Source organism: Aethalodelphis obliquidens, unplaced genomic scaffold (assembly GCF_003676395.1).
Source record: "Aethalodelphis obliquidens isolate GAN/ISIS:26980383/991018 unplaced genomic scaffold, ASM367639v1 scaffold75, whole genome shotgun sequence".
NCBI classification, from domain to species: Eukaryota; Metazoa; Chordata; class Mammalia; order Artiodactyla; family Delphinidae; genus Aethalodelphis; species Aethalodelphis obliquidens.
The window spans coordinates 5,967,865-6,039,953 of NW_020838019.1; positions in this window are offsets into that span (position 1 = coordinate 5,967,865).

Consider the following 72,089-nt stretch of genomic DNA (forward strand, 5'->3'; position numbering starts at 1 on the left):
AGAGAATTCTAGCACCCTCTTTTTCTCCTCCCCTGAATTTCCATACTGGCCAAGTTAGCTCTCCCAGCAACACGCTAACCTCTCCAGGCCAAGGTGAACTTTGAGAGCCTGGGCCTTTCATTGGGTTGGTGGAGGAACCATCCTGCAAGTCTCCTCTCTGCTCTGTATGTTCTAGAACTGATATCCATTGAACCAATGGAGCAGTCGACTTGACCTTGAGGCAGAAGGGTTTGGACCACCTCACGTGGAGCCGCCCAGCTGGAAGAACCCATTTCTGTAGTCAGAGTGGCAAAGAAAAGTCAAGGCCAGCAAAGCAGGCAAGCATAGGGCGTGCTTTTCCCTGCCTGCCCCACCTGACCCACTTCTCCATGATCCAACTGCTTCAGCCACCTCAGGCCCGGTCCCAGCTGCCAGGTTCTAACTGAGGCAGCTCCTCAAATTGCCAGGAGATTGCTCTCCAAACTGTCACCCCCTGATCAGGAATGAAGGAGTCATGGAAAGTAACTGACAGCACCTGAGAGATCTCTCATTGGAATTAAATCAGGATCTTTAAATATTTATAAAGTTCTGGTTTCTAAAATAGCCAGCCCTTGCCTTGCACACAGGCTGTTGAAATATGGGCCTACTGCATTCTAAACTGAATACTTGTCTGAAGAGTCATATATTTTGTTTGTGTGTGAGAGCGTATGTAACAGTGTGTATGATTGTGTGTGAGAGGGAGTGTCTGTGTGTGTGTGTTGAAAAACTTACTGCATTATGTTAAATATCCCAAGGGCTCCGTATAGAACATGACCGGAATGAATATAGGACAAGAATAACTTCTATCTCATTAGATGGTCTGAGTTTTGAAATCTACTCTGAAAGTGTGGTAAAGTGTGCAGTGTTGTACATTAATGCACTGAATACATTTCTACAGTTCTTGATGTGTTTCATAAAAGGTCCATTTCAAAAGTGTGCTGTATTATAGGTGAACACTCTCAGTAAATAATCTTGTTACAGAAACCTAAGCAATTTTTACAAGGCGTATTTCTGGCTGACTGAACAATTTATTCTCCAGATGTCACATTGTATTTTTCCAATATAAAATGAAACAGCTTTTTTTTTTTTTCTTTTAAGGCCGACTGGGCTGCTTTGTCTGAGTCTAGAACAAAGGATCTCTCCTTAAGGAGGCTGATGCAGTGTTAAAGCCCATTGCTTTAAAATTAACACCACACCTGGGAAGAGCAGGCAGCGCCATCGCTGGCTTTATTTTCAGGAATGGTACTTGACAATCAAGCAAGACATTCCCCTGGGTCATCCAGTCAGAGAAAACTCTCTGGGCTTCTTGAAAAGCCAGAGAGAGTGAGAAAAAGAGGGTGAAGAGAGTGAACAGGAGAGGGGAGGAGAAGAGGAGACAATGGGGGTTGGAAGGGGATGGGAGAGGAAAGAAGAAAGAAGAGGAGGAAGGGAAGAAGGAGAAATAGGAAGCAAAGGTAGAATGATGAAAGGGGATGGAGGAGCAGGTCGCAAAAGAAGACAAGACAAAACAAAGGCGAGAGTGAAGACAAACAGTGAAATAGATCGATGGCTGGAAGAGATGGGAAATTTCGGAGAAATATGCAAATTCTGCTGCCACCAAAGGCAGCATTTGCTGAGTTTTTTTGCAGAGCGTTAAGCCCATGTAATAGTCTATGAAAAAAAAATCCCATTATCAAACAACTTTGGAAAACAGTGAATTCTGTATCACCCTCTTCCCTAGGAGACTCACAATGCACCTCAGCATATTAAAAACTCTGAGAAGTCTTGCTGGAAAGAATCCTGTTTAACTTCATTTAACCCAGTGTTTCCAAACATATTTGAAGTCCAAGTCTCTTTTTTTCCCACAAAACACCTATGATCATGTGGTTTGGACACATTCTTCTAAAGTTTCTGGCACATCTATCATAGGTTGTGTCTAGAAAGGCTTGGATGGTCTTACACCCTCCACACCATTGATACCAACAGCTTATGTAAACCAAAAGCTCTACAGCTACATGACACTTACTCTGGGCAAGCCCTGGGAAAGTTATTTCTTAACATGGTATTTAATGCTGACAAAGTGTATTAGTCAGCCTTGGCCAGGTACAGCTACAATAACAAACAACCCCCAACATTTCAGTGGCTTTCAAAGGTTTATTTCTCACTCACTCTATATGTTGCTACAGCAAAGCTTAGGCTTAACACTTCTGCTCCATGTGTCTTCCAAACCAGATATCTAGGACTCATAGCAGAAGGAAAAGAAGCACCATGACTGAATCATGCAGTGTCTTTGAAAGCTTCTGCCTAAAGTACCGTACGTCACATTCCATTGGCCAAAACAAGTAACCTGACCAAGTCTGAAGTCATGGGGGCAGGAAGTACACATCTCTCACAGGGAAGCACTGCAAGTTGGCAATGCATGAGAAAACTATAAACCTCTTATAGGGAGGGAGTGAATGAATGAGAACAATAACACAAGCTACCACATAGAGGTTAGAGGGAAAATGATGGCTTATTGGCATGTCTTTGGGGGGCTCTTTATGTTAGGTTCAGCCACCTCATCATCCCAGAAGGTGAAAAAAAATTAGACAAAGGCTGGGAATGAAGCTGGTTCCAAGGTAGTTGTGTTAGGATATTAATCAATACAGCTGGGTCCCACTTTAAGAATATTTAATGTATGAAAAATTGCAGGTATATTCAGGTTGAAGTGTTCACAGAGAACAAGAAATCTTTGCTTAGCAAAAGATTTCTCAACAAACGTCCACTGAACAGAGCTGTATTTAATTCAATGGACTAGATTGAACCACATGAAATTGTCATTTTTTAAAAAAAGTTACCTAATAGCAATTTCATATGGTTTGACCTAATACAAAAATTCCATTTATATGTATATTATCAGAAACCATCATCAAAGATGATCAAAAGGTTTCATTTTGGGTGCTATTATGACTAACTTGGGGTGTTAAGAAGGATTCTGAAGTGGCATCTAATCTCAGCAAGAAAGAGCACCATGATCAACAAGTGCTACCTGCCATGGGATCTGGGTACTTGTGGCATATATTTGTTATCCTTAGTCTCCTGCAGTGGAGTATGGGGTACCTCCTTCCTTACAAGCCTTCATCATACCAGCAGCAATCCCTGAAACTAAGATAAGTGTCAGCCACCTCTCAAAACTCAAAGGATTTCTGCTAGAATGCAAACAGCATCTTATTGATGGAGATATCATGGACCAACTCAAAATTTCCTCTCCTGGGGGGGAAAAACCCTCTATTTCTGGGAATTAGAGAAAACCCTACAAAAATTATCCTATGGCATAGGCTAGGCTTGAGGCAGAAAGAGGTACCCTGGTGACAGCCATCTCTGTGGAGTTTCCCACTTAAGCTGTCTTCTACAGAAAACAGGCTTGTTTCTGCAAATGGAACAGGGCCTTTGCACTGGCTATTCCTTCTGCTAGAATGTTCTTCCCCTAGAGAGCCACATCTCTTGCTCCCTTAATTTCTTTGGGACTCTGCTCAAATATTGTCTTTGTGGAGAAGCCTTCCCTGACAATGCTATAAACAATAGCTACCCCTGCCACACTCAGTTCCCCAACACCCTGCTATATTTTCCTTTCCTATGACCATCTGATGTGATGAATGATATAGGTATATAGTAGACACTCAATAACTCTTGAGTGAATGAATGAATGAACTCAGACCAGTAACACTGTGGCCCAGCAGAAGAGGGACACCTTGGAGAAACAGCCTTTCTCACATAGATTTATTGCTGAAAACTGAAAAAAAAAAAAAATTAAAAGAATTCTGAATAGTGATTTCAAAAATATTTAATATAACATTGCATCTGTAGAATTAGACTAGATTGTCATAAAGGAATAATTTAAAAGTAGGAGCCACTTCAGAGGAGTGTACAATAGAATGAATACTGAAGAAAAATATCAAATGAGTGAGGTGGAAGACAAACCTGATTATTGCAGCCTGATGTCAAAGGACAATAGACCTTAGAAATGAAAAAAGGAGGGAAGGAAAGTGGGCAGGCATATGCAGGAGACCCAGTTTACAAGTCAAAAAAAAATATCAAAGAGGAAAGAATAAGAGGAGCAGAAGCAAAAGTCAAGGAAAATGACAGTAGAAAACTTGTCTGACCTAAAGGAAAGAATAAATCTGAAAACAGAAAGGGTTTTCTGAACACCAGGCAAATTAGAAAAATGAGTCTTTTGAAAAATTAACTTAATTTGAGGAGTTACTTGAGTGAGTATGCCAATCACTCTGTCCAGTGTTTGCAATACACCCTCTCATTGAATCCTTACAACCACAGACAAGGTGCTACTTGTATTATATGCATTTCACAGATGAGGAAACGGAGGCCTGGAGAGATCCAGTGAGCAGTCCGAGGTCACATTGACACTGTCAGGAGTCAAACCTTTCTGGCTTCCAGGCCTCATCCAATTGTCCCACCCTGCCTTTTAGTGAATGTGAAGTGCTCAGTACATACTGATGGGTAGCACGCCAAATGCCACTTACTGGTACCTATGAGGTTAGCAACGAGTAAGATGCGCCCCCTTCCTGCAGAGCGCTCTGAGGACTTTGCCTTGATTTTCCAGAGGTGGGGATGTCTTTCACTGAGACATCCCCTCTCTCCCCCGCCATCCCCCCTCTTCCACACTCACTGCCAGTATTGATAGGCAAAATCAGGAGAACGGTACCTGTTCCTGGAGCAAAGCACAATGCAGTGGTAAAGCTCAGCGTTCAAAGCCAGACAGCCTGAGGGTCTGAATCCCGATTCTGCCACTGACTAGCTGTGTGACTTTTGCAAGTTAATTAACTTCTCTGTGCCTCAGTTTCTTTATCAGAAAAAAAAATAGCTGCCTCATAGAGTTCATGTAAGGAATTAATAAACGGAGACACATAAACTCTCAAGCACACAGGCACATAGGAAGTACTCAATGGAAATGAGATTTCATTAGCTCTCTGGTCCGGATGGAGCTCTGGCTTCGCTGTCATCCCTCCTCCCCTCCCGCTCTCAGACCCCTGCTACAAGGCGCTGCGGCCGGCCGTGCAGATGCTGCTCCATTGAAGAGATTCACCTCCCGTTTAACTGGTTTCTGGTCAACTCCACTTGCCACCCATCTGTAGTGGGCTGTGGCAGACCCTCTGCAGCCTGGCTCTCTCTCCTCGGGCCTTCTTCATGGTCTCTCCCCCTTTACACCATTTAGTCAATGCCATTAATCAAAATCCTATAGTAGAAAACGCATGCATAAGTCCGACACATTTATTGCTATGGCAACAATTCAGGCACTTGTCCCAGTGTCAAGCTATATCAGTGGAGATAAATTCTATTGTTTTCACAGTGACAGTCTTCTCTGTGTTGGACTTAATCCATGGAAAAATATAGCCTTTCTCCTTATTTAAGAGAGTGAGAGAGAGCTCGAAAGAAAGAGAAAGTGACCTCTGGGTTTCTTACCCTGTGCTTTCTTAACTGAAACCAAATTTTTTCCTTTCTTTTAAAGGAAGGAAGACATTCAGTGATTTGCAGCAGCGTCAGACTGATAATCGATCAGCAGGGTCCCTATAAGCAAGATATCCTGTTTGGAACCTGGACTTCCAGGAGGGCCCAAGGGCATGAAGGAAGTTTGCCAAATCCGGCTCTGCAATGGCCTTCCCTATCTTTGCCTGCACCAGGGCTTAGCTCTTTGGATACCCTGGGTGAATTCAGCCTCATGCCTCAGCAAACAGTGTTGTAAATAGAAACGGGCTTGAATTTTTCCCCCGATGAATAGCATCTCTCATCCAGAGAAACAGCCTCTTCTGTGTCTTGGAGATGAGTTAAGAGTCCTCTCTCCCATCTTCTCCAGCATCTTCGCCTGGAGCCTCCCAGCAAGGTGGCGTTAAAACCTGGCTTCTGTGTTATGTGTTCTTGGAGGTAACCTGCACTCACCGCCCTGACACTTCAGGCAAGAAGTCAATTTGCCTTTTATAAGCTCCTACATCCTCTTCTATACTGAGTCTCTATCCCACCTCTTCTTCTGGCATAGGTCAATCCCCAAAGGTGAAATTCAGGCTGAGTCTAGAAGCCTTTTGGAGCGTTGGTGTGTGCGCAATACTCTGTTAGATGCTGGGTGGTATATAAGAGAAGAAACACTAACCTCACTTTGCTGATAGTCTAGTGAGAAACACTAATATTCATTCATTCAGTCAGTCATTCTCTGATGTCAACCATTAAAGTACCCAGTGTGTGCCAGGGACTTTACACACAACACCTGTGCATTAGTTTCCTCTTGCTGCTGTAACAAATTACCACACAGTGGCTTAAAGCAACATATTCTCTTACAGTGCTGGAGATCAGCAATCTGAAATGGGTCTCGCTGGCTTAAAAGCAAGGCACCCACAAGGTTGCATTCCTCCTGGGTGCTCTAGGAGAAGGAGAAACCATTTCCTTGGTTTTTACTGTTTCTAGTGGTTGCCTGCATTCCTGAGCTCTTAGCCTCTTCCTCCATCTCCAAAGCCTGCGACCTGAGGCTGAGTATTTCTCTCAGCACCATCTCTTTGGTTCACGTCTGCATCCCTCTTCCATTATTAAAGACCCTTATGATTACATTGGGCCCATCCAGATAATCCAGGATAATCTCCTTATTTTAAGATCAGTTGATTAACATCCTTAATTCCATCTGCAGGTTTGATTCCCCTTCGTTGTATAACATAACATATTCACAAGTTCCAGTGGTTAGAATGTAGACATCTTTGTGGGGGAGACATAATTCTGCCTACCACAACCTGTAAATGTTGAAGTTCTTTGGAAGGTAGGTATTATTATCCCCATTTTACACATGAGAAAACTCTGGGTCAGAGAATTGGAGAGACTTGCCCAGAGCCGTACAGATAAATTAATGGTGCAGCTGGAAATGGATTCAGAATTCCAAAGATTCCTGCATTCTTTCCTACCTGGACCACAGTACATCACTCACTTATTCACTCAACAAGTAGAAATTACTGAGCACCTCCTATGTGCATCTCTGTGAGACACCATTTGGAGGTCAGGGTTGAAAAACAAGAAGGGAAGGAAAACAAGGCAATGCCCCTAACAGAAAGACAGGATAGTAATCCAGGAAGGCTTCCAGGAGGTGGTGGGGCTAGGGCTGCCTCACAAGGAGATACAGAAAAATAGCTCCATTCTTTTGAGACTGCTGGGTGTATAAGTATGGAGGAGAGGGGGCGTTGCCCCCAACTCTTGCCCTCATCTCTTTGAGGAGCCCATCCCAGGACAGGAAGTCTTGATTCTTTCCAAGCCTGGAGTTCAAGGCTGCTGTTCTAATTTCCACAGAGGCCTCAGCAAATTTCCACCAAGGTCATTTCCCCTTGAGTTTAGGGTAGAATTTGATGCCATGTTCCCTCAATCCCTAGAGTCAGTGGGGGTAGAGACAGAGCTCTACTTTGTTGCACGTTAGATCCAAGACCTGCCTTTCACATACTCGGCACCAAGCTCAAAGCCTCCTTTACTTTTTCTGTTCTTTCTTCCCCCCCCCCCCTCCCTTCCTGCTTCCCTTCTTTTCTCTCTTTTCCTTTCCTTTCTTTTCTCTCTCGACTTATTTTTCACAAAAGGAGGTTGGGAGAGGGGGGCACGGGACGGGTGCTGTATGTCCTCAGGACTCTCCTGGGAACCCCCTCCAAATGAAGGAACAAGGCCTGTGTCTCTTAGCTGGGCATCCCCACTGTGGATCACCTTAACTCCTTCTGTGTTGAGACCTGGCTGGACCTCGTATCTAGGGAGGCCTCAGTCCTGAAAGCACAGAAGCAGAAAATGAGACTGCACTGCCGTCCTGACCAGAGTCCTCTCCTGGTTCTGACGTAGAGAGAATTACTTGAGGGTAAAGGTCCTGTGCTCCTGGGCCCTTTGTCCTAGAAATGAATACCAAATTGCAAAGAGGAACTCCGTATCTGGTTCAATGTGTGAGTGCCAGGAGAAGAGGGTGATGGGCTCTAGAGAGGGGACTTGGTGTCTTGCAAAGGCATTTCCTAAACCTTGAGAAACTTCTCTCCATGAATTATGGAAGAAGGGTGACATTTAAACACTGCGTTTTCAGTGAGTAAGCCTGAAAGGAGGCCCAGAGAACATAAAAGAAGAAAACCAAGTGATAGAAGCCTGTAATGGGAGAGGGAGGGAAGAGAAAGAAACAAGAAATGGCAGGCAGTGAAGATGAGCTACAGCAGCTAAGCTACAAAGGAGGGAGGGAAGAATTCCGTGGAAACAGCAAGAATTTCTAGACAGGAGGGGACTAGTAGAAGCAAGCTGGCAGGAAGGCAATCTTTTTTTTTTTTTTTTTTTTTTGGCGGTACGCGGGCCTCTCACTGTTGTGGCCTCTCCCGTTGCGGAGCACAGGCTCCGGACGCGCAGGCTCAGCGGCCATGGCTCACGGCCCCAGCCGCTCCGCAGCATGTGGGATCTTTCCGGACCGGGGCACGAACCCGCGTCCCCTGCATCGGCAGGTGGACTCCCAACCACTGCGCCACCAGGGGAGCCCCAGAAAGGCAATCTTGAAGTTAGATAGGTATAGTATAGTTATATAGGTAATAGGTATACCATTGCCATTTCAAACAATGGGGGGCAATGGAGATTATGGGAACGTAATGGCATTCTTTGGTGCCAAGACTAGGTGTATTAAACTGGAAAGAAGATGATGAGTGGCTTCCAGAAGCTCTTGCAGTTTGAGCCGAAAGATGATAAGGCTGGGGTCACAGCAGCAACCAGACCAGGTTTAGAGAGCTCACTGCGGTTGGGGGGATGAAAGGATGGGTCTCATGGTGGATATGGGGGGTTCTTTTTTCTTTGGCATTCTTGTTATTCATGTCCGTGCCTTTAGTTATAGACAGCAGGAAGTAGGAATCTTATTGCTGCACTGAATCAAACACAGTTGCCAAAATCCACTTGAAGACTAGGAGACCTCTATACCCTGGGGAAGAAAGGGGCTATAGAGCATAAAAGGATCTCAGGGAAACGCTAGCAAGGAACAAAGAGGATTTTGAAATTGAGATTGAGACAGGTTTTCGTTGCCCCCATAGTACCAAGCAAAAGCCTTTGCGACAGGCAGTTCCCCAAATTTCAGCTGACCATGTTCCATTTTCATCATCTGGGCCAGATGCCTGTGCTATGTACCATGTGTGTGCTTCTCCTCTATCTCAGATCACCTCCTTGTTTTATCTACTTATTTATTTTTAATTGACTTCTTCTGTTCATTTTATTTAAAAGGGAAATGTATATCACTAGTGTAATTGGAAAATGAGTGTCATTTACCATAAAGAGAAACTAAACAGAATAAATACACTGGATATGAAATGATGTGATTACAATTTCTGCTGAAGATTTTGTGCCTTCAATCTGGTCTCTGCTGAGAGGGAATGTATTGAATTGGGGAGAGTTATTTAAGAAAAGTCACTCCAAATAGAAATTTTCTCCATGGGGTAATTAAAAGGACTGAAAGCAAATTGATAAGGAAGGAACTTTCTCATCAAAGGATTCAGTGTTGTATCTGTGGCGGACCCTAAAATAATCTCCCAAATGCAAGTGCTGATTGTCCGGTATTGGGGGAAATGCTGTGGAAAGATGTTGTCTTAGCACAGTTCCTTAGAGCACAGCCTGAGGCAAAGTTTGCCCACCAGGGCTTTATGAGAATGTACAATACCAGGACATCAAGAGTGAAGGAAAAAAGATGCAAGGCAGTGATGAAGGAGAAGCAAATACAAGTGGGTGCATCACTGAGCTGGCCACAGTCTCAAAAGAAACACAATTTCTTGGTCATGTCGGACATCCCTGGAGAAACGATGAAATCATTGCAACTCGGAACTATCTATTGGAAGAAAGAAGGATGAGGAATTTATCTACAGATTCTTTGCTATCCTTTTTCTCTCATTGGATGGAGTTTGCTTCACAAACTCATCAACCCTTCTGGTTTGGGCTGCATCTTTGGACGCTGTGGGTCCAACCTGGTTAGACCTGGGCACTGCAGCTACTAGAGTGAGCACGATGGAGGCCACGCTGAAAGGCAGCTTCATTCTCAGGGGAGAATGAGGTCACCAACATTAAGAGATAAGGGGATGGTGGTGGCTCTATATATTCTTCTATATAGAGAAGTAGACATCTCTACTTCTTTTTCTCTGTAGTGACAAGTTGAGGTAAGCAATGCAGGAGACCCCACTGTATGCTGAAGTTCTGTGGATCTGAACAGATGCTTCACATCTGTTCCTTCTTTTGGAGAGTGAGAAACCATACAGGTCGTGCTGGAGATCCCTTCTCATGATGAGGTTCTTGGACCAGATGGGCAGGTAGGGCCAAGCAAATCTAATGAGGTGCATCAATTTGTTGCTGCACTAACGTCAATGATAGTCTACCTGATATCATTGAGTTAATAGGAAGACTCATGGCAAGAGGAAATGAAGAGAGATGTAAGTAAGTTTATGTGGAAAGTTATGATTTGGAAGGACAATATACTTGCTTTTCCATAGTTTGTAACTGGAAGGGGCTGCCAAAATCATCTCTTTTAACCCCTTCATTTAATGAAAGGAGGGGTGATGGGGGACTAAGAAGCCCTGGACCCTCCTCCCCACTACACACACACCAAGTCAACAGCAATTTACAGCCAAATTCCCTTGTGAGAAATCCAGAAGTCAGTTGGAGGCTCCTGCACCCTGGGAGAGCATGAAACTGTCCACACAGAGGCTGGTAGGGAAATTCAAGATGCCCTCTGGCCATAATCCTTACCTCCAGCACAGTGTTACAGTATTGAGAGAAAACTCTTCAGTTCTCAGCTTCTCCCTGGGGAGGAAAAGAGGTAGACACATCCAACACCCCCAACTTTTCCAGGGGCTACTCGGAGGACTTGCTTCCATCAAGCCTCTCTCGAGGTGTTGACAGAGCCCAGAATAATCTAGCCACCTGGGGGCCAGTGAGAACAGATATGGTACTAGAACACAACTAGTTACCATAGCCTCTTCCCTGGTTAAGCATAGTGCAAATAGGTGACTAACTCCAGACCCCAGCTTCTTCTTGGGGAGAGAAAGAGGTGAAAAGAGCATCTAGTGATCCAACTTTTCTGGGGGCTGCTTGAGGAATGGGCTTTAGTCTCATTTGTCTTGGAGAGCTGACAAGATCTAGTATACTCCAGATGTCTGGGGGCAGCTAAGAATGAAGAAACAGATTAGACTAGCACCAAATTTAGAGAAGGCCCCAGAGTCTGCTGTCATACAGGGATGGCTGTTTGTTGTCTAGGACACAGACACCAACACAGAGAGTCAAAGAAAATGAAGAGGCAGGGAAATATGTTCCAAATAAAAAAAATCAATCCCCAGCAATCCCCCTAATGAAATGTAGTTATATGATTTACTTGAAAGAGAATTCAAAATAACCATAATAAAGATGCTCACCAGAAACCATACATGAGCAAAGTGAGAATTTCAACAAAGAAATAGAAATAGAAGAAAGTACCAAACAGGGCTTCCCTGGTGGCGCAGTGGTTGAGAGTCCGCCTGCCGATGCGGGGGACGTGGGTTCGTGCCCCGGTCCGGGAAGATCCCACATGCCGCGGAGCGGCTGCGCCCGTGAGCCATGGCCGCTGAGCTTGCGCGTCTGGAGCCTGTTGCTCCGCAACAAGAGAGGTCACAAGAGTGAGAGGCCCGCGTACTGCAAAAAATAAAAAAAGAAAGTACCAAACAGAAATTAGGGAGCAAAGAATACAATAACTAACTTGAAAAATTCACTAGAGGGGTTCAAGAGCACATGGGAAGATCAGTGCCCACAGTCCCAAGCAAAGCTCTGGCTTGAACCCAGCTCTTCCAACCTTAAACCTAAGGCAGAACCCACTCTAGTACAATGTAGCCTCAAGATGAATGACCTTCCCCACCCCACCATGAAATGACGCAGCATTGACCAGAATTACATCTCTAGCTTATTACTTTGCTTAAAAGTGTATTTAATGTGAATTTAATGCTACAGACCCATGATACAGAAACAAGAAATTAAGGTGGTAAAGCTGTGTTTACTGATGCCAGCCTACTCTTTTAACCAATATACTGCATTGGTTTAAATTTTATATATTATTATATTATGTTATATTATATTATATTATATTATATTATACACTCACATACACACACTTCTAAAATTGTCAAAAAATTCCTCTTCCTAAGCCAGTCACTTTGACTTACCTTAATGACACGGGAAAACTCTTCAGGGAGCTTGGCATTATAGTGCATCTTTTCCCTGGTAGGTTTACATTCTTTTTCATTTTTTTCCATTTCCTTAACTGACATTTTGAAATGTGCATTTATTTCTTTTTTGAAATGCTCTTTTGTGGAAATGAGACTGTGTTTGCATAACAACTAAGATCTTTGTTTTAAAATACTTGGGGTTGTTGTAAGAAACTTTCATCTCTGGGAAAAAATAAACCTGTGAAACAAGCCCAAACAGAGAATTGATTTGGGCAGTTGGGTTAAATTGGGGCTAAGTGGAGAGGAAAATGAGGGAGGGTTTGTTTTACTTTAAGATATGAAAAGTACACAGCAACCTTTTCCATCAGAGTGGAGAATAGGGTTTTGGTTCCAATGTTAGTATGGAACTAGTTACTAGTTTTGGTTCCAATGTTAGTGTTAGTATGGAACTTCCTGTTAGTGTTAGTATGGAACTTCCTGTTTTGCTCAAGGAAACAACAAGATGTTAACATACTATGGATACAAGGTAGTGTAGTGAAAGGATCATTTTCTGAGGAGTCAAAAAGCACTAAATGCAAGCTCTTATTTTCCTTAATTCTCAAATTTCCCAGGTGCAAAATTGGGATAGCAATACCTTTCCAGTCTCACTAGGAACTTTTAGATCAGAAACCAATTATGGAGGGAAAAGGGATAGTGACAAAACTAGAAAAAGTCTCACTTCTGCAATCAGTCATGCTCAAATTAAAGAAATCTAACACCTGCCCAAACTCAAGGGTGGATCTTTATCTATTGGAGGAGGCTGTCCCTCATTTCCCCTGCCATGGCAAAGGCTTCTCTCTATCCTCCAAAGGTTTATGCTTTCCTTCCATGGTGCAGACCACTGCTGGGAAGTAATTACTCTGCTGGGATTTATATTTTCCAACTCCCCTTAGATATTCAGTGAGACCATAAGACTGACTTCTAGCCAATGGAATCTGAGCAGAAATGATGTCCACTACTCCCAGATGTGGCCCATTAAAAAGGGGTAGGGCAATCTTGCATACTCTTTTTCTCTGAAATATAGAAACACCTACAGAGTGAGTTTAGGGGCCACATATAGAAGATGCAGCGCTACAAGATGGAAGGAACCGAGATCCCTGAATCCCTCCTTAGAAGTGAGCCTCCCAGTTAGGAACAACCAGAGGATATCAATCAGATGGCCAAATAGGAGATTCTAGCCCGCATACCCCAACAGAAACATTGATTTTAGCAATCATCTGTGAAGAAGAATACCTTTATGGGAGCCCAGGAGTATAGCTAAGAGGTGCCAGCACCTCAATGTAGCAAAAAATCCAAGAATAGATGCATTGAAGCAGTTAAGACCAGTTTCAATTTACCCTTGTTGTTCCTCCCCCAAGGCGGCACAGCTCAGAGCCAAAGAGACCCTCCAGGTCCACAATTTCTCCCACCAGGGAAAGTGAGAGTGAAGTGAGCACCTGCTTCCCCAACTTGCAGAACATGCCCAAGAGGACTATTTCTCTCTTGCCCTACCCAGAACATTAAGGGGATTGGCATGGCTGAATAGTCTGGGGACAACTAGGAACAGAGAAAAGAAGTGATGGTTCAGAGCAACCAGAATGTGGATCTCAACAACTGACCATAGGCCCTACTAGCCAGCTAGGGAAGTCCCACAGCTAGCCAATTCATGCTCCCAGCAGTCCCCACTGTCCACCCACCTTGTGGCCAGTGCACCATGCTCCCCTGAAGAATGCATACATGCAAACTCCTCTAGGCACCACAGAGATATAATTCCTTATAAATGAAAAAGAAGACATTACAGCTGATACCACAGAAATATAGAGGATCATAAGAGACCATTATGAACAACTATATACCAACAAACTGAACAACCTAGAAGGAATGGAAAAATTCTTAGAAACTTACAGGTTACCAAGACTGAATCAGGAAGAAATAGAAAATCTGAATAGACCAATTACTAGTAAGGAGATTGCATCAGTATCAAAAATCTCCCAATGAAGAAAAGCCCAAGACCAGATGGCTTCACTGGTGAATTTTACCAAATATTTAAAGAATTAACACCAATCCTTCTCAAACTCTTCCAAAAATTCAAAGTAGAGGGAACACTCCCAAGCTCTCTTGACAAGGCTAACAAGCATTATCCTAATCCCAATACCAGAAAAGGGCACTTCTAAAAAAGGAAACTACAGGCCTGTATCCCTGATGAATATAGACGCAAAAATTCTCAATAAAATACTAACAAACTGGATTCAGCAGCACATTAAAAGGATCATTTGGGCTTCCCTGGTGGCACAGTGGTTGAGAGTCCACCTGCTGATGCAGGGGACACGGGTTCGTGCCCTGGTCTGGGAAGATCCCACATGCCGCGGAGCAGCTGGGCCTGTGAGCCATGGCCGCTGAGCCTGCGCATCCGGAGCCTGTGCTCCACAATGGGAGAGGCCACAAGAGTGAGAGGCCCGTGTACCATACACAAAAAAAAGGATCATTCACCATGATCAAGTGGGACTTATCCCTGAGTTGCAAGGATGGTTCAACATACACAAGTCAATCAGTGTAATACATCATATTAATAGAGTGAAAGAAAAGAATCATGTGATCATCTTAATAGATACAGAAAAAGCATTTGACAAAAGTTAACATCAATTCATGATTAAAAACTATTAACCAATTAAGCATAAAAGGAACATATGTCAACATAATAAAAACTATATATGACAAGGCCATAAATAACATCATACTCAAGGGTGAGAGGTTGAAAGATTTTCCTCTAAGATCAGGAACAAGACAAGTGTGCCCACTCTCAGCCCTCCCATTCAGCATAGTACTGGAAGTCCTAGCTAGAGCAATCAGGCAAGAAAAAGAAATAAAAGTTGTCATAATCGTAAAGGAAGAAGTAAAATTGTCTCTATTTGCAGATGACATGATTTCCTACATAGAAAATCCTAAAGACTCAACAAGAAAACTGTGAGATCTAATCAATAAATTGAGTAAAGTAGCAAGATAGAAAATTCATATACAAAAATCATTAGCATTTGTATACACTAACAATGAAAGATATCGGAGAAGACATAAATAAATGGAAAGGTATCCCATGTCCATGGATTAGAAGAATTAATATTGTTGAAATGTCAATAGTACCAAAAGCCATCTATAGATTCTGTGAAATTCCTATCAAAAATCCAATGCAGTTTTTACAGAAGTAGAAAAAACATTCCTAAAATTTATATGGAACCACAGAGACACCAAATCGTCAAAGAAATCCTGAGAAAAAGGAACAAAACAGGATACATCACATTCCCTGATTTCAAGCTATACTATAAAACTGTGGTAATCAATACAGTATGGTACTAGAATAAACATAGACAAGTAGACCAATAGAACAGAATCCAAATGCCCAGAAATAAACCCAAGCATATATGACCAAATTATATTTGACAAGGGAAACAGGAATACTCAGTGGAGAAAAGACAAGTCTCTTCAATAAGTGGTGTCAGAATAATTGGATATTCACATGTAAAAGAATGAAACTGGACCCCTATCTTACACCACTCACAAGAATTAACTCAAACTGGATTAAAGAATTAAATGTAAGACCTGAAACCATGAAACTTCTAGAAGAAAACATAGGAATAAAGCTCTTCCACATGGGTCTTGGAAATGATTTTTTTTGGATAAAACCTAAAACACAAGCAACAAAATAAAAAGTAAACTAGTGGGACAACTTGACAAACATCAAACTAAAACATATTTGCAGCCCCTTATCTGATAAGGGGTTACCATCCAAAATTTCTAAAGATGTTTGAAAGGCCAACAGGTACATGAAAAAATGCTCAACATCACTAATCATTAAAGAAATATAAACTGGGCTTCCCTGGTGGTGCAGTGGTTGAGAGTCCACCTGCTGATGCAGGGGACACAGGTTCGTGCCCCAGTCCGGGAAGATCCCACATGCCGCGGAGCAGCTGCACCTGTGAGCCATGGCCGCTGAGCCTGCGCGTCTGGAGCCTGGGCTCCACAACAGGAGAGGCCACAACAGTGAGAGGCCCACGTACTGCAAAAAGAAAAAAACAAACAACAACAAAAAAAGAAATATAAACTAAAACCACAATGAGAGGGCTTCCCTGGTGGAGCAGTGGTTAAGAATCCACCTGCCAATGCAGGGGACACGGGTTCCATCCCTGGTCCAGGAAGATTCTACATGCTGCGGAGCAACTAAACCCGTGCACTGCAACTACTGAGCTTGTGCTCTAGAGCCCACGAGGCACAACTACTGAGCCCACGTGCCACAAATACTGAAGCCTGCGTGCCTAGAGCTCAACAAGAGAAGCCACTGCAATGAGAAGCCCGCGCACTGCAACAAAGAGTAGCCCCCGCTGGCCACAACTGGAGAAAGTCCATGCACAGCAAAAAAGACCCAACACGGCCAAAAATACATAAAAATAAAATAAAATAAATTAAATATCACCTAGTGCTGTTAGAATGGCCATGATAAAAAGACAAGAGATAACAGATGTTGGTGTGGCTGTGGGAAAAAAGGGAACCCTTTATGAACTGTTGATGGGATTTTAAATTGGCATAGTCACTATGGCAAACAGCAAATGGTGATTCCTCAAAAAATTAAAAATAGAACTACCATATGATCCAGCAATTCCACTTCTGGAAATATATCCAAAGGAAATGAAAACGCTAACTCAAAAAGATATCTGCACCCTCACGCTCATTGCAGTATTATTTATCATAGCCAAGACATAGAAACTAAGCGTTCACTGATGGATAAATGGATAAAGAAGTTGTATATATTTATACAATGGAATATTATTCAATCTTTTAAAAATGAGGAAATCCTACTATATGCAACAACACGGATGGACCTTGAAGACATCATGCTAAGTGAAATAAGTCAGACACTTACATGTGGAATCTAAAAAAAAAAACAACCCTCATAGAAAAAGAGATAAAACATGTGGTTACCATATTTGAAGTGCTGGGGAAGGGGGAATTGGAGGAATGTGATCAAAAGGTACAAATTTCCAGTTATAAGATAAATAAGTACTAGGGATGTAAATGTACAACATAGCAACTATAGTTAACACTGCTGTATGATATATAGGAAAGTTGTTAAGAAAGTAAATCCTAAGAGTTCTCATCACAAGGATAAATTATTTTTTCTTTTTTTCTCTTTTCTTCTTTCTTTTTTTTATATTGTACCTGTATGAGATGATGTTATTTGAACCTATTACGGTAATCATTACACAATATATGTAAATCAGATCATCATGTTGTACACTTTAAACTTATTCATTGATGTATGTCAATTATTTCTCAATAAAACTGGGACGAAAAAAAAAGTTGGAAACAACCCAAGTGTTTGTTGATGGATGAATGGATAAAGAAAATGTGGTATAGGCATACAATGGAATATCATTCAGCCTTAAAAAAGGAATTCCTGTCATTTACAATAACATGGATGAACCTAGAGGGTGTTATGCTAAGTGAAATAAGCCAAACACAGAAAGATAAATACTGTGTGATCTCACTTATATGTGGAATCTGAAAAAGTTGAACTCATAGAAGCAGAGAGTGGAATAGTGGTTACCAGAGACTAGGAGGAGGGAGAAATAGAGAGGTGATGGTTAAAGGACACATAGTTCAGTAATGCAAGGAAAATAAGTTCTGTAGATCTACTATACAGTTAATGATTATGGTTATAGTTAATGACTAATGATTATAGTTAATGATTCTGTGTTGTACACTTCAGAGTTGCTAAGAGGGTAGATCTTATGTTGTGTATTTACTGCTACTACTACTACTACTAATAATAATAATAAGAGGAAGAGGAAACTTTGGGAGTTGATGGATATGTTTATGATGTTGATGGTAGTGATGTCTTCATGGGTGTATATTATGTCCAAACTCGAGTTGTATACATTAAATATGTACAGCTTTTTAAATGTCAATCATACTTCAATAAAATACCTTAAAAAAGAAAAATCCAATTAGGAAAACTAAAGTGGACTATTATGTAATGGAGAAATAAACTTTTACTGTGTTAAGCCAGTAAACAGAATTAGGAATATTACCTGTTATAGCAGCTGTCATTATCCCAGTGAATATCACTTTCGAACAGCTTAATGATTTCCTTTCGGGAAATTACTTCTTCCATCGTGTGTCACCTGGATGGCACAGCAAATCGGGTGCCCGTTCCCCACTATGGAAAGTCTGAAGAGACTAACTTTTCTCTCTCCTCCTCAGTACAGCCAGGGAACAGAGACATGGCTTAAGCTCAGTTAGTCAGATGTCCTGTCCTTGGAGAGGGTGAAATAAAGGGAGAGGTACTTTCATGGTTGGAGGTGGTGGCAGCACTCTGGCCACACTCTTCTGCTACAAGAGACTTACTCTAAGTCCTATTTTCCAGCCCTTCAGAGTTGCCCTGGCTCCTGCCCATTCTCATTCAAACTCAAGGCTCTCAAAAATTCTGCCAGCTCCTGACATCCTTCCAGCAAATTTCCTCTTCTTCAGTTAATTGGAGTCAGCTTCTGTTGCCTACAATCAAGGAACCCTAACTAAAACCATCCCCTCAAAAGAAGAAACTTTGAAAATAAAATTTAAAAGAGCCCATGTTCCAGTAAATACTTTGAAGTGTAGATTTGATAGGAGTTTGGGATTAACATCTACACACTACTATATATAAAATAGAAAATCAACAAGGACCTACTCAATATTCTGTAGTAACCTATGTGGGAAAAGAATCTGAAAAAGAATGGACATATTATATATATAACTGAACCACTTTGCTGTACACCTAAGACTAACGCAACATTGTAAATCAACTATACTCCAATAGAAAATAAAAACTAAATTAAAAAATAATACCAAAAGCAAATATAGGTCTCCTAAAATATAAATATGCTCTACTAAGATGCCTCCTTAAGTTTGGCTAGGGTCGGGGGTGGGGAATGTAGGAAAGAATGAAGTGTGGTTTTCCATATACTGCAATAAATATGAAGACAGCGTAGTCAAGTCAGAGGGACCACGATTGATTTATTACATTATAATTCCTTAACAGTGTTTCATTGCCTTTTTAAAAACCATCCAGTCATTAAAAAAAATCTTTGTGAATACAGTTTCCAATATCATTATAAGGGATTCTTGACAGCTCTTCATTTTTAATGGCACTGTTATAAACAGGTCCCATAATGGTTCTGTTTAGTGGGAGACTGGCTTGGGGCCAATGACTAAAGGAGTCTGGGCTTACGTGGTGGCCCTGTGCAAAGACTAATGTGAAGTTAATTTGTGCAGAGTAATTGAAGAACTTTGGTTTTGCAGTGTGATGCTGACAGTACTTTTTCAAAGGGGCTAGGCTACCAACCAGGGCTGTGAAATGTGTTTTCTCTTTTAAATCTGAAAGATGAGGAAAAACTACTGAAGTGTCAGATTGTCCTTAAACATCCAACAGGAGGACATCGTACTTATATATGCAATTCAAATTGGAAGGGAAAGCTTGTGCCTCAGGCCAACTGAAAGGAAAATGCTGGTTTTCTAATTTGTAGCAAATGGAGATGAGCTCTCATCTGGGTTGGCAAGGGTCTCCAAGAGACCTGGCAGCAGGGAAAAGATTCCAGGAATGGAGTAGGGCTGCATTTGGGTCAGCACTGCACCCCTCTATTCTGCCTATCACCCACCCACCATAGAGCAAATACAGGAAATCCAGTCTGCCCCACTCCTGCACCCAGGGTATGGAAAATGCCCTTTGTGCTCTAGAAATAAATGCATAATGCAAGTGCTTATACCTCAATCCAATTCCATAAACATTTACTGAGTGCTTACTTGGTCCCCGGTACCATGCCAGACATTCCTGGGATATAGAGATGAATAAGGTATAACATTTGCCTGAATAGTAGGGACACAGGGAAATAGGAACAAGGCAGATAGTAGAAGCGCTGGAAGGGTTCAAGGAGACATCGACTATTTATGCCCAGCTAGCATCCCCCCTTTTGGGGACAAGCACCTTAATTTAAGCAAGTTGTCCCTGCCTCACCTCATTCATCCGACTTGGTTTCCTGCCTCCACTGATGGACACCTTGATGGACACGACCAGAATATTCCACTTTCCTGGCCCTAGAGGTCAGTGCAGTCACGGACATTTGACCCAAGCCAGGCCAACGAAACTCAACTCTGGGACTTTGGCTGGAAGGGTTGAGAAAGAGGTGCTGAGTTTTCACTAGGGCTGCTTGGCCAGTGGATGCAAGTCCAGAGCTGTCCCTGAGAATAAAGACAGAGGAGCGGAGAGTTGAGAGATGACCAGACAGTCACCTGAATTCAACACGGTTGAATATCTGTACACATCTGGGCCTGAAGCCTTTTCACCCTGGACATTTCAGGAAAGTGAATCCCTTGCAACTGATAAGGGTCCTGTTTGCCACTAGTACAATCTGGAAAGGATTAAGTCAGACCCTTTCAGGGATGGCTACATGGCCGGTGGCATATGCACTGGTTGAAGGGCAATCTGTGACACTTCAGGTGCCTTTCATGCCCTCGATTCCATTCTGAGCCACATGGTCACAGCAGTTCCTTGGAAGTACTTTGCCTTGGTTTGTGTCACGTGACTCTGAGTGCTGGTCACTTGCCCCATTTATGCTTAGACCCCCTGTCCTGCCCTCTTCTGTATCCCCGGGGACTGACCCTGCAAATTATGGCACTCATGCTTCCTTAGCAACAGGATTCTGGTAATAGTCTCATGAGAAGCCCCAACAGGAGATTGGATGATGGGAGCAGGGAAGAAGCTAAAATATTTATACCACCCCCCCACTTTGGACTCTGTCTTTGGCAGTAGCTAAAGTTCCCTCTCCCACTAGATATCTCCACCATGGCTCCAGCTCCTGCCAGGTGGCCCTGGCTCCTGGGCACAAGTAACACCTCCTACCCTCTGGGTCCCTCCAGTCCTATGAGCAGAAGTGACTTCCTGCCATTGCTAACTCTGGGTGGCTGTACCATTCCTTATCAGCCCTTTGAGCTCTTCCACCATTTTTCTAATCGGTTCTCTACGTTAGTTGTCCTCTATTGAATTATCTGGCATGGATTCTGTTCCCATTATCTATTGCTGTGTAACAAACCACCTCTAAACTTACTGGCTTTAAACAACAGAAGTCTTTTTAATATCTCTCACAGCTTCTGTGGGTCCGAATGAGGGCAATGGAAAAGTAAGATCACCTGCCATAAAAGAAGGCAACCTAAAACTAAATGCAAGATGATATTATTAAATTCTACCAAGATAACGTTGATTGCTGAAGGCTCTTAGCTTAAGTCCTATCCTCTCTTCGTTGAAATAGGAAATTAACAAGTCTTAGGTGTTAAAGACAAGCACAGAACTGAGATAACCAAAAGGGCTGAAAGAGAATTTCCTCCTCGTGATGGAAATCGATGGTGATGTTTTGAAAGTCTGTAACAGTGCACCACGGAAAATCATCTCTCCTGCCACATAAATGGCAGCCTGTGCACCACGGAGGTGGACATCCCAGATTTGGGGGAGCAGTTTGGGTCAGGACAAGGTTTCTGGCAGAGAACGGAAGCCCAGTTAAGCTAGCTGGAATGACAAGGGCTTTATTTTAAGAAAGCAGAGCCGAAGCCTCCACCACACCCTTCTCCAGAAGGCTGCTCTGCTCTGCCTGCAAGTAGCCCATCCCAACTGCCTGGAACTCTTACCCCTCGCATCTAAATGCCCTGCTAGGTCCAATGATATCTACTAGAGATCCATTAATTTAATTCTAAAAGTGGCCCATCTTGGGTGAGGAATCCAGCTGACTCAGCCAGCCATAGCCAGGTGGAGTGTGGACCTTTGTGTGCAGGCACCCCGAAGATACTGAGCCCAAGCCTTGGAGGGAGTTTGCTAGTGGCCTAGAAGCCACTGGGGAACCTAGGCAATTACCTCTGTCCAGCGGACTCGGCAAAGCCACCGGCAAGGTGGGGAGAGCCTGAGGTAATGGAATTGCTATGGGCCTGTGACTTACTCCCTGAAGCTTCAGGGCCCTGCCTAGAGGCCACTTGTGTCTTCTAATCAGTTGTTGATGGAACTTTGGTTTTGCATAAGGTTGCTCACTTTTGGGTAAACATACCAACAGGAATACAAATGCTGCTCTCTGCAGCTACTCAAAAGTTATTTTTAAGTGAATCTTTTGCTCATTTTTTTTTCTGTTCTTATATCCTCACATTCTTAAATTCCCAGAAGCAAAAAGTAATAATGACTTACTTACACTGTGTCCTGTTTTGACTTGTCAAAGTGTTCAGTTTTAGGCTCACAGCCTGGGATGCTGCGGGGAAGTAATTAGAGTGATTTTGGCTAACCTTCCTGCTCTCTGTAATTAATGATAACAAAGATGTTTAAATAACTAAGACAACAATCCCTTTCTCCTAACCCGCCAAAATTCCTGTTTATGTTTTCCTAACAGTTACACCATTTTGTCCTTTTCAAAATGGTGGTAACATATTGTTATATCTTTATCCCTCCCCCGTGATTAGGTGGGACATTGATCCCCAGCCTGCAACCCTAGTATCAGCCCATTCAAAACCTAGATCAGAGACCACAAAGGGGTTTTATTTTACACGCCAACTCTGATCAGTCTTGAAGGCTGCGTGGAGAGTTGTGTTGAAAAAGGATTGTAGAGTCATATCTGGGTTGAGCCAGAAAGAATGCTAGGATCAATTGGTGATGTCTGCCACAGGCAGAGAAAGAGAGCATTGACATCACTCATGCATGTTTGCCATCTCAGACCAAGACAGGTCAGCATAGGTCCAGATACAACTCCTGGGAGTATACAAACAACACTTAATTTTAAAGCTCTCATTGGGTCCTCACAACACCTGGATGGAGTAGGTAGGGCTGAAATTATTATGACCATTTGATAGATGGGGGAGAATGAGGGGGAAACGAAAAGCCGTGGAACCAGAACTCCTGTGCATCTGACTCCTCCTAAGAAGGAAGACCACAGAGGTGTGGGGAAAGGCCCAACACTGATTATCCCATGATATCTTGTCATTCTTTTCTGTTCCATGGTGATCTTGTGAATTAATTAGTCATTTGCATATCCCCTCCCATTGCAGATGGATTTTTGCCCTATGGTGGAGATCATGGCTGAATCCTCACACCATCACCCAGAGAGGGAAGTGAGCTCTTTCCTCCCAGCTGAGTGGGAAAACTCCCAGGGAAGGACTCTAATTAGCCCAGCCCAGGTCAGGTGCCCACCTCTTAAGTCACTCACTGTGACCAGGATGGTGATGGATGGTTTAACTATGCCCCGTTCTCTTTGAGGGCTCTGTCATCAAAAGAGTGACCTCTCCAAGGATTGTTGTAAGCCAGGTAGCCACGCCCAAATCTACCTATAACGGACCCTTTCCTCCAAAAACGCACATACTCATATACATGCAGTTTTTCACATAAAATTTCAAAGAGTTTGTAGACCCTTCAGGCCCATTCCAGTCCCCTAATTTAACCCTGTTTACCAAAGAATTTGAATAGCTAGTGGAAGTGTTCCAAATGGCTGATAACTCTGTGGGGCAGAATCCTCCCAGTAGCCCCTCAAATCCAATCCAGCGCCATTCTCCTCATCTGCCCCCTTGTCAGTCTGCCCTGGATTTGCATGCCCCATCCTCTCTTCCTTCCCCCTTCCTACCACTAAGTACTCCAAGCCCACTGGGAAGATAGGAGGCCATTTCTGTGCAGGAACACCTAGAAAGAACTACATGGTATTCATCAGCTTTGAACATCACCAGGGAGTTCAAACAATGACACTGAATTATGAATTGTAGAAGTATAGAGATAGAGTTTTGTTCTCAGAAAAGAGGGTGGTAGGTTCTCTAAAGAAGAAAGTAAAGGAATATTTTCTCAACGTGTCATAAACGGTCATTTGAAAACTGTCGTAGAAGAAACTGGAAACCAGTACAATGTCCAGATTTCACTTGTTGGAGCTGGAAGCGATGTGCACACACATGCTGTATTCTCTTTACATATATATTTACACACAATATACATAAAGAATGACCTCCTTTCCCATTCCGCCCTTCCATTGCCTGCAATGGTAACATTTACTGGAGACTTATTACAAAAGCCACAAAATGAAATTCTAATCAATAAGAGTTTGCAGGATGGTGGGAAAAAAAAAGGGAATTGAATACATTCATAGGTAAAAGATGTTATTATCTCAGTTCAGTAACTATGAAAGAGAAATAGATGAAAAAATCTGGGTTTTATATTAAAAACCAGCACAGCTGTAGAGTTACATAATAAAGTATTGCCTGTATCCATGGAAATGGAGAGTAATTGATGTACCACAAGTTATTTTTATAAACCCAAACAAAAAAATTCAATCAGAAATGTCTTTCCCCGTTTTGGGGGCATTGTATATTTTGTATCTGAACATAATGCACACATTTAGAGTGTGAATGCACTCATTATTGATCAGCCGTGTTGAATAGGACATGCTGCTTTCCCTGAATATTCAAGATTAGAATCCTGCGGCCTAGCTCCCACTCCTTCTTGAAAGACTTCCTCTGAATAAATCGTGCCGTGCTTTAAAATTCAGGCAGTTCCAACTCAGGGGAATAAAGGAGCCCATTCCTGGTGCTGAAGGGAACAAGTTTGCAAGATGGAGATTCTGCAAAAGGCATACAGTTGACTCCCCGCAAAATACCTGCTGTTGCCTCTCCCTCTCTCCCAACACATACACAAAGTGCTAAGCACAGAGCAGGTCCTCCAAAAAAGCCAGGATGCACAGCACATTGCAATTTCCCCAGTTAAAATTCAGATTCCAGGGCTCCACCCCAAACCCATGTATTGGATTCTTCTGGGTAGAGACAGAAAAATCTGTAAAATCTATACACCTCCCCAAGGTAATTCTAGTCATTAGGCAAATTGGAGAAACATAACTGCAAGGCTGGCTTCATAGGTGTGTGACATGGACAGTCGAACAGGGCCCTGTGCTCAGTCACAATCACCCTTCCATCCAGAGACGTGTTAAACTTCAATCCATGCCACTTACTTAACACTCGTTTCCTCTGACTTCGTCATGAACTCCATTTTCCTGCGTGTTTAGTGACTCTTTAAGTCATCCGCCAACTCACTGAGATCCTAGGCTCTGCTAAAGTCTCTTTCCATGGTCTCAGCACACTCATGCTTGCAGTCACCAGATTCGAAATATAGAAATTCCCACACCCACCATGCAATTCCCGAATTATCCCATTGCTCAGACTTCACTTCCAGAATATCTAAGCTCAGCTTCCCATCATCCCCACTGGACCTCCTCTTACAGTGACTTTTCTTGATCCACACCTTCCTTGACTATAAACCTTGTCCCTTTTTCTGTTCTAGCTCTAGCTAAGTGGGTAACCCTGGCTCTGACCTATCACGTCCTATGGATGTTAGCGCTGCACATCACAGTAACAAGACAGAATGGCCCTGCCCAAGTTCTCTGTATATTACACTTTCCTCCTCCTCCTATCAGAAGAATGATATCAGACAGCATGAAGTAGTTCTTAGTCACATTGAGTGACCCCTAGTCCCTGGCAAAGTGCCTTGTGCACTGTAGGGTCCCCAAACGGATATCAGACTGTTAATTCTAAAGTGTTCAGTGTCAGAGTATTAATTTAAAGAAGAAAGACAGTATGAAAAGAGTGTATTACAAAATAAAGTTGGAAATGCTTTCTTTGTATAGACGTAGCCTACATGACTATGGTCTATTTATGCTTGGAAAATTAGGGTATGTTCTACCCTGGTCTCTTCATGCATATTATGAAATACCATTATTGAGGGAGAGACCGAGTCCAGAGTGTGCTCCAGTCAACAAAGGAAGAAATTCCAACTCGATCATAAAGCTTTAGTTTAGGATTTGTTGTTGTTATTTCCACAAAACAGAGGCTCCCAAATTCTAGATGAGCAAACATTTCCTGGAAAACCAGCACTCAACAAAACAAAACAAAACCCTGATTTGTTGTGTTGGTCAATTTCCATGGAGTAAATATTCCCACTACAGCCAATTTCAATCTACCCTGGGTTTTACAATTGACTCGCAAAATTTCCAAAGCTTGCGTAAACCAGGACAAATCAGCTCCAGCGCCCCATTTTGCAAACCACTGTGCCTTGTGCTGTGAAAGATACAAAGCCCCTCTCCCTGACCGCAGTGAGCCTATAATCTAGTGGAGACATAGACATATTAACTTTGATCAATTCAAAAGAAATATGCATCAGCCTTGGTGTTTACTGTTATTTGGAGCCCATCAAGGTAAATACAATGAGCTTCCCATAAAGGTTTAATTCTCAGAGATTGCTAGGCTGCCAATTTGTAATAACGCAGCTATAATATCATCTACTCTAAATGTTCTACCTTACTACATTTTCAAGACTCACATTCTAATAGAGTTCTTGGTAATTTTTTTTTCAACATGAAGACATTTGTGCTAGACACAGCTAGTCTTTCAAGACATTTAAAGACCATTAGCAAAAAAAAAAAAAAAAAATTTCCCCAGTCCAACAGAAATTCTTTTAATGGAAGAAGATAAAATTCCTCCATTTGTTCTCAGATTTTTGTATTATTTATGAACAAATCACAAATCACAGGGGTAGGGGGCAGCAAATAGAGATGAAAGCATATTACAGAAACGCACGCTGATGTATGTACAGCACGTACTGAAAATATTCCCCTATTCCCTAGTCGAATGTGTAAAATGATACCTCTGGTAATACAGTTCACTCAGTAGTGAAACTAGTAACCTTTAGAACCTGCAGAGATTTCTGTCTCCGGTAATAGGTGAAGTCTTTAAGGTTCGGGTTTGTCTTGCAAGAAAATTTTAGGAGAAAACCAAGACTAAAAGTCAAGATGAAGAAAGGCTTCCTTTAATAAGTTTTCTTAAGAGGGAGCCATTCTCTGATGACACATCCTATGAAGATTCAAAGGTCTAAACAATGAAAACGAGAGAATACCATATTCCGTGTAGCTCATTTTGAATATGGCCACTAAATTTTTTTCTTTCAAACTGTGCTCAGCTTTCCGGCTGTGGCCACCATATTCTCTCTCTCTCTATCTCTGAGCTGCCGCATCTCTTTCCCACTGGGAATGGATTCTTCAGAGAGCCTCGAATTCTGGGACCAAAAAGTTCATATGTTTACTGTTATGCAGCTTTCTTACAGATGATGGTCTGCAAATCTTTTGCTACCCTTGTTCCCTCACCCTTCTATAACTTCTCTCTCCATCTGAGAAATCTCTCAACACCGTTTAGTATAAGCCTGGGAAAGTAGACAAGTTCATGGGGCTCTGTTGCCAGACACCTATGCGTGGATTCAAGTTCCTTCTGCATCTTCCCTCCATCTACTGCATTCCACTTGGGTAAATTTCTCAGCCTTCTGAAGGATTTTTCCCATCTCTAAAATGGGTCCATTGTAATTCTTAATAAATGTTGTTTTTAGTTATCCAGTTCAAATGCATTCATGAAGGTTGGTACAATCTTCCCAGCCAGAGGGAATCTCTCCCTTCTAGTTTTCTGATAGACTCCATTAGGTAAGTGTCTCATCGTCCTCATTAAATTGAGCCTACCTGAGGCAACCTCCATTCATTATATTCATATTCATTCATCATGGTCAACCTTGAGTGCCCAACAATGCCTAGCAGAGTGCCTTGCATTCTGGAACCTCCTTAAGGAGTGGTAGCCCGTCTGTCTTTCTCACCGCTCTGTGCTTCAGCATAGAGCTAACAGAACTACACATGCAAAACGTATTCGTGAGATGAAGAATAAGCATGTAAGTAATAGCTTAATTAATACAGTTTGTAAGAAATGATGCATAAATCAATGGGGGCCAATTGCAAGTTCTTAAATGTCCTTGTTCACCATTGTACGCCTGGTCTTTAATATGATCATGTTCAGTAAATGATTAGCGAGTGAATTAATCAATGGATCAATCGATTGATCCAGTGACCTAGTGTCTTCTCTTGCTCCGTGGAAGGCAAAAAATACTACTGGAAAGTCTGAGTAATATTTTGCTGTTAGAACCAATGAAACATAGATCACACAAAAACAGATGAGTTTTCCCTAAATCAGTGATTCCCAACTAGGGCGATTTTGCTCTCTTGGCGGGTATTTGACAATGTCTGGAAATATTTCTGGTTATCACACTGGGATATTGCTCCTGGCGTCTGTGGGTAGAGTTTAAGGAGGCTGCTAAACATCCTACAATGCATAGGGCAGTTGCCACAACAGGGAATTATTTTGCTTCAAATGTCAATAATGCAGCATTTGAGAAACGCTGCTGTCAATGATCAGCTATGGAGATATTTTTTTTCATAGCAACATACTGAAATGTGAATCAAAATTAGCGAGACTTTATCATGCCTGCCTCATTCACAGAGTCATAGAAAGTCAGGGTTGAAGGGAACACTAGAGATGATCAAGTCCAAACTCTTCATTTTACCATGGGGACCCTGCAAGTCCTGAAAGGGAAGAGAGCGCTCCAAGCCGCACAGTTGGTAAGTGGCCAACCCAAGACAAGAAGCCAGGATTCCACTGCCCAGGTCATGCTCAAGACCTTTTCCCCACCCTTTCCAATGGGTCAGCAACTGAGCCTCCGTTTAACTCTCCCCTGCAGGTTCAGCCCCAGCCCAGATGCTGTAGCCCGTTTTACCCCTAGAATAGAGCACTGTGTCCCCAACTCCCATCATTCACATCCTACACTGATGACTTCTGCCGTATCCATGAACCACCGGTACTATTATTTATATAATAATTTCATTTAAATGGACATTGACTTTTTTCTTTAAAAAAAGTCTAATAAGGAAATCTTTCATCAGCACTAGAAGTAAAAGCTGGTATCATTTGCCATAATTAAAGGGACCCGAAATCGACACAATACAAACAAAAATGTTGTTCAGTGCTAGGTGGATACTGTTGCATCTGTAAGTCTCTGAGCCTGAGACCCCTTGTTATAAAGAGAGATTCGGAAGCGTAGGAGGTGTTAAGGTTAAGGTTATGCTGGCAGCAAACTGAGACTTTCTCCTTAACGTAATGAGGTATTGGAAAAGAATTGAAAAGGGAATGCATTTCTCAGCATTTGCTTCAATATAATTTATTACTGTGACCATGCACCCCTTAAGATCATCTTGTTTTCCCTCAGCGATATATTTATTTTTGGAAATATTGGATTCGAAGAATGAGTGACCAAAATCACTTCTGCCCTCTTTGATATAAGTTTCTTCTTTTGTCTCCCAGACTGAAAGATTGAGGGCATCCTGAGTTTTTCTGTGCTCACATGCCAAGTGCAATGAGCTAGGAAAATGAGAGTGACTCGATGAGGAATCATTTTCTGCACTGCCAACTTTCACAGGATACATTTTAGGTGGTAGAAGCGTGTATAGGAGAATTCTAAAATAATCCCCAGTGACCTTCACCTTCGTATTAATCCCCTCCCCTTTGACTGTGGGTTGAACCCGTGAATATGATTATATCACAAAACACACCTGTGATTGTTACATTCTATTTCCAGAGGGAGATGACCCTGGGTGGGCCTGACCTAGTCATGTGAGTGCTTGAAAATCAGAGTTTTCTTCAGCTGGTTGCAAGAAAGAGCTGGCCTGGAAGAAAATAAACATCCATGTTGGGAACTGCCTATGGGGACCACATGGCCAAGGAACTGGTGGGAGAAGACTGGAAGCTGAGAGCAGTTCCCAGCTGACAACTAACAGGAAAATGGGGCCTCAGTCCTATATCTGAGAAGAAATGAATTTAGCCAATAACCAGTGTGCTTACAAGAGGACCCCCAGGTCAGACTTCTGACCTACAGAAACTGTGAGATAGTCACTTTGTGTTGTTTTAAGCTGCTAAGTTTGTGGGACTTTGTTGCCTCGAAAGAGAAAACTAGTATGAAGTGATACAGAGATGAATATGGTTGACTCCCTGGCACCAGGGAACTTATATTCTAGCTCTGGAGATAAGATACGCATAGAGGCAACTTAAATATTAATCAGGGTATATAAGTTTATGTCTGAGGAAGACACAAGCAAAGTGAAGAAAGACATGTGGCAGAGGAAAGCCAGAGAAGGCTTCATGGAGGAGGTGACATTTGCACAGGCCTTAAAATTCAAAGAGAATTTCGGCAAGCAGAGAGGTGGGCCCAGTGCATGCATGTACCTACGGGATTGACCAGATTCCGCCTTGGCCTTGTGCACAGAGCCATGGAGTGTACAGGCCCTGGGTTCAGAATTGTCTAGTTTCAGTCCTGGTTCTACCACTTACTAGCTGCATGACCTTGCACAACACAATGAAGCTCTCAGATTCTCAAAGTCCCCATCTGGGAAAGAGAGGTAATAATAACAGTGTCTACTTATGGTAGGCAGAGTCACAAAGCCAGAACATGGTAGAACCTTCTTCCCTCGCTGTGCTGACTCCACACCTGTATCCACCTACGGGGATTCGAAGCTTCTGATACTGAACAACTTCCTTGAGGCTGCCTTCATCATTTGTAGGGCCCAGGGCAGGACTAAAAATAGAAGCCCACGTACCCTATGTCTGGATATTTACAAGCTATAAATCAAGCAAAAAGCTGTTAAATAAAATAAGTACCATCCTCCCACTCTGCCAACTACACCTTCATAATGACAACATTTTTTTAAAATGTTTTTTAAAAGATTGGCTTCGGCTGCCTTGCCTCAACTTGGGACACTGCTGAAGGGCCTCCCCAGCCCCAGGGGAGCCGAGGCCTCAGTTGTAACCACAGAAAGGACCAGCTTCTCCCTTTGCCTGTCTCTTTCTACTCCCCTACAGGAACATCTCCTGAGAACATGACCCAGGAACCTTCTGCGTGCAAGTCTGTTCCCAGGGGACCTCATCCAAGGCAACCACCCTCTTACCTCTCATCAGGTGAGGAATCTTTCACCTGTGGAATGCCTCCAGCAAGGGGCCCTTCTAATCTGCACCGTTGGCTCCTGGACCCATCTGCCTAGCACATGCTGGTCCGTACCTGATGGCTTCAAAGCCAAGAGCCACAGTTATGGAGGGAAGTGTTGTTGCCATTACCTCTTTATTAAAGCAAAGCAGTGCATCCTCCTTTGGCAGTTTGCCACGTGAATGCTCCCCTGGGGAGGACCAGCTCTGTGTGCCGATCGCATTCGGTATTTTAAAAAAACAACAATATTTCCTTATGTGCAGAGACAGTCCATGTGTCACTTGTTGGCTGGGTTTGTTTGGGATTTTATTATCATCCGTATCACTGTAGCGTATTATTCCTCAGCAGATTGGACAAGTTTCAAGGTTAATAAAAATGTTCTGGCAAATTGTTATTTTGAAAGTGATTGAAGGAAATGTCTCGCTCGAAGCATATGTTTGACCTTTTGGGGGAGGATAAGGAAGAAAGTGCTCATGGAAGCCTCATGCCGTTTGAGTTCCTTGGACAGCTCTAAATTGTTTGGCGAGCGTTAGGTTGCTCTAAGCGCCTCAGAGACAGCACTTCCTTCCCGAATCCCTTTCCCTCCGCTTGGACGTGTCACGTTAGGTAACAATGATAATAATCAGAAAGTAATAAGAAGTTGCATGTTTTTGAGTCCAGCCCGGCGCTCCATTATGTAGAAGAGGGAACTGAGATTTAGAGAAATGAAATCACTCGTCCAGGGCCACAGGTGTGGAACCTGGGTGAAAACCCAGGTCTCTCCATCCCAAATTTCCCAATAGTGTTTGTCTTTTGCCGCAGCTGGGACACTACAGGCGCTGGCAGCCCCCGGCCTGCCCACGGCTGTCCCCTGGCTGCCTTCCATCTGCCAGTACCTGTGTCTCTGTGCCTGAAGCCCGGCTTTCCCCAGCTTTATTGAGGTATAATTGACAAATAAAAATTGTATATACTTACGGTGTGCAACATGATGATTTGAAATACATATACATTGTGAAATGATTATCAAAATCAAGCTAATTAACACATCCATCACCTCACATAGTTACATCTGTGAGTGTGTGTGTATGGTGAGAACACTTAGGATATACGTACCCATTCAAGTCTATACAATACAGTATTCTTAGCTATAATCAATCACCATGCTGTACATTACAGCCTCAGAACTTATTCATCTTATAACTGAAAGTTTGTATGCTTCGACCAACATCTCCCCTTTTTTCTCTCCCCCCAGAACCTGGTAACCACCACTCTACTCTCTGCTTTGATGAGTTCAACTTTTTTACATTCTACATATAAGTGAGATCATGCAGTATTTGTCTTTCTGAGTCTGGAATATTTCACTTAGCAAATTGTCCTCCAGGTTCATCCAGATGTGTGGAAGGCTGCACTGCCTTGCAGAGAAGTGCTAGGGAATTGCAACCCCAGAAGAAGCCGTCAACACTCGATTCTTGAGTGTTGGCGTATAAATGTCCCAGCCCCTTGGTGGGAAAATTCTGAGGCCATGTGTTCCTCCTGGGGCTAAACTCCAGTCCCCCACTGGGGTAGCTGATCTTATAATGCACATTTTATTGGCTGCCTTCCCTTCCCTGTGTCACTTCTCTACTGCCCCACGGGTGTCCCCAACACCTCCCAAATGAACTACTTGCACTTAAATCTTTGGTTCTTTTGGAGTAACTTTGGAGTAATCCAAACTGAGACAGGAATTCCCTAAAAATACCTCTGGGATTGGGACATCTGTGACCAGTGGGGACTGAGAAAGGACAGATGTTGGGCTGCCCTGCTGTTGTCCTGGTGATAACACTGACCTCTGAAAATTCTACCACCAGTCACTTTGGTCCTAACACTACTGACCCCAGGTTACCACTCAACCACCTTCAGGTTGGCTGGAAGATGCTATTCCAGGTAAAATCATGCCCAAGGAAATATGTAACCAGTAGCTATGCATTTAAAACTTCCCAAGATGCTAAAGGACACACACAATCAGACAGCTCTAAACAATGCCTCTAGGTGTGATTTCTCCCCACCCTACAAGGCAGTGTGCAGTGGTGGTCTGTGGTGGTCAAGTCCACGGACTCTGCGCTCAGGCTCTCTAGGTTTGAATCCCAGCCCCACTACTTACAAGATGAAGGCAAACATCTTAATCTCTCTGTGACTTAATATCCTCAGTAGTAACGTCATGATATTAGTACCATCTACCTCAGGAAGTTGTTGTGAATACAATTTAGTTTGTATAAAGAGTTTAGATAGTGCCTGGAACATAGTAAGTGCTGGATAAGTACTTTTTCTTCTCCTTCTCCTTCTTCTTCTTCTTCTGCTACTGCTGCTGCTTCTTATTATTTTTATCATTATCATTATTAGCACACTGGGAAAGAGATAAGGACGAGCACTTAATAAATGCAAGGTATTATTTACCAAAGTTTGCCTAACTCTCCTCTTACAGGACTCATGTTTCCATTTACAAAACCACAGTGGAAATTAGTTTATTTATTTATTTATTTTTAGTTGAAGTAATATTGACATACAGCATTTTATTAGTTTCAGGTGTACAACATGATTCAACATTTGTATACACTGTGAAATGGTCACCACAATATGTCTAGTTACCTTCTGTCACCATACAAAGTTACAGAAAAAATTTGTCTTCTTGTGATGAGTACTTCTAAGGTTTACTTTCTTAGCAACTTTCAAATTTGCCATAAAATACTATTGACTATAGTCACCATGCTGTACATTATATCCACATGACTCATGTATTTTATAGCTAGAAGTTTGTGCCTCTTGATCCCTTTCACCCATTTTGCCCATCCCCCAACACTCCTCCCCTCTGGTAACCATAAAACTATTCTGTTTCTCAGAGTTCTGTTTTGGTTTGTTTGTTTTGCTTTTGATTCCACATGTGAGGGAACTCATATGATATTCGTCACTCAGCATAATTCTTTCACTTTATTCACTTTATTTATTCACTTAGCATAATACTTTCAAGGTCCATTCATTTTGTCACAAATGGCAAGATTTCATTCTTTTTTATGGCTGAGTAATATTCCATTGTATATCTATATATTACATATATGTATATATTATATGTAGTATATATATATACACTACATCTTCTTTATCTATTCATCCATCAATAGACACTTAGGTTGTTTCCATATCTTGGCTATTGTAAATAATGCTGCAGTGAGTATAGGGGTGCATACATCTTTTCAGATTAGTGTTTTTGTTTTCCCTGGATAAGCAATTCCAGAAGTGGAATTGCTAGATCGTATGGTCCTTTTATTTCTAATTTTTTGAAGAAACTCCATACTGTTTTCCACAGTGGCTAAATCAGTGTACATTCCCACCAACAGTACATGAAGATGCCCTTTTCTCCACACTCTCTCCAACATTTGTTAACTCCTTGTCCTTTTGAGAATAGCCATTCTGACAGGTATGAGGTGATATCTCATTGTGGTTTTGATTTTCATTTCTCTGGTTATTCGTGGTGTTGCAAACCAGCAATCTAGAGTCACCAGGATGCATGAGTTTGCTGATGGCTCTGGGTCACTCCCTGCTGAAACTTTGTGCCTACCTGTCCAAGCGGTACATTTCAATAGTAGTCCAGATGTGCTGGAAATGTCACATTTCTAAAATAACACCTCCCTTTTTCATACGAAGACCCTGTACTGTCTCACAAGCCAGTCCCACCATGACTGGGCTCTCCTTCACCGATCCAACCTCCATTTCACCTGCTTTCCGCTTGTGGGATGTTCGTTGCCCCAGTGTCCCACTAACGTTACACTCTGTCCAGCCCTATTTTTGTGTAGTTGCTTCTGCTACTTCCCTTTTGAAGGCTTGCCTTTCCCTGCCTTTCTTGAAAACTCCATTCAAGGGATCCTTTAGAGTTTTCCTTTCTGCCAAAGCCCATCTATTCTACTTGACCCACCTCCTCCATGGATACTTAGCCTTTCATTATCCTCTTCTTTCCCGGCTCATCATCCACACACACTGGGCAATTCATTATAGTTTGTCTTGTGAAAAGGAAAACGTTCTGGGTTTACAGTCCAAAAAACCCTAGGCACGTATCTCCTTTAGCCAAGATACATAACCTCTCTGAGTCTTGATTTCTGTATCTATTACCATTCATTCATCATTTGGTCAACATACACTTTTGCACAGCTGTTATGTGCCAGCCCTTGTACCAGGCCCTGGAGATGTGACAGCATTGAGACTACATGGTCCCAGCCTTCGTGGAGCTTAGAGTGAAGCAGGGGGAGACAGACACTAAACAAATAACGACAATTAATTTAGCTAATTAACTATAATTGTGGTAAGTACCAGAGTAGGTGCGATGGCTACCATGCCCACATCCCCTCTTTTTACCAGGAGATCTCCTGCACCTGCCATGGACAGTGGTACCAAGTTCCCCTACCAGCTGACAGCTTCCTCCTCTAAGCACTGATGACTCTATACCTGAGGGCTTCCTCGGTAACAGGAGCACCTTGCAGCCTCTGAGAGAAGGGAGTAGGTGAAGAAATACTCCACCTTTCTTGCCTCTCGATAGGACAATTCTAGGGTATGTTCTAGAGCAGGGTTTAGCAAACTTTTTCTCAAAGGACTAGATAGTAAGTATTTTAAGCTTTACAGCCCTTACAGTCTCTGTCACAACTACTCTGCTCTAGACAACACATAAACAAATGAACATGGCCGTGTTCCAATACAACTTTATTCACGAAAACCGGCAGGTGACCCCAGGGTCGTAGTTTGCCAGCCCCCATTCTAGACTCTCAGAGGGTCGCTAGGAGAACTGGGTCCAGTCACCCCCAGCTGTAACTCACCCATTAACTCTTTGTATGACCTGTCTCCTGTGCTCCCCTTCACCACTCCATCACCTCCCAGATCCTAGGCTTGGTTCTGCTTTTGGAGAATCCAAATTGAGACAAAGGGCTGTGAAGGAAAAGTGTCAGGAGTTATGAGACCCTATCATGGGAAACTCATCCAGTCTGATGGGGTCAGAGGAGTATTCAGGAAAAGGGTACAGCATGTGCAAAGCCCTTAGCAGGAAGGAATCATGGCTGCTTTGAAAAACTGGATAAAGACTAGGTGTGGTTGGAGCATAGGAGGAGATGGAAATAGAAAGAGAGAGGGTGGCCAGAGCCTGTGGGACCATAAGGCCTTGAGCCTAGATCCTGAGGCAGTGGGTGCCACTAGAGTGGTTAGGTAGCTGAGTGGCGTGATGTGATGTGAATACACAGGGCTGCACTCAGTGGGCCCACAAGAAATTCTGCCCCTGCCCCCTGGCCTCTATTAGTGGCCTGCACCACCGCCACACACACCTCTATTCGCTTAGAATTCCAGGCAGGAAATCACCCTTGAACAGGACTCATAAACAGTTAAGTACCCTCTATCAACAGGGGATCGAAGGAAAAATAACCAATAAAAATACATAATAAAACAACTACTGAACAAACAGAGCTGCCACAGTCGAGCCCTGCCACGTTATTACTTAGACCTGGAGGAGGATTTTGGAGGATTATGATTTGATTTGGCTGGCTCCCTGCCAATTATTTCAAAATGCCATTTATTCTTTCCCACTTCGTATCTTTGTCTTGGAGAACTGATGCTCTAGAGTCTTTGGTGAGGAAGCCTGGAAAAATAGCCCCATGCTTCCCTTACACAGACAAGAAAGAAGGAAATGTCACCCAGAGTTTTCTGTGTATTTTTATTTCTTCCAGAAAGCCCCTTCTTTAAGGCACATAGGTACTTCTGAACCCAGCATCCTCTCTGAGAGGTAACCCTGCACTGCTCATGAGCTGAAAAGACTGTCCACTAGCCTCCCCTGCAAGAATCCACCCAGTATTGGGAACTTGAGGGTGGAGTAACTACACAGAGACCTAGGGAAGCTCTTAGAAGACTCTGGGCACTGTGACCAGGTTGGCAGGTGAGTCTTCCCTAGGAGAGGTTCAAGGGGGAGACACTTGGTCCATGTGGATTGATCAGTGTGTAATAGCAGCCTGGCCCTCCAGCAGTAGATTTCAGGACAAAGCCCTGCACTTCTCTGGGTCTAAAGTTATTCAGACGCACACCACATACATGCTGTATAAGCATGTGAGAGGCATCCTTTCAGTCTCTTAGCCTTCCTTGATATGTTGCCCCAACATATGAACCTGTGTGTGTTTGTGCACATCTGTTAACTAGGTTTCTTCTGGGTTGTTCTGGGGAAACAGTACCATCCTACAAGTAACATCAGAGCTGACATATTTCTAGACCCAAAGGAAAGGTCAGCCCATGTGTCTCCCCCAGAGGTAGCACTTGCATTCCAAAGTTGGCTAGACCTCTCTAAATTTCTTATTTGATTTCTTCCGCTCTTCTTCCGACAGAGGTGAACTGAATGTATTCCTAGGTCTGGTAGTTAGGGAATCATAAATCCCAAAAGGGTAGGAGCGTCCCTTTGGCTAATGTTTTAGTTAGATTTCTTTTGGTTTCAACTGACAGAAAACCCAGCTCATACCTGCTTAGGCAAAAAAGGAGAGTATTAGGCAAACCCAACTGAAAAGATCAGGGATAAGACTGGCTACGGATACAGCTAGGTTCCTTCTGAATATTCTTATTTATTGTCTCCTCTGTTAATCATCAGATATGATGAATGTCAGTCGCTACAAGTTAGTTTTTAAATCTCTTCAGGATTTTTAAAAATAATTATTTTACCTACAGGAAGAGGTTACCAAAATTTATCACTCGCTAGCAATGACTCAAGACATTTTTGACCCTTAACAGCAAATACATTTCATTGCAACCCAGTTATTCTTTTCATTTTAAAAAAATGTTCTTGATGACCCACTGAATTTGTTTTTAACAGCTCACTAATGGGTTATGACCTACAATTTGGAAAACACTGTCTTGGGATATTCTGCTTGAGCTTTCCTACTGAACTGCCCAAGCAGCAGGCAGGAAGGAACTGAATCATGGGGATTCAGTTTCCCTCTCTCTCAGCTGAGTCTTTGCTGTGATGGCTTCATCCTTGGGTTCCACAAAGAAGCAAAATGGCGCCAGTGGCTGTAGAATCTGTGTCCTCTCTGTTTTCATGCGAGGGGCCCATGGCTCTCCCAGTATTTCTAGCAAAAACTTCATCGTGTCTCACTGGCTTTGATTAGATCAAGCACCATTCCTGAACAAATTGCTGTGACCGGAAGAATCCTACTTATGGATTGACCTAATGATGTACTGCATCCAGGTATGGAGCTCTACCCAAGCACATGGGCTGAAGGTTGGGGAAGGGAAATCAAGGCATGCTTACAGAAAAAAGATAATAGGGAAAAAAACTGCAAAAACAATAGATGTTGTCTACAGGGTTAGTCCTAATCACAGGTGAAACTGGTAACTAGCCTGTGATTGGCAAGTAGGGGATGGGGGTCACTGCCCCAAGCAGTGGCTCCCAGCTGTCTCACCAATACCTGGGATAACTTTAACAGAGGTCTGAAGCTTCCCTTTCACAACAGAAAATAAAGCTTAAGGTACAAATGCCTCTAGGAGAGAGGAGTCAATGCACACTAAAGTGTAAATGGCTGATGCAAAATTTTCTTTTGACTGGTGTGGAAGGAGAAAGGTATCATAGAAGGATCCATGCAATGGAGTGCAAGAGAGGTATAGATAAGAGAAGTGCAAAGAAGAAAAATTTATCTGCCTCCATCAGGATTTAGCTTAAGGTTATCCCTGCTCTAGTGAACTGGAGAAACCATCATATTTTAAAGTTAAGTCCAAAAGGAGCTTCTACATTGTACAAAGGAATTTGTCCTTGCTGCTACAAGTAGAAGGAGAAAATGGAAAACATATTTCCAGCCCTCAGAAGAACTAAAATTTACTTGGGAAACAGAATATATGGTCACAAAATCAGGATCACTCTTTACAGGTTACATCGTGAATGGCCTCCCCTAGAACTGTGTGGGGTACAGCCTGTAAAACCACATCCAGTGGCACTGTAAAGAGGGCGTAAAGTAAGTCATTAGCAAATCTAAATAAACTTCAGGAAGAATCCCCCAAATTGTGTTCTATGGAGTACTAATTCTTCAGGATTTTAATGGGTATTAGATAATGAAAAGTTCATTGAATTAAGGATTTCAAAACATGCGAAGTGCATGAGGACCTCTGCAGGACTTCTCAGAGCCTTTAGTATGTTAACCTGTGCAGTAGATATCCAAGAGGGGAGTATAGAAAGAGACACTATCCAAATATATTTGATGATAGAGTTATGTGCCAAAAAATTATGCTTTGAGAAAAGCTGACCCTGTGCAAAATGAATAGCAAGCAGTTTTCCTCTTTCAAGACTTAGTTACATTCATTCAGCAAATCATTATTGAGCGCCTACTCTGTGCCAGGCACAGTACCAGGTGCTGGAGACATATGGTTAAGACAAACATAGGTAAGTTCCATGCCGCTGATGCTTACAATCTAACGAAGGGAAAGATATTAAACAGATAATCACACAAATAATATACAATCTACCCTTGAACAACATTGGTTTAAACTGCATGGTTCCACTTATACGTAGAGGTTTCTTTTCAATAAATATAGTACTTGCATTTTCATTTTACAGATCTTTAACTAAGTGTGGGGAAAAGGTTTTGTTCCAATAATGATCACAATATGTGGAATCCAAAGAACTAGAGTTTGAGTCGATTCGATCCAAACTGCTTCAGCTTCCTGCCCTTGGGTGACTCATTTATCAATTCCTTTGTTTGAGGCAGAGATAGCTGTACCCAGATTTTTAGCTGCACAGGGAGATGGCACCCCGAATCCCTGTGTTGTTGTTCAAGAGTTAACTGTATAATGTCCTATATGATGTCCGTGTAAATCTATTTAGAGATGTGTTGCTTTGAGCTGATGCATATATATGCATTAAGTATGCATATGTATTGTGTATATATATACATATATATACACAGTTATTTTTAAAAGAAACTGAATTCAGTAAAACTGATTCATCAGAGAATTCTAGAACTGGAGCAGACCTCAGAGAGGATCTGATCTAACATGTTCATTTTAGACTCATTCATTTTCGCAAAAAACATTTATTGAATGCCTACTATATGCTAGGCACTCTTTAGGCACAAGGTTATGGTGGTAAACTAAAAAGCAAGCCACTGCCCTCATGGAGCCTATAGTCTAGGTGGAGGGACAGATGTTGATCAAACAACCACACAAACTCGTTCACATGAAATTCATTCATCTTTTTCAACAAAAATTTATTGAGGTAAAGCCCAAGGTTGTAAGGACATAAACTAAAAAGAGGCTAGTTCAGTCCTCAAAATGCTCATAACTTAGGGGGGACACGGACCTACAGGCAACAATTTGCTCATAATAATAATAAGGACTGAATGGCTATTTCTGCAAACTAAAATGAGAGCAGATAGAAAGAGGTTACATTTGGGGGACGGTTAGGGAGAATTTTGTAAGAGGAAGTGTATGAACTGAGACTTAAAAAGTGAGGAGACAGGGCTTCCCTGGTGGCACACTGGTTGAGAGTCCGCCTGCCGACGCAGGGGACATGGGTTCGTGCCCCGGTCCGGGAAGATCCCACATGGCGTGGAGCGGCTGGGCCCGTGAGCCATGGCTGCTGAGCCTGCACGTCCGGAGCCTGTGCTCCGCAATGGGAGAGGCCACAGCAGTGAGAGGCCCGCGTACCGCCAAAAAAAAAAAAAAAAGGTGAGGAGACAAAGCCCCAAAGAGGTGAAGGGGCTGTGAAGCCACACAACCTCATAGTGACAGATGCAGAGGAAAAACACTAGGGTGCCAGAGCTTCCAAAGACTGCAGGAGAGCCAGCAGCTAGAGCCGACTTCTCTGGGGTCCTTGAAGGGAGCTTTGGACCCTTATAGACTGAAAAACATTCAGAGGGAGTAAACTTGAGCCAGTTCCCCTCTACGTGGCAGCATCTAAGTCTGCGTGCATCTGGTAAGCCCGGTGCAGTGCTGAGCGGCTCTGAAGCTCATTGGTCTGAGCCAAAGAACAATCTGGCTTCTGAGGTGTGTTTGCTAGCAACTCAGATTACACCTTCCACTTGAAGAGAGAAGCTGGGACAGACGCCAAACCCACTGCAAGCCACTCTGGTCCTTAAAATGGCACTTATAGGGGCTGTAGAAAATATAAGCTGGATCAATCACTCAAAATAGAAGAGCAATCATAATCGTAAAATTCTCATTCAGCTCAATTCAACAGACAGCAACAAAGGGACTAATCCTTGTCAGCTCTGTCATCACCCAGCTAAAAACAATAAGTGTAATAAAGATATAGCTATAGATAGAATTGATATGCAGATATCATATACATACACAAATATATCCAAATCATAAGTATGCAGCTCAACAAGTTATCACTAACTGAACACACCAGTGTAACGAGCACACAGATTTTAATTAATTTATTTATTTTTGCTGTGTCGGGTCTTCGTTTCTGTGCGAGAGCTTTCTCTAGTTGTGGCAAGCGGGGGCCACTCTTCATCGCGGTGCGCGGGCCTCTCACTGTTGTGGCCTCTCCCGTTGCGGAGCACAGGCTCCGGACGCACAGGCTCAGCAGCCGTGGCTCACGAGCCTAGTTGCTCCACGGCATGTGGGATCCTCCCAGACCAGGGCTCAAACCCGTGTCCCCTGCATTAGCAGGCAGATTCTCAACCACTGCGCCACCAGGGAAGCCAGAGCACCCAGATTTTAAAAAGACCCTTACCAACGTCACAAAAGCCCTTATGTTTCTTTCTAGTCACTCCCCAAGGTTAACCCCATCTTTATTCCAACAGCATAGATTAGTTTTTCCTGTTTTGTGTTCTATAGAAATGGATCATACAGTATGTACTTTTGAGTGGTGTCTTCTTCAATCATTGTGCTTGTGAGATGCATTCATATCGTTCTGTGTGATTGTGTATTATTCAGACTCAATGTACAATATTCCATTGTGTGACTATACCAACATTTATTTACCTATGTTGCTGTCGATGAACATTTGGGTAGTTTCCACTTTGTGGCTATTACAGATTGCACTCCTATATGCACTTTAGTACATACCTTTGGTGATTACAGGTGTGAATTTCTCTTGAGTATATGCCCAGGCGTAGAATGCTGTGTTGTGGAATATATGTAAGTTCAGCTTCAGTAGTTACTGCTAACAGTTTTCCAAAGTGGCTGTACGTCTATTTACACTCTCACTAACAGCGTTCCAGTGGTCCCATGACTTCAGGAACTCCTGGAATTTTTTGTCTTTTTCCATTTTAGTCATTATGGCTGGTGTGTGTGTGGTATTGCATGGTCGTTTTAATCTTTGTATTCTGGATGACTCGTGACATGCTTCACTTTCTCATATGTTATTGGTCATTTGGATGCCCTCTTTTGTGAATTACCTGGTCAAACGCTTTGCTCATTTTTCTATTAGGTTGTCTTTCTCTTCCATACAGATTTGCAGGAGTTTTAAGTATATTTTTGTTGTGAGTCTTTTGTGGGTATACACAATGTTTGGAGGGTTGCCTTTTTACTCTATGTGTCTTTCCTTGGATGGAAGTTCTCAATCTTAAATTATTCCAATTTATCAATAGATTTTCCTTAATGGGTAGCAACTTCTGTGCCCCGTTTAAAAACTCTTTGCCTACTCCAAGGTCATGGATATTTTCTCCCATTTTCCTCTAAAGGCATTACTGTGTTGCCTCTCATACTTAGGTCTCCAATCTATATGGAATTAATTTTTCGTATGGTGTGATATAAAGGTCAAAATACATTTTTTCCATATGAATATTCAAATTACACCTAACAAGTTTTTTTTTTTGTTTTACATCTAACAAGTTTTAATACTGAGGGAAGACCAACAGATTTTTTAGAGAAGCCAGCGGGGGATATATAGAGAAAATCTGATTAATCTAAAACATAGCATTAGGGCAGAAGAAGAGTCTTCGTGTTTATATGATCATCTCGAAGGCTTTGTACAAAGTTCCTCTAAGATGAAGCTAAGTCTGCCTTTTCAGTCTAACGACCCATCATGTTCCATACAAGACTAATTGTGGCTGCCCACTCACCACGTGCTTCGTCGTGTTGCCACGCTTTTGCTCATGTTATTCTCTGCCTAGGATGACTTCCCTGTCTCTTGTTCATGACCTGTTACTCCTTAAGACTGTTCTCCAATGCCCCCTTATCTATGAAGCGGTCCCTGATTCTGTTCCCACAACAGTTTCTCCCATCATGTAATTTGCCTGCTTCTGTGATAGCAGTTATTTTACCCTGTTTTAATTCTCTGCCTCACTTCCATTAGACCGTGAACTCTTTGAAGGCAGAGACGGTGTTTTATGTTGGTATCTCCATCATTCAGCACAGTGATTGGCCCATATAAGCTAAGTTAATTTGGTTCTGGTTTGATTAATGTTGAATAAATCAAACTAATGGGAATGCCATCAAAAGAGACATTAGAAGATAAAAATGGGACCATGACATGTCTTAGAAAGTAGAAAAGATGATGAACATAAGGTCTTTGGTACGGGAATAAAGACGCAGACCTACTAGAGAATGGATTTGAGGATATGGGGAGGGGGAAGGGTGAGCTGTGACAAAGTGAGAGAGTGGCATGGACATATGTACACTACCAAACGTAAAATAGGTAGCTAGTGGGAAGCAGCCGCATAGCACAGGGAGATCAGCTCGGTGCTTTGTGACCACCTAGAGGGGTGGGATAGGGAGGGTGGGAGGGAGGGAGACGCAAGAGGGAAGAGATATGGGAACATATGTATATGTATAACTGATTCACTTTGTTATAAAGCAGAAACTAACACACCATTGTAAAGCAATTATACTCCAATAAAGAAGTTAAAAATAAATAAGGTCTATGGTAATATTACCCTTTTTGAACAAGAGAGGAAACTAATGGCAGAGGCAAAGGAGGAGGATTAAAGAAAAGACAGAGACTTCTGTTTTTATCCAGGATGGAGTAACACTCACCATAAATTGCTATAAAACTGGATAAAATATGCAAGACATCTATTTTCAAACATTGGACAAAATGCAGCACGGGAATGTGAGAAAAAAGAGAGGTGAGCCCCATGTTTACTGCACTCTGTATAGGGACATTTTCCTGACCATGGCACAGGAAGGTGAAGCCCAAGGCAAACAGGATGGTTCTGCTGAGTTGAGGAGGCCGAGATTAGAAGTTGAGACCAATGAAGCAACTGGAACTTGGAGGACAGGGTTCTGAAGAAGAGACAGTCTCTAGAAGCTTGTATGGAGAAGCCCTGTGTGTGCTTGATTAAAAGTTGGACCACACTGGGGCTTCCCTTGTGGTGCAGTGGTTGAGAGTCCGCCTGCCGATGCAGGGGACACGGGTTCGTGCCCCGGTCCCGGAAGATCCCACATGACACGGAGCGGCTGGGCCCGTGAGCCATGGCCGCTAGGCCTGCGCGTCCGGAGCCTGTGCTCCGCAACGGGAGAGGCCACAACAGTGAGAGGCCCGCGTACCGCAAAAAAAAAAAAAAAAGTATGTACGAACTTTTGTCAATGACTAAAGCCGCAGTGCACTCTACATTATTTCCCAAGCTTTACTCTTTTGCTTACCACCTTCATCAATGTTGCAATTATTTGTTCAATATCTTTCAATTAATTTCAAAAGGCAACTTGGGGTACTACAATATATGGAGTACTAGTATCTCTGAACATAAATAGAAAATATGCATTAAAAATGGAATTCAAGCAAAACAATGTTGTTACAATTTAGCTACAAACTATTGCTTTCCAGAGACTTTGAACCTGAGGCTTGCTCTGTCTTTGTTGAGAGCGAGAAAGAGAAAGAGCTTGAGAGAGAAATTGATTAGCAGATGTTACAGAGGCGTTAAATACAGACTAACTCCTGAGAAGCTCTTTTTGTTGAAATCTCAAGGAAGGAAACAACTTAAAAAGAAATAACTTTCTCAACGTGCAACTCAGTTTCACTAATGATCTGTTCCCAGAATTTTATTCCCCCATATATTAAAAAAATGGAAATAATAATAACCTACCTCACAGGTTTGAGCTAAATGTTAGGCAAAATAAAATGTGGAGGGTTCTTACCCCAGGGCCACTTACATTTTCCATTTGCATGTTGAAACTGAGGATGAAGGGGTACTCCTAAGAAGAGGAAGTCACCATGGTCTAGAATTTTAACTTGCTAGTAGACTTTTTTTTTAATTTTAAAATTTCTGAACAAAATGTAGAAATAAGATTCATTACTAAAAGATATTAAGAATAGCATTCCCTGACACATGGTTTCCGCAATCATTATTCTACCTCTGTTACTCTCCTTGGGGGAGAGATAGTGTCTTTTACTTTCAGTCTCTCTCTCTCCCTCTTTTTCTTTTTTACACACACACACACACACACACACACACACACACACACACCACCACCACCACCACCACCACCCCCAATGAGCACTTAATTAATACTTGTATATTGTGGAAGTTTTCTTGAAGACATAAAGCCCCAGGCCTATCTCATTTTCAAAAGACCTTATGTCTGTGTGGCACTGGTCATTTCTCTAGTTTAATAATGGAAACTTTGATTCTATTGAAAATAATTCCTAGTAGCAAATTAAAGAAAACTTTTTAGTAAATTTGAATTTAGGAAAACTTCAAAAAAATAGGACCATAAACCTCTAGAGATAATGATGTATTTATTCCTGGTAGAAGAATCTAAAACTCACTTATATTAATACTACATCTTTCTCCTCCACTGACATGAGCTGTTAATTAATTGCACTTATTGCAATCAAAAATAATAAAGAACAAGCAACATAAAAAGAGAATGTTGTCAAATCGTCACCATACTCCAGACATAATGTTTTTTTCACTTTCATCAGACCTTTATTATCTAGCAGATACATTAATATTTATGGAGTGCTTATAGAAGAAATCTGTTAGAATTTATAAATAATAAAACTAATGTCTTTTTAAAAAGTAAATCAAGAATCCCATCATAAAGTTGCCCATAATTCACAGCAGCAATAAAACAGCAGAAAAGCAGTAAGCAAACAGGGTTATATTCCACTACTCAGACAATCTAACTACCTCAAAGTGTTTTTGGCTTTTTTTTTTTTACAATGAAAAAAAAAAATGTTTTGGCAACCCAACTCATAGGACTCTTTTCATCAATCTGTATGGGGTCATAAGTGATTATATATACATAGCAATTCATGCTAAGAGATTTTCTTTTCCCCTGATTTGAGACTGGGATATTATGTTTCCTAATATATTATTCAGGATTATAGTCTATATTCCACACTGAGACTTATTTTGTGCTATTTTATCAGTTTTTAGTATTAAGATTAGGCAAACTTCTTAATTATGCAGACTTCTATTTCTATTCTTAAGTAACATGTTGACTGAATATTCTCTGATGTTGTCCTAGCAATACAAATCCTCTACTGCTCAAAAATTCCTGGAAGGGGGAAGGGAAAGACAAATCCTAAAAAATTATTTTTAGCATCAAAAGATAAAGGAAGTAAAAAATATTAAAAGTTGATGTAAATATTTTTTTCTGTACGAGAGTAGTGATAAACAAATAAAAGCATTTCACTATGTACCAGCAGACCTGAACTCTGGTTAAGTTTAGCTTTTCTCTTCTTTTATTCCAAAATATAATTTCTCTCCCTCTAGATTATTGAAGTCTTATTTTGATGATAACCATGTTCCTGAGAATAAGGAAGTTAGCTTTCTGTTCAAAATGCAACATTTTCAAACCCCTGTATTAATAACTGAACTGGACCAATTGAAGAGCTAATGTGAATTGAATTACTGAAGTCTGTGAGTCACATAGGTTGAAAAAAGATCACAATTTGATGTTGTTCACTTAGTGAACACATACTACCTACAAGCTGCTGAGAAAGGAATAGTAATTTCAGTATCAGCCAGTGCTTATGTTATTTTTATTTTTATTGTTTGGATTTTAGCCTTTAATAAGAAACTTACCAAATTACTTTACAAATGCATTGGATAATTTTTTACTGACTTGAAAAAGGTGTAGTTTTGTTTGTTTTTGTTTCTTCAAATTTTTACTACTATTAAGTATTTGAAATGAGTTTCTTGCAGACAATATCTATTAGATGGTGCTTTAAAATCCACTTTGTCAATCTCTGCCTTTTAATTGTTGTGTTTAGATCATTTACATTTAAGGTGATTGTTGATATGTCAGGATTTACGTATGTTCCAAATATGTTCATGAATGTCGTTTCAAGGTATTAATGTGAGACTAAGCATTGGGAGAAATAATCTTCTGACCAATCAGATAACAATTTCAAGTTGAGTGATAAATCACATTGTACTTCCCACCAATAGAATAGCCTTTACCCAGCCATGCCCTGATATTACACTCTTGGATTATATTGCGAGATGTTTTAAGAAACTGCTAAACAAATATACTACTTCATTTATTATAAGGATGTTTTTGAGTACATCACCCACTATATTCAGTGTCCATTCTATAAATGGCAAGTTAAAATTTTATTTTAGGCCTCACAAGGAAGTTTTCTTTCTCCTGAGGAATAAGAATAGATTTTTCAATGAACAAAATGATTTTGAAAATAGTGTATATTTCACTTTTTGCTAAATTCCATGAGGCTCAACACCAACTTTTTAACTTTAAAATTATAAGCTTATAATTGATTTACCCCCTACCCTTTATGTTATTGTGGTTTTCTATTTTATTTCATACGTTATAAACACCATAAGATGGTGTTATTTTTCCTTTAAGCAGTCAAAAATCTTTTATATATACTCATACATGTACCTTTTTAAGAGCTTTTTGTTCCTTCTTGCAGTTCTGTTCTTCTAACTGGAAATATTTCCCTTAGTCTGAAGAACTTGTTTAACCTTTCACCTTTTGAACATTAGCACTGTTTCCAGATTTTGCTGCTATGAATGTTTGTTCTCTCTGTTGAGACATATGTTTTCATCCCCCTTGAATAAATACCTGAGAGTGGAATAGCTAGGTTTAATGATAAGTAAGTTTATATTTAACTGTATAAGAAAGTACTAAAGTGTTTTCCAGAATTGCACCATTTTACATTCCCACCCCCAATGTATGAGAGTTGTATGCGTGGGTCTGTTTCTATGGGCTAATTTTTCTCTTGATTATGGATCACATTTTCCTGCTCCTTCTCCTGTGTCATATTTTATTATATTCCAGACACTCATATAAAAGAAATTAGAGACTGTAAGTCAGTATTAACTTTCCATTGTCAGAGAAATTGGTTGAGGGACTAATCACATTGACTCAATCAGGAATTAAGATGCGTGGTGGCTGGGTTGTAACTAAGTTAGTTTTAGTCTGCCTCTGATTTCAATTGTCTTGAGGATAGGAAACTGTTTTGTGGTCATCGTTGGTCCCTTCCTTTAACAGAAATTTTAGTTCTTGACACTGTGAGATTGCAGGTGATTTCACTTTCCTTTCCAGCCCAGTCCCTGGGTGCTTTTGCTGTGCCAGGACTCAACAAAAGTCCTATGGAGGAAAACTCATGGACAGAGAAAAAAATTCCTTGATCCAGCCCACTTTTGATAACTATATTATGTTAAAAATGGTTTATTCATTTTAATTTTCCTTCAATTCTTATCCCTTAGTCTGTATTTCAAGGCCCTGATTTCTATTTTATTTTATTTCTTATATTCTTTTAAGTTGCTTCAAATATTTGTTAACCAAGACAGACAGGGCCTAAATATATAAATAAATAAAGTTAACCTAAGGTTACTGCATTAATTGTATCACAGAACTGTTTTTAATGATGTTCTTTAAGGTCTTCAACCTTCTCTGAGAAACCACAGAGGAAGATCATTTTTCTTCAGTCAACCTTGGTTTTTCAAGATCCTCATTGGAGTCTCAAGAGTGCTAAAGAACAAAAATATAATTTATTAGTAGAATCTACAATGGATGGGCAATTGTTGGCTACTGAATTGAACTCATTTTTCTGAGCCAGTCTCTTTAATGAGAAAAATGAAGGAAATAAAATAGGACATTTAAAAACTAATAGAAATCTTGAATATAATAACTACTGACAAAGGCAATTAAGGAACACTTTAAAAATTTTTAATAGAAATAAATGAGCATGTTCAAATGACAGGCATCCAAAGGAAAGAAGGAAATTCATTAAATTTAACTATTGCATTTCTCCTAATTATTTTCCCTAAATCAAAGAAAAAATTTTACAATGTTTAAAAAAGTACTATAAATAAAGATTCCTGAGTTTTTCAATGTATAAATATGATTTAACATTGTTTCCTGTGTATTTATAATTAAGTATCTTTTTACCATCATATAGTTCCATAATGAATTCAGAATCACATGACCATGTTTCATTACATGGAGAAATGGGAAAAAGTCGGACTAGAAAGTTCTTTTCAATTGATTAAGGAGATTTATAAAAGGGAGGAGGAACATTAACTGAAGCTGTGCAGCCCACATCTCTCGGACACTTCTTTCCATCCACCGTTTTATGTTTCTAGATAGTATATAGAAACACAACTTATATAGAGACTTATGCAGCCTGATGATACTTATGAAATGTTCAAGGATCACCTACTAAGAGGGAGAAAACTACTCTCAAATACAGTCAGATACATTTAAGAGCAAAGAAAATTTGCCATACATCTCCAGCTATATGAAAGTGTTTTCTATACTGGCTAAGTGAAAGTTTTCCCAGGTTTCCATTTCAGAGTATGGAAAACTGGGCTTGCAGTGGGGAGATAGAATACATAGGTAAGTGATCTTGAAAAAGATCTGCATGCAGGTCTTCATGTTCAGTGACCTTTTTATCTGTTTGGGATTCAAGTACAGTAACAGTGATCTCTTTGCCAAAAATTGCTTAGTCTATCGCCTGCCTATATTAGTAGGCAGTCCAGTATTTCTTCCAAAGGCCTCTATTTGTTCTCCATGAAAGGCAGGGGTTTATTTGGAAGACACAGAAGTCTTCCAGAGCTGCCATCAATGCCCTTGCCGCATGGAAACAGTGTCACTCTTGAACGCCTGTTACGCACAATCACATACCTACCTTGCAACCAGATTGTGCGGGATAGTAAGCAAAACACCAAGACCATAGGTGATCTTGCCTCATGGTGAGTTTGTGCTGGCTTATGAACCTTATGTTGGATTATCCTGGTCTATCAGGCAGGTTCTTGTAACATTGCATCAGGAAGTTGTGTCTACGAGGTTTTCTAGTGTATGACTCTTTCTCCCAGGAAGCTCGATGGTCCCGATGCCAAACACCTCCCTCCATCCCCACTATGAGTTCTTTGGATGGGCAGTCTTTGCCAGGCCAAAAGGAATCCTGCAGTATTTGCTCTGGAGAGTACCTGATTACCTTATGCTTATGTAACTACAGCAAGCCTTCAAGAAGAGACTTCTCACATCCCTCCCGGCAGTGTAGTGACTGAAGTTGCACTTACAAAAGAATCCAAAGTGCTTGTCCATACGAGGGATGGCTACCCTTAGAAAAAAGTGGGAAAAATTGGCTTGTGAGTGTTTCCACTTCTCCAGTGCAATATACCCATCCCAACAAGGCTTTGTTCTGGGCGGTTGTGTCTTGGCCCTCTCTCCTTCTCAGTCTACACACTCTTCCTGGTCAGTTCCATCTGGTTTCCCAGCTTCCATCAGGTTAATGTGTGTGTATGGATAACTCTGCAGCCGAGATCACTCTCCTCAGCTTCAGATGTGTACACCTAACCCTTCCAGACACCACTACCTGGATGTCTCACAGACGTATCAAAACTCACCACAAACTCCTCCTGTGTTCCTTATCAGTCCAGGGCACCATGGTCTACCCATGGCCAGAGCCAGACACCTAGGAGCCATCCTTGATTCTGACCAGCCTTTCATCCCCCATCAATTCTATTTCCTAAATATTTCCCAAACCACCTTCCCATGGTCAGCTCACTGCCACTACACTTTCCTAGGTTACCACTATCTCTTGTTTGGAATTCTCCAACGGCCTCTTAGCTGGTTACCAAATTACCTGCTTTGTCTCTCTTTGATTGATCTTCCAACTTGCAGTCAAATGATCCTTCCAAAAGGAAATCTGACTTCCCACTCCACAGCACTCTCTATGATACTTAAAACTTGTTCTGAATTCCCTAAAGATAATGTCAAAATTTTGTAACAAGTCTTCCACAAAGCACATTTTAATCTGGCCCTTGCTGCTGCCTCTTCCTCCTCCTCTTCCCCCTCCTTCTCCTCTCCCTGCCTTTTTCCTCCCCGCTTCCTCCCCCCTCCTCTTTTTCTTCTGCCCTTCCTCCCCCCTCCTCTTTTTCCTCCCTCCTTCCCCCCTTTTTCCTCCCCCCTTCCTCCCCCTCCTCTTTTTCCTCCACCCTTCCTCCCCTTCCTCTTTTTCCTCCCCCCTTCCTCCCCCCTCCTCTTTTTCCTCCCCCACTTCCTCCCCCTCCTCCTTTTCCTCCCCCCTTCCTCCCCCTCCTCTTTTTCCTCCCCCTTCCTCCCTCCTCCTCTTTTTCCTCCCCCGTTCTCCCCCTCCTCTTTTTCCTCCCCCCTTCCTCCCCTCTCCTCTTTTTCCTCCCCCCTTCCTCCCCCCTCCTCCTCCTTCCTTCCTTCTTTCCTTCTCCATCTCTCCCTCTCTCCCCTGCCTTCCCTCCCTCCTTCTCTTCATCCTTCCCCCTCCACACCCTGATTTTTCTGGCCAAATTATAATCCTCTCTTTTACCTCCAGGACTTTGAACATGTTGTTCCTTCTGTCAAAGCACTTTTCCTCACTCTTTTTCCATAACAAACTCTTATATATCACTCAAAGCTCATCTTAAATGTCCCTCACTGGAGAACCTTTCTTTACCCTCTTAGGTTAGGTTAGGTGCCAGCTCTACAGGCAGGCATTTCCCTGATCAAGGTACGTTCATCTTTTATTAATAAAGTCAATAAATATTTGTTGTGAACCTATGACATGCCAGGCACTAGGGAGATACAAGTTTCATTGCAGAGATTTTAAAAACAATAATAAAAGTGACTAAAACTTCTTTATTGGAAAATATCACCATGCACCAGCAATTCTAACAATGTCAGTGATAAATGCCCCTCTCTGAAAATCTTTTCTTTTCCTTTTTTTTTTTTTTTTTGGTAACAGCTTTATTGAGATATAATTCACATACAATATTATTCAGCCACTTAAAGTACACATTCAATGACTTTTAGTATATTCACAGAGCTGCGCAACTATTACTACAATAAATTTTAGAACATTTTCATCAACCCCTAAAAAGACCCCTGTACTCTTTATCTATGACCCCCCCAGTTCCTCTAACCTGAGGCAACTACTAATCTGCTTTTGTTCCTATAGATTTGCCAATTCTGGACATTTCATCTCAACAAAATCATAAAATATATGGCTTCTTTTACTTAGCGTAATGTTTTCAGGGTTCATTCATATTGTAGCGTGAATCAGTACTTCATTCCTTTTTTTTAAAAGAAAAATTGTGTATATTTAAGGTACACAACATGATGATTTGATATACATATATATAGTGAAATGATTATTATAGTCAAGCTAATTAGCATAGCATCTCCTTACACAGTTACCAAATTTTTTGTGATGAGAGCTCCTGAAATGTGAAAATTTCCAGTATTCAGTACAGTACTGTTAACTGTAGCCATCGTGGGGTACATTAGATCTCTAGACTTTTTCATCCTGTATAACTGTGACTTTGTACCCTTTGACAAATATCTCCCCATCCCACTCTTCCCCACCCCACCCTACCCTCAGCCCCCGGTAACCACCATTCTACTCCCTGTTTCTGTGAGTTCAACTTTTTTAGATTCCACGTATAAGTGAGATCATGCAGTATTTGACTTTCTATTCCATTCGTCCACTGATGGACTTTTAGGCTGTTTCCATCTCTTGGTTATTGTGAATAATGCTGCAATGAACATGGGAATGCAGATATCTCTTCAATATCCTGTTTTTATTTCCTTTGGATATATAGCCAGAAGTGGGATTTCTGGAACACATGGTAGTTCTATTTTTAAGTTTTTTAGGAAACCTCCATACTGTTTTCATAGTGGCTACAGCAATGTACATTTCCACTCACGGTGTACCCAGGTTCCCTTTTCTCTACATCCTCAGCAATACTTGTTACCTTTTGTCTTTTTGATAATAGCCATTCTAACAGGCATGAGGTAATATCTTATTGTGGTTTTGAATTGCATTTCCCTGATGATTAGTATTGTTGAGCATCTTTTCATATATTTTTTGGCCATTTGTTATGTCTTCTCTTGAGAAATCTTTATTCATATCCTTTGCCCATTTTTAATCAGGTATTTGTTTCCTTGCTACATAGTTGTTTGAGTTTCTTATATATTTTGGATATTAACTCCTTATCAGATGTATGGTTTACAAATATTTTCTCCCATTTCATAGGCTGTCTCTTCACTCTGTTGATTGCTCCCTTTGTTATGCAGAAGCTTTTTAGTTTGTTGCAATCCCACTTGTCTATTTTTTGGTTTTGTTGTCTGTGCTTTTGGGGTCATATCTAAAAGAAATCATGTCAAGAAGATTTTCCCCCATGTTTTCTTTTAGTAGTTTTACAGTTTCAGGTCTTACATTTAAGTGTTTCATCCATTTTTTTCTTTTTTTTTTTTTTTTCCGGTACGCGGGCCTCTCACTGTTGTGGCCTCTCCCGTTGCGAAGCACAGGCTGCGGACGCGCTGACCCAGCGGCCATGGCTCACGGGTCTAGCCGCTCCACGGCATGTGGGATCTTCCCGGACCGGGGCACGAACCCGTGTCCCCTGCATCGGCAGGAGGTCTCTCAACCACTGCGCCACCAGGGAAGCCCAATTTTGAGTTCACTTTTTTATGAGGAGTAATGTAAGGGGCCAGTTTCATTCGTCTGCAAGTGGATAACCAGTTTTCTCAACACTATTGAAGAGATTGTTCTCTCTCCATTGTGTGTCCTTGGCTAAATGTGTGGATTTATTTCTGGACTGTCTTTTTGTTCCATTGGCCTATGTGTCTATTTTTATGCCAGTGCCATGCTCTTTTGACTGCTATGGCTTTGAGGTATAATTTAAAATCAGGTAATCTGATGCCTCCAGTTTTGTTATTTCTGCTCAAGATTGCTTTGGCTATTTGGAGTGTTTTGTAATTCCACAAGAATTTTAGGACTGTTTTTTTAATTCTGTGAAAAATGCCTTTTAAATTTTGATAGGGATTGCATTGAATCTGAAGCTCACTTTGGGTAATATAGATATTTTAACAATATTAATTCTTCTAATCCATGAACACAAAATATCTTTCCATTTATTTATGTCTTCTTCAACTTATTTTATCCATGTTTCATAGTGAAATATCGTTTTTTAGTCTAAATTCTAAATAATTGCTGCTTTATCTGTTGAGGCTTAACAATATATATAAGCTTCAAATTAGCACATTTTATTACTTATGCCTTAATAAATATTTCATCCTACACGCGAGGTAATTCAGACAACTCCCAGGTATGCAGTGGTTCCCCGTTGCACCAGGACTCAGCCCCAGGGTATGTCTCAAGAGAATAATTCTGCAAATGTTCAGAACTGTTTGGGCTTGCTTCCAACATAATGTGTGTGTCTCTAACACCTGGCGTGTGACATATTCCTATACTTATCTAGTAGATTCAAAATAAGCAATGATAGTGAATACAAAGATGAGGAATTTGAGTTACTTCAGTTCTGTCATTCTATGTGACAAATAGAAATGTTTTATTTATGTTTAAAATAGTGACACAGTACAAAGAGCTAGGTGTAATTTTTTTTCTTTGGTAAAAGTAACTTTTAGGTCATATGTGAAATATTTTACTGAATTGAAATGCTATCTTTAAAATTGAAATTTATTCTTTTTAAATTGCTTATTGTTTGTTCCAAAACTAAAGGACAAATCAAAATATAGCAATTATTGTAACATCATTAATTATTATATAATTATTACTGAAAATAATTTTGTTGTAGAGAAAAGAGGGATATTTTTAAGTGCTTCATATTTTTAAAGACATTAGATACGTTACTAAATACAACAGCTATACTTATAATTAATTGGAGACTGTTAACTGCTTGCTGTACCTGACACTGGGTGCTTTGAATCCATTAAATCACTTACTTTATGTCGAAGTAAAAACTATATTATTGTCATTAGTCCCAGCTGTACATGAGGAAACTGAGTCATAAAGATGCTGTATAAGAGGTGAAGGTGGAATGAGAACCCGGATGCTCTGATTCCAGAAACTGTGCTATTAACCACAATGCTGTGCTGTTTCTCAATATTTCATCCAATAAATAATCATCACAAGCCCCAGTTGTGTGCTGGGGACTTTACTCGTGTTATCTCATTTAATCCTTTAATCCTTATAACAACCCTATGAAGTAGTTACATTATTCCCGCATTACAGGTTTAGAAACTGAGATTCAGAGAAGTTCAGTCACTCGCCTAGGATCAAAGTGGTATAAGTGTCAGAAAGGATATTCTGGGACTTCCCTGGCCGTCCAGTGCTTAAGAAGTTGTCTTGCAATGCAGGGGACATTGGTTAGATCCCTGATTGGGGAACTAAGATCCCACATGCCGCGGGGCAACTAAGCCCACGCACCGCAACTACTGAGCCCGTGCGCTCTGGAACCTGAGTGGCACAACAAGAGAGAAGCCCACCTGCCGCAAAGAAGAGCCCGTGTGCCACAACTAAGACCTGATGCAGCCAAGATAAATAAATAAATAAACAAATATTTTCTTTAAAAAAGGAAGAAAGAAAAAGAAAGGGTATTCTGATTCTGCCCACTCTGGCTCTAGAACCCTCTCTCTTCCCACTGCTCCTTCCATTTGTTGTACCACAAAAGGATGGTGGGCTTCCGAAGTGCTAGAAAGGGCTTCCTGACTAGTGATTGCAGTCTCTGCTGGAGGGGCAGTGTTTGCCTGTTAAGCGTGACCCTGTTATTCCTTCCCTCACAGCCATAAGAGAAAGAAAGAGGAGGAGACACATCTTGTGAGTAAAAGGGGTTGGAAAGTCTTCTCCAGGTTAGAGAAGCCCAGGAGTTAGTGCAGCAGAAGGAAACTGAGGCTTGAGCTTCAAAGTGCAACAGCTAGACAGAACAGTAAACATTTGCTTGATTTGTCAGAGACAAAGCTCTGCCAAAGGAGAGACCAGGCACTGCAGCTGTGTGGGGTAGGCACGGCTGAACAAGGAACACCAACAGGACTCCATCTCTCTCTTTCATCCATTGGCTTTAGTCTTGGGCAGAGCCTCCTAACATGACTGTAAGAATGGCCTCCCACAGCTGCCTGCTGCTATCCCACCAGCTGCATAACCCCTGCAGAAAGAATACTTCTTTCCCAGTAGGGACAGCAAAATTCCCAAGGCTGGCATTGAATGCCCCATCTTGGGTCACATGCCCATGCCTGAAATAATCAGGCAAGGGGACATGAAAATTCCCCTATGTCAAGTCTGAATTATGTGTCAACCCCTCGGACCACAGTGTAGAGTCAGCCTACCTGAACCACGTGAATTAAGTGGGAAAAGACATTCTGTTGTTTCCAGAAGAAAAGAAATGCAAGATGTGCAGACAAAAAGCATAACAAAAGCTGATATTTCCGTTAATGGTCATCTTGACTGCCAAATATAACAATTCTTCCTCAGTCCTCCTCTGACTTGTCCTTCTGGCCATATGTCACCTTGCTGACTGTCTTGTACTTGTTTCTTACTCACAGCTTGATCTTGGGATCACATCAGCCATTAGAAAACAATGTAGGTGTCCATCCAGTAGCTACACTTGGGTCAGTCTTCCAGGCCACACAGATATTTATAAATCCAAAGGCCTCAGCCTCTTCTTCTAACATTGCATGATGGCAGTCACGCATGTGATGACACATTTCCCATGGGCGTTATGACTGAATTAGCCATAGCTGTAATGCTACTACTCCTCTCTTACAAAAGTATACATGAATGCAAGCCACAGAGAGCAGCATTATTACAGGCATAGCACTGATTCTTCTCTCCCTTATTTTTTCAAGGCATTTGAAAATTTCGGTTCATAGTTATTAGTCATTTTGCAATACATCTTCCAAACCAATCATGACAAACCAGGATTTCCAGGTAACCAGGTTACATAGCTTTTAATCATCTTGTCATTCCACCCACAGTCTTTATCTGTACCATTCATTTGGTCATGGAATCATATTCTAGTTTGCATTTTTTTGTGTGTGTTTGTCTTATGTTACTATTTTCCAAGGGTTGTAAAGAAAAATGCCTACTGAAGCAAGGCAAATAAGGCTGGATTAAGAGTGATGGGAATTGTGATGAACTGGGGAGTACATTTCTCAATAAAAGGAAGTAGCCACCACTCAGGTCCTGCTGGTTGTTGCCATGACAGAGTGTGGCATCTGTGTTTCTAAGTCCTCTGATATTCTCTAAGAGAAGCCTGAACTCTCAATTTTCAGGTGAAACATCCCAATTTCTAAATGTTGGCAACAAAATCAAATTTTAGTTTTTATTTGATATGTTTAGTTATTTATGCTAAGACACTACATGCCACACAAATTACATCTGCTGGCCATATCTACCATTTTGCAACCTTTGGTCTCTATGTCTTGCACCTCACCAAGAGTGTACACTCCTGGGAAGGTGGGTGGATTAAGTATTTTTCTGCAAAGCTTATAGCACTCATCACAGGATGGAGCTCATGGCAAGCAGTCAATAAAAAAGAGAAATAAAATAAGGCACGCAGACAAATGTTAGAAACACAACAAATGCGACAACAGCAATGGCACAGGACATGATATTCATTTGGATTTGTTTTCAAAGATGTCAAATGACCTCACCCAAACCTTCTTTTAACCAGTCTGTGATTCCATAGAAGCTGCCTTTCCAAACCTGATGAGTTAATTTAAATAAAAGTCACTCAAACAGTCCCTGCGTTGCTGTTGTAGGCTAAGATGTTGTAGGACTCTATAGGCTCTGATCAAAACCCCTTACCCCAAAAAGCTACTCACGGCACCCACCACATTTTTCTCCCAGCCTTCTCTCATATTCTAGAGAAAGCCCTTAATCTGTACACGATACATACCAGTGAGATTTAGATATGATTTTAGCAAATCTCTGAAGCTACTCTGCTGCTGAATTTTATGTGTCAAAGCCACATTTAAGGAGATAAGGGTCTTCAGCCAGCCACAGAGAGGGAAGCCCTACATGGCTTTGGTCTCCGAGTCTACATTGGAAAAGGACGAGGTGATGATTTGTATAGGTGGCACAGGCTTGAAAAGTTCATTGATCAAGCACTATTTGAGAATCACTTAAATGGAAATGGTACATAACTCAACATTTCAATGATTCATTTGCTTTTCGAGCTAGTGACTGGTGGGACCAGAAAGTGATATGGACTGAAGTCTAAAGTCAAACTTACACCAGTTGCCTCTCTGTGTCCACCTCCAGCTTTAGAATTAAAATCGGCACAACTCATGAGAGTGTTTGAGCGTGGCTGCGAGAGTGGCAATGAGATCTCTGGTTGAGGGAAAGCCGTCTCCTCCTTCCTCCACTGTTCCGATTCCCTGCTCATTGGTCCGCCGTACAAGAGGATGCTTCTGCTTCTGCCCTTTGCATCTGACGCAGCACCCTGCAGGCTGAACAGGCTTGGGGGGGCGGGCGGGGTTATGAAAGTGCCAATTATTATCTGGTGGAAAATGTTATTAAGTCCATGGATGAGGAAGGAGAAGAGGAAGTCAGGATGTCCCAAGGAGAGGATGAAGGACTTCATTCTTAGGAGATGACAACAGCAGAGACACTATAACCATTTCTCCTGAATGACTTACTCTTTTCTTATTCATTGCTTATATTATACTCTGCACTTCATTTACTATATCATTTGATTATCAAAACAACATGAGAGTGACTGTTATTTTTTTACTGATGAGAAGTTTTCTCAGAGAAGATAAATGATGAGAATGAAATTGTTGTGTTGCAAGAGTCTTTAGATATCCTTAATCTTATCCCATTTTATACATATGGAAACTGAGACCCACAGAAAATAAATGGATTGCCCAAGTCCAGTGGGTATTTATTAGCAGAGACCAGATGAGAACCCAGGCTTTCCAACCTGCAGCCCCCCATTCTTGCTAAGCAGCCATGAAGCCACCAAAACAAGCTTCCCTTACTTGCCCTGGTGCCAGCACTACTCAGGACTGTGTTCTACAAATTAATCTTTCTATCATCTCAAATCTAAGGCTTAAAGATAAAAGGTAGAGACAGGATTCAAGAGAGGTTGGTCAAGAGGTCTTCAAAGTCTTACAAAATGAAATAAATTATGAAAGGAAAGGCAACGTAAATCAACCAAATGCCTTAAATATGAACTTGTAAGGACTCCCCGCTTGTTCAGTTTCATCCCTCTAATGCTGACAAAATTTTGCAGAGTATGGGTATCCAGCAGATCAAGATTAATGAATGGACCAGGATTACTTATAATTGACCTATTCATTGTTCCTATGCAGATGGTTCTACTAAGTATGTGAAAACAATTTGTTCTCTTAAATGGGTTATATATTCCCTACCCTCAATTTTGTTTACACTATTAATTTGCTTAGCAAACCCTTTTTTCCATATCTAGTACAAAGGTAAACTTCAGCCCAGCCAGAGGGTCTGAATTATTCATACATTCTAAATTAGCACGGTCCAGATTAATGAGGTTTTATTCTACTTTTTATCCTCAACTACCTTCCCTTGGGGCACAGAATCATTGCTATCCTCTTTCTCCTTCCCTATTATCATAAGCTATATCCCCCAAGTGAAGCCCCTTTAAAGGGGCACCTGGTTACAATCTCTCTAGGGCTGCTCTGAACGCACAATGAAAGAAAGGCAAGTGGTCACAGAGCTACAGAGTTTCTGTCACCCCATCCTTGGTTCAAATTCTTTACAGTGAGTAGCTGTCAAAAGCTTAACTTCCTCTTCTCCCACATATAATATTTTTAAAAGGACTTGGGTGAAACTAACACAACATTGTATATCAACTATACTTCAATAAAAAAACGAGTTGGACACCGTGAGGCCATTAGCTGGGGGGACAGAAGCAGAGAGAGCCTTGGAGGGTCCTTTCCAGTGGACCCCTTGGCAGTCATGCACTTGCTTAGTGAAAATTAGAACTCCAGCTCCATGAGACAGTGGCTGGTTTACGATCATCCCCTGCTCTTTGGTGTTAGGTAGATACATACATTTTAAACACTCATTTTCCATACACCATTCACGAACAAATACACCCTCCCTCCAAAAACATAACTGCAGGAAAGGAGCTCTCTCTCTCTCTTCCGCACACTCTGCCAATGTCATCTCTATGATGTGAAAATCACTATTTGAGATTGGTGCAATCTGTGAAAACTAAAAGCAGAGAAATTCTGTATGTTTACCCAAGGTAAGTGTGTAAGCACCAGGAACATAAGAGCAGGGACAGTGTTGAGGATTAGCTGAAAGCCAGTCGCCGTATGCATGCTCATTTCCTCTTTTACTGCTTAATTCCCCTGCGATGCCATCTGATCAGTTCTCGAACGTCCCCTGTGCCTTTGCCTTAACAATCGAGCCTGGTAGGCCATTCCACACATTTGTGATTCTCCGCATGAAAAAAAAAATGCTTCCTGACATCTGTTCTGAATTTGTTTCTCTTTAATTTCCATTTATGCTCCCTTATCCTAACATCTGTGTCATTCTGAAAACAGTAACTCACACTGACGTTATCTGTGCCATTTACAATTTTATATTCCCCAGCTAGAAGTTCCTCTTAACCATGTCGTGGATGTGGAATTCTGGTTGGTGTTCAGTCCAGCGAGAGGGGCTCAGCTGTGATTTCAGAGGGTTCAGCTGATGTGTTAGCCCCCAATCCTTTCTCAATGTCTTTTTTGAAAGAGAAGCCAGCAGCGAGGGTTGGGGGAGGGGGGTCAAACCTGGATAAACACGGTCTTTCAGTTGGAAACCTTTCTGCTGAGGCCTCTCCCCGGCCCTCAGTGCAGAGGTGTACTTTACTCTCAGTATGCTAGGGCTTACCCGCCCACTTTCCTAACAGTCATTTTCTAGCACAATCCAGAACCTGGGATGTTTCATGCACTCAGGAAACATTTGTTGGGTGAATGCACAAACCAAAGAAGGTAGGTAGGTGGGAAGGAAGAACCGAAGGAAGGTTGGCTGTCTCTTAGAAAACAGAAGAGGGCACGATCGAAAACTCAAAGCCAATTCTAAAATCATCACGTCCTTCTGGAATGTATCTGCTTCTTAGGGCTGTTACTTGGATGCTCCAAATTTCTCCCCTACTTCGCAGTCCCCACTCTTCAGGTAAATCTCTCTCCTGTGTGTTGACAAGTTCATTCTGTGCCCAAGTCATCGACGTAAATTCTAATCATTGCTACAGAAAGCTGTTTTCTGGCCACTGCCATGTTTTCTGGCTTGTAGTTCCCACTTCTGCATCCCCCATTTCATCTCTGCCTCTAAGTTTAAGAGCATGCATCTGAAACATGTCCTGAGACCCAAGCGCACCCTCCAACAGTTAAAGAGCCTTCAGTTTTAAATTTATTTATTTTATTTATTTATTTTTGGCTGTGTTGGGTCTTCATTGCTGTGCGCGGGCTTTCTCCAGTTGCGGTGAGTGGGGGCTACTCTTCATTGAGAGGGGTGGGCTTCTCATTGTGGTGGCTTCTCTTGTTGCGGAGCATAGGCTCTAGGCACGCGGGCTTCAGTAGTTGTGGCACGAGGGCTCAGCAGTAGTGGCGCACGGGCCTAGCTGCTCCAAGGCATGCGGGATCTTCCCAGACCAGAGATCAAACCTGTGTCCCCTGCACTGGCAGGCGGATTCTTTTTTTTTTTTCCTCATATTTTCATTTTATTCATGACTTTTTTGGTAAGGTTGACAACAGAAAAACATCAGAATTTATATCTTGCTCATACTGATGGCTACTACCACAGCTCAGTAAGTTACAGAAGTTTAATAAATATTATAAATATTATTATTATTTTTTTTTTTTTTTGCGGTACGCGGGCCTCTCACTGTTGTGGCCTCTCCCGTTGAGGAGCACAGGCTCCGGACACACAGGCTCGGCGGCCACGGCTCACGGGCCCAGCCGCTCCGTGGCACGTGGGATCTTCCCGGACCGGGGCACGAACCCGTGTCCTCTGCATCGGCAGGCGGACTCTCAACCACTGCGCCACCAGGGAAGCCCATAAATATTATTTTGATTAATGATGATAACATCGGTCAGGCTGTTATGCTATTATCAGCTGCCAGATAGAGGACATTGTACTTCAGAAAATATTTTCAAAGGTTATTAAAATTTCTTCAATTAGTTTAGTTTAGTTTTTTCCATTCAAGTCAGTTCTTGATGATTGCCTAAACTTCATTCTATTGTTAGCAATTCCATGGAAATTGACTTTACCCTCCTTCATAATAAGAAATGATGGTAAGGAGGAAATAAGAATAGGTACAGTATTTATTTATGATATTAAATATAAAGATACTGTACATGCCTTTGGATGGGCAGGCGGATTCTTAACCACTGTGCCACAAAGGAAGTCCCTAGAGCCTTCAGTTTTAGAAAAATACTACAGTCCTTCAAGAAGTGTTTATCTGTTGCACAACTACTCTGTAGCAGGCATTGAGCTACATGCTCAGAATACGACGAGGAAAAACAGACATGGTCTCCATCCCGATGGGACTTAAAGTCTAGTGGGAGAGGCAGAAAAAAGCCCAAATAAGCAAGCAAATCAAATTAACCCCCAGCTGCACGCTCTGGCCAACGTTACGAAGGAGAGGAGCAGGGCACTGAGACGGAATGAGGGGACAGCTGTTTTTCCATTGAGTGATCAAGGAGCAATCACAAAATATATTTATCATAATAAATATGGAGCCACAGTAGCCCGCCGCATCATGAGCTAGGAGTTGGTCCAATGCAGAAGTTACTATGAGCCAGATGTTGGTGGAGGAGAGACAGGGGCAAAGAGAAGTTAGAAGGCAACCTCTATCATGGCAGCAGAGATGGATACACCAGTACCTGTGTTCATGGGAGGGAAGAAGCAAAGCCTATGCTTGTTTTCAAATAGGAAACAACTGGAAAAACATTATTATTAAAGCTTAAAGAAAGGAGAGCTTGGTGAAAGCTGGAGATGTCAGAAAAGGCTTCAAGAAAATGAAAGGACTTAGGCCGGGCTGAAAGGGATAAGAAGGTGAAAAAAAAAAAGCCTTGTCCCTCTTCTGGTCCAGGGTACACTATTTCTTGCTTTAAGAAAAGTTCCCGCTACTAACTGCTCTCCTTGGTGAATGAAAATGAAATTTCAAATTCCAAAATGAAATCCTAAAATGTTACTCTGGCCCTGTCACCTCACGCTCAAATTTTTTGATGGGTCTCGCTGTCTTCAGGATGAACGCTGAACTTTTTCAGGTGGTACAGAGACCCTTATCCTGTGGCCCCTGCATACCTATCTAGCCACCTCTCTTGAAAGTCTCCACAACCCACTCTTTACCCCATAAATTTACATTCCACTTGCACCAGCTACCTTCGGTTCCATGAGTTACGTGATGCACTCTCTGTAGATACGTGCTCCTGTCCACCTGGATCACTCTTTAGTCTTCCACTTGACGACCGCCAGCTCACTCTGCAGAGGCAGGTGATGAAATCGCTACTCTGGGGAGCCTCTCTGAGTCTCCCCCATGTCTGAGTTGGGGGCCTTTGCTATGCAATCGGACGGCCACAGTCTCCGTAGCATGACCCTAATCGCATAGTATTACGTCTGTTTAATTCCCTTCCCCCCACATTATAAGTTTTGTGAAGGGAGAGCCCACGTGAGTCTTGTTTACCACTGGCTCCCAAGAACTAACAGCTCTTCTTGGAAGTAAATAATGAGTGAGTACAGATTAAATTGTTGAACCACATTGCTGAACTAAAAGAATCTCTGGCCAGTGGTCCTAGATCTTCCACAGAAAGATGATAATGGCATTCCGTTGACCGATTCCAAGCTTCCTCATTGAAATCGTCCCGTTCAGAGATGAATCAGCCACACGAGTATAAATCTCGCCCGAACTAGAGAGCCCCAAAGAGACAGAGACCAGAGCTCTGCCTATTCATATCCAGGAAGAAATTAAAGGGAGGCAAAGAAGTGGGAAAAGGGGGAAGAGGCATTGCAGCACTTCCCCAAACGGAGCCAGCCTTGGCATCAGAACGTCCAATAAAAGCTTTTCCCCTCACTTCCCCGAAGTTATGATGAACACCGTGCGTGAGGATTCCATTTCCCCCTTTTGGAATTATTTATGGGGCACTGGGCTTAAATAAAGATTCTACCCTTTTGGAGAAAAATGTCATATGTTTCCCCCAATTTTTAAAAAAACATTAGGTATACTGATCCTGTTTTTAAGTAAGCTCCAGCCTGTGAGTAATAGGTAAGTTTTCTTTCTTGGTTATATCATACTAAAGCTTATTCAGATATGATAACGTTTTTGCTGCTGTATCTTGGCAACATGATTTATTCTGCAAATGCTCAGTGTTACCGTCTCACAAGGCTGTACCATCTGGGTTGAATTAATAGGCTACCCGGAGAAATAAATGAGAATGGTCTCCCATAATTAACATGTAGGTAAAGTATATTTAACAGATTATTATAATTAATATGTCAGTTACTGATTTCATGCTAAATAGAATTGTGAACACAAGATATTAAGATTAGTTACCCTCTCTGTGTGTGCCTTGAAAAAAGGCAACAGGGAAAGAAATGAGGGCACAGAGTCCAGTATCAATAGAATTGACCTTAACATTAAGAACATCAGATACCAAAACTCTAAGTAAACAGTGACAGTGTCAGGCATTATAAGCTGGGAGCAGCAAATTACTGGTTTCATAAATTCAGAGTTTATGCCAGAGTTGTCCAGAATATCCCAGATGTGACCTGCAAAAGCACAAGAATGTGGTTAATTTATACACAGCTGAAAGCGGCTATCGAAAGGAAGGGGGTGGGGTACGGGAGGCAAGACAATGAAAGAAACCAGCTTTGCTCCTAATGCCAGTCTGCATTCCCTGCTGCTCAGTACCGTATGCAAAATGCCAGTGTGAGGGAGAAAACCCACAAAGGACACCTAGAGGTGATGGGAACTCGGGGGGCATAGGCACCTGTGCTGGATCCTCATGGGATGTGGACAGGGATTTTGTCACCTGGCATGAATGGCAATAGACGGGTCCTGGGGAACAAGGCAGTGGGGGCCAGGGAGAAGAGAGAAGGTGACTCGCCGACCTTTAACGCGTCTTTCACGACAAATTCGTCTATCGAGATTATTAAGTTCCATTTCTTTCAAGGCTTCTGGGAAAAGGAGAGATTCATCTTAGCAGAGATTCTCCTGGGGATGCTGAACTGAACTGTTACCTCACCCAGCGAGGAAAGCCACTCACCTTCATTCAGGTTCATCCGGTTTTCCCAGAATGGATGTGCATGTGCTTCATACCACAGTGATCCAACAATTTTTTTTTTTTTTTATAATTGTGGCTTAAAAAATTTTTTTTTAAATTTTTTGGCTGCCTTGGGTCTTCATTGCTGTGCGCGGGCTTTCTCTAGTTGTGGCGAGCCGGGGCTTCTGTTGCTGTGGAGCACGGGCTCTAGGTGCACGGGCTTCAGTAGCTGAGGCACGCGGGCTCAGTAGTTGTGGCTCGCAGGCTCCAGAGCACGGGCTCAGTAGTTGCAGCGCGCGGGCTTAGTTGCTCTGCGGCATGTGGGATCTTCCTGGACCAGGGATTGGACCCGTGTCCCCTGTATTGGCGGACGGATTCTTAACCAGTGTGACACCAGGGAAATCAGATCCAACAATTTTTTAACGTGTGTTTGCTTATGTGTGTAATTGAAGCAAGAATATGAATTTGCTCTCACCACTCTGGGTTTGCCTGGTCTTTGACAGGTGGTATTTTTTCTGGACAAACCCGTTGTCCCTCACTCCTCACTACTACCCAGTGATCAGAAACTCTTTGGGAGTTTCCTCACTTTCTCACTGATTTTGAGCTTCTAGGCTTGGATTAAAGCTGTAATTCTGGTTTCAACCGGCATGTCCCAGCTGTGTCTTCATTGGCCTCCAAGGAAGGGCCATATTTCTGGGGAAGCTTCTCGGTGGGGGGGGGGGGGGGCGTTATGTCGTGTCTCCCACCTCCCCCAGCAGAGAGCAGTGCAGAGCATCCCACCCACAGAACGTCTGCTTCAGGGCTCCCTAATTGATGAACAAATGGATTCATGAATCCTCCAAGCTGAGCCTTCCTCAGGGAGTCTCTGAGGATGGAGTTCAGCATGTTTCCAAAATAATCAGGGCATCAGAGAAATGGCAGATAGAGTCAAAAGGAATATACCTCCCAAGAACATGACTGTTTGGCCTTCAGGAACAGAACAAAAAGAAGCTTCTGTATCAGGCTTTATCTCAACAGTACAAAGGAGGGAGTAAATATTGTCTTAGCCAAAGTGGTCATTAGAAAGAGGAACCATCAGGTTATCTCAGGAAAAAACAGGGATTTATTGGAATGATTCGGAGAAGGGAATCCAAGAACAGGAAGCGTTCTTGACCTCAGGAGAGAGTTCTCACCAAACGGGAGCTACATTCCCCAGCTCTCTGTCTCTTTCTGGGACTTCACTGTTCTCATCTCTGTTTCTTTCCTCCAACCTGCTTCATTCTCTTTTTTCTCTGCAACATCACCTTCTCTGTTCCATTTGCACATGGGCCGGGGCACGGTTCCACCTTTTAAATTCTTCCCAATTAAGCTGCCCCCCAAAACCTTGACCTGAGTCCTGATGCTACAATTCCAACCCCCTAAGAGAGAATACGACTGGCTGAGCTTGAGCCATGTGTTCAATCCTGGTCCAATCAGCTGCGCCAGGAGTAAAGTGGTCCAAGTTGTCCCCTCAGCAGGGGTGGACGAAACAACTCACTAGGAGGGAGGAAGGGGGAGATGGAGGCAAAGTGATTAACATCATTGGAATTAGTTCTCTCTTCCTGCTGACTTACCATCACAGTGTAGAATGTTATTTGCTTTTTTCAAGAAAAGTTTGTCTTCACTCCACCTTGGCTTGATTAGTTCTGGTTTCTGAAACACCTTTCAAAAGCAACTTTCATTCAAGGTGTTTCCAAGACAGAAGTCCAAAATTGTGAGGAGAAGAAGGTATTACTCTGTAATATTGTTAGAGTCATCACGAGTAGGGGCCCCTATGTGTTTTTGGAGATCTACTGTATCTCTTACTCCTGTCACAGTGCTTGGCTCGTAGTAGATACTCAAAAAATATTTATTAAAGGAATGACCCAATTAATGAAGTCTTACCAAAGGCTGTAAGCCACCGGCATCAGTGTCTTAAGCTGCTTCTTAAGGATCCCCCTCGCACTCAGCAGACAGTAGCTGCAGGATGTTTCAGAATTTGGCTGTGGGCATCACTGAGGGTACCACCAGTCACTGCCTGGTTCAGTAGCAGCTCCCAAACTCCAGCTGAGTCTGCAGGTGGGCAGCATGTGTTCAGGGGGAGATGCGCACAGCTTAGGAAGCTGACTCCAAATCTGCCACCATACACATAAGCCCTGGGCTGCTCAAGGGAAGACAGGACTCAGATGAGCTCTTCAATATAAAGGAGGCTCCAGTGGGAGTGTGACAACCAGAGCCACCGAGAAGGAACATCGTCCCTGTGCCCGAATGTTCCTAAGCACAGGAAAAAGATCTAAACCTAGCAAATGCTAGGATATTTCACTGGAATCCCTTTTAATAATTCCAAAAATGGTCTCCCATGCATTTACTTTAAAATACAAAAGCACTTTTGACCCTGCCACTCTACCTCTAGGGATCTGTTTTATAGAAATATCTAGTCCTGTGAGCAAAGATATATAGACAAGGGTATTCACTGCAGCAGAGTTTAAAATAACACTTTTTTTTGTTTAAAAATAAACTCTGTGTATGTGTTGAGGGAAAACTATAAATCCATAGAAAAGGGTTGAGAAAATACATACCCAACTTGAAAACTGATTACCTCTAGCAAGTAAGAGGGCAGAGGCGAGAGTCACTGAGGAGAATTTTCATGCTGTACCTACTCACTACTTTCTATTTCTGTGTTTAAAAAATTTTTATTGGAGTATAGTTAGTTTACAATGTTGTGTTAGTTTCTGCTGTAGAGCAGAGTGAATCAGTTATACATATACATATATCCACTCTTTTTTAGATTCTTTTCCCATAGAGGTCATGACAGAGTACTGAATAGAGTTCCCTGTGCTATACAGTAGGTTCTTATTAGTTATCTATTTTATATATAGTAGTGTGTATATGTCAATCCCAATCTCCCAATTTATCTCTCCCCAGACTTTCCCCCTGGTAACCATAAGTTTGTTTTCTACATCTGTGACCGTGTTGAGTTTTTATAAGCACGTTTCCCTTTTGTAATTCTCCGAAATTTGTTAAAAATAAGGAAAATGGAAATATATATATATATATATACCTGTACCATCCACACTCTCCACATAAAGAACCTGCCTCAGACACTAAGTAATTTACTACCAGTCACTTGTCTAATTTGGGATTGGAACGCAGTGGAATCCCAAATCACCTCCATGAAGCAATGGGCTTACGCTGCGTCACGGTGCATTTGAGCTAGATGTAAAGATTCAAACCATTATGGACTGGTATTCATTGTGACCCATTAGTAGAGTAATTTATGAAGCCAATGAAGGGGTTTAGAATGCGGCCACTTGTGTCTTCTAGACTGCATTTTGCTCACTTATAAGCTTTGTGACCTTGAGCAAACTACATAACTCTTTGGCATCTCAGATTATTTGTAAAATTAGAATAATAGTAGCATCTATCCCACAGGTCATTGTCATTTATTTATATAAATACTGCATGTTAAGTACAGTGCCTGGGATAAGTCCTCAAATATCTTAATGAACAAATATGTATCAGTCACAAGAGATGTTATAAAACGCAGAAGATAGATCATCTGCCAGGTTCTTAAAGTGTGATCTAGAATCCTCAGGAGACTGTAACTGGGCTTCTGTGATTCTGAGAGCCACCCAAAATTACATGGGAGAGAGCATAGGTGACTTTTTCTAGGGACACAGTACAACCTTATCACACCCTAAAAGTTACCCCAGAAGGCTAAGGATGGCTGGTTGAAATCTACTTCCTCCTAGAGGCAGGGGTTCTAAACACTCTCCTGCCAGGATGGCACAGTCCCAGCACCAGTCTCCACACCCCACTTCTCAGACCAGTCCTTTATTCTTGCTGGGGGCTCTATGGCCAGCCTCTTTCACTGGAGCTGAGTCTGCCATGGCTGCCCAACCAGCCAATCTCACTAGGTCAGAATAAATCTAGTCTAACAACAGGTCGATAAATCCATAAATATATTTTGTCACTGAGTTGACCAGTTTGGCTGAGTTACTCAGCTGCACTACTGAATTAATCAGGACTATTTCAATGTCAGGTGATGGAAATACAGCTCACTCTTGAAGAAAAAGAATAGAAGTTGTTGACATAAAAAGTCCAGAAGTGCATCTCATTTCAAGCAGGACTGTGTCCCGGGGCTCAAACAACGTCATCAGAAATCATTCTCCATCTCTTATCTCTACTTTCTTCTCGGTTGGCCTCCATCTCAGGCGATCAGGTGGCCACAGTGAAGCTCAGCAGCTCCAAGGGGGTAACCCCACTGAAGAAGAGAGCTCGTCTTTCCCACCAGTTCCAGCCAAGCTCCAAGATTTACTCCAACTGGGCACTGATCCGCCTCTGAACGAATTACCACAGCCAAGGAGATGGACAGCTCTGATTGGTTAGCCCTAGTCCCGCCTCCGGAGCTAGAGGCTGGAATCACCCACACAGAACCCCATGGATTAAGAGTGGGTGAAGAATGGTTTCCCAGAGAAAATAGGGGCCTTGTTACCAAAAGAAAGTGATGAATGTTGGACTGGACAACTCTTTGCTTCCCTGTGATCAGTCATCTCAGAGACACAGCCTCTGCATTGGTTGGTGTACCCAAAACACAGCAGCCAAGTCTTCTTTGATGAAAACAGCCTAGCCCAGTCCTGATTCTGCAGCACCACAAGTTCAGGCAAAAGACTTCCGAAACGAAGGATGTCTTCAGTCTTCTCCAACAGATAAGCCACGCAGACACAGCTTCTGCTACTTACTCTCCTCTCGGTAGCTCTCACTGTGGTTTTCAAGGCTCATATTAGCCTGTCAGAAGGAAGGGATTAACAAGTATTTTGATTTCTGTTGAAAACACGTTGTTTCAGAAATAAAGTTGGCATGGCAGTCATCTTGGTTGATTTAATCTCTGACACAGGAAGCTTATTTATAGCATCACAGCCTTCTGAATGTTTAAAAACTCAAGCTTTATCAGCCCGCTGTGCTTTTCCTGCGAAGTATGGAACGGCACTAAATGAATAATGCCACCTGGGCCAACAGCACAGGCATGTTCTAGAAAAACACAGCTTTCATCTTCTCCTGGTACGTGTGAACTCCCTTCTGCTTAGCCTGGATCCCTCCTGCAGGATGGTTCCTGGCCACCCGTCCACATCCTAGGAATGAAGTCCTGAAGGAACCAGGCTGGGCTGTGACCCCCTTTCCCAATCTGCTTTCCCTCTCTTCCAAATCCTCTCCTGGATGGCTGGAGACCTCTCTGAATGGGATGAGTTTCTCTGTGCTAACTCTTCCCCAGAGGTAACCCCTTGGTAACCCCTTATTTCCACTACCAATCGCGTTCCACCGGGCAAGTGGCAAGAATATTTCTGAGAAGTGATGTTAAAGCAACCTAAGGCAATCTCCTCGTTTTTCAGGTTAAAGTGAGTCTCAAACAGTACAGTTTTTTTCCCCTAACAATGTAATCTCCACTAAAAGTAGGTATTGGTGACAGGGACATGGGTTAATTTAGGCATTTAACTTTACCTTCCTGTCACAGGAAAAATTGATTATCCTCGAGTTAAAAAGTAAGTCGTTCTGAATGTATTTAAAGCAGCCAGGCGATGACATCTTTTTGGGCAGAGGGTCCCCAGTGACTACTGCAAGTATAAACATTTTACCATATTAATTTATGGGCAAGCACCAACAGCCTCAAAGCTGTGTTCTCAAAGCAGTGTACTTTCTTTTACAAATCAAAGGATCAGAGACATTTTTTTCTGGATCTCAATGTCAGTCGTTACCGTTTTGACGTTTAGACAGAAAACAGACTGCATGCATTTCAGATCAAGCTAACACCACCTCTTTCTAGAATCTGGCTATAAAAATAGATGTGCCACCCCAGGACTTTTCTATAAGACACAGAACACAAAACAACTAGAAAATTACTCTCCATTCCTAATTACAAGCTTGATTACAGGAAAGTTCTCATCGGGGAAGAAAATTCTCAAAACTAGGCCAGGGACCTCTGGAAGAGGCACATGACAAGGTTTGTGAATTCTGAACACTGAGTATTAGTACAGTGACCACACTTCTGAACCAAAAACTAGGACAAATGGTCTGAGAAGCGTAAGCGTTCTTATGGGGGTAAATATTGAACCGAGGACCGTCACAGAAAATGCAGAAGACACAGAATGATATCTCGGGCCTGGAGTTAAAACTTGGGTTTGAACTGCAAATGTACCAATTCCACGACCATGAGTAAGTCATTCTTCCTAAGCCTCAGTTTTCTCACCTGTGTAATGGCAGTAATCACAGCACTTTCTTCTTCTTTTTTTTTTTAACATCTTTATTGGAGTCTAATTGCTTTACAATGATGTGTTAGTTTCTGCTTTATAACAAAGTGAATCAGCTATACATATATATATATCCCCATATCTCCTCCCTCTTGCGTCTCCCTCCCACTCTCCCTATGCCACCCTTCTAGGTGGTCACAAAGCACCAAGCTGATACAGCACCTTCTTGACATTGTCATGAGAATTAGCTGACATACACTGAATGTTATGATACTAAGTGAAGTCAGACAGAGAAAGACCAATATCATATGATAACGCTTATATGCAAAATCTTTAAATAATGATACAAATGAACTT